This window comes from Cucurbita pepo, chromosome 9 (assembly GCF_057944985.1).
Source record: "Cucurbita pepo subsp. pepo isolate OVF chromosome 9, ASM5794498v1, whole genome shotgun sequence".
Taxonomy (NCBI): Eukaryota; Viridiplantae; Streptophyta; class Magnoliopsida; order Cucurbitales; family Cucurbitaceae; genus Cucurbita; species Cucurbita pepo.
This window is the reverse complement of record NC_141806.1, coordinates 5,447,726-5,518,199: the sequence shown is the minus strand read 5'-3', so window position 1 is coordinate 5,518,199 and position 70,474 is coordinate 5,447,726. Positions and strand designations below refer to the sequence as shown.

The 70,474-nt window shown below is 36.6% G+C and overlaps 6 protein-coding genes and 1 long non-coding RNA gene across 11 annotated transcripts; 1 reads left to right on the top strand and 6 right to left on the bottom strand.

The window, feature by feature from the left end:
- The first annotated feature begins 8,517 nt into the window (after nt 1–8,517).
- Nucleotides 8,518–11,040, top strand: LOC111804245 (WEB family protein At1g12150-like). The gene is made up of 3 exons (XM_023688978.2): nt 8,518–8,769; nt 8,855–9,084; nt 9,202–11,040. The coding sequence occupies exons 2-3, from the start codon at nt 8,896–8,898 to the stop codon at nt 10,660–10,662; spliced, it is 1,650 nt and encodes a 549-aa protein (XP_023544746.2). The 5' UTR covers nt 8,518–8,769; nt 8,855–8,895; the 3' UTR covers nt 10,663–11,040.
- A 246-nt stretch (nt 11,041–11,286) lies between these two features.
- Nucleotides 11,287–14,398, bottom strand: LOC111804248 (phosphatidylinositol/phosphatidylcholine transfer protein SFH11). Of its 3 annotated transcripts, none has more exons than XM_023688980.2 (11): nt 14,154–14,398; nt 14,034–14,062; nt 13,520–13,603; nt 13,386–13,439; nt 13,214–13,291; nt 12,862–12,915; nt 12,698–12,757; nt 12,523–12,618; nt 12,265–12,366; nt 12,080–12,160; nt 11,287–11,907 (listed from the first exon to the last, which is right to left on the bottom strand). In XM_023688980.2, exons 1-11 carry the CDS (start codon nt 14,206–14,208, stop codon nt 11,650–11,652), a joined length of 951 nt encoding a protein of 316 aa, XP_023544748.2. In that variant the 5' UTR covers nt 14,209–14,398; the 3' UTR covers nt 11,287–11,649. The 3 variants fall into 3 exon arrangements, with proteins under 3 accessions (XP_023544748.2, XP_023544749.2, XP_023544750.2); XM_023688981.2 differs by lacking the exon at nt 14,034–14,062 and adding an exon at nt 13,912–14,033; XM_023688982.2 differs by lacking the exon at nt 14,034–14,062.
- A 5,040-nt stretch (nt 14,399–19,438) lies between these two features.
- LOC111804244 (serine/threonine-protein kinase D6PKL2) lies at nt 19,439–22,509 on the bottom strand. The gene is made up of 3 exons (XM_023688977.2): nt 22,271–22,509; nt 20,830–21,823; nt 19,439–20,542 (listed from the first exon to the last, which is right to left on the bottom strand). The coding sequence occupies exons 2-3, from the start codon at nt 21,696–21,698 to the stop codon at nt 19,663–19,665; spliced, it is 1,749 nt and encodes a 582-aa protein (XP_023544745.2). The 5' UTR covers nt 21,699–21,823; nt 22,271–22,509; the 3' UTR covers nt 19,439–19,662.
- Nucleotides 22,510–31,009: 8,500 nt separating this feature from the next.
- LOC111804246 (sodium/hydrogen exchanger 6) lies at nt 31,010–42,743 on the bottom strand. 2 transcript variants are annotated; one of them, XM_023688979.2, is made up of 21 exons: nt 42,398–42,740; nt 42,146–42,257; nt 42,042–42,066; nt 41,862–41,947; nt 41,655–41,766; nt 41,249–41,311; nt 41,142–41,161; nt 40,968–41,065; nt 39,558–39,586; nt 39,427–39,458; nt 39,285–39,332; nt 39,135–39,195; nt 38,941–39,038; nt 38,782–38,857; nt 38,675–38,694; nt 38,223–38,320; nt 38,015–38,124; nt 37,090–37,179; nt 35,867–35,958; nt 35,700–35,785; nt 31,010–31,312 (listed from the first exon to the last, which is right to left on the bottom strand). In XM_023688979.2, exons 1-21 carry the CDS (start codon nt 42,594–42,596, stop codon nt 31,290–31,292), a joined length of 1,578 nt encoding a protein of 525 aa, XP_023544747.1. In that variant the 5' UTR covers nt 42,597–42,740; the 3' UTR covers nt 31,010–31,289. The 2 variants fall into 2 exon arrangements, with proteins under 2 accessions (XP_023544747.1, XP_086983153.1); XM_087127027.1 differs by lacking the exons at nt 31,010–31,312; nt 35,700–35,785; nt 35,867–35,958; nt 37,090–37,179 and adding an exon at nt 37,451–37,805 and having other exon boundaries at nt 42,398–42,743.
- A 1,384-nt stretch (nt 42,744–44,127) lies between these two features.
- On the bottom strand, nt 44,128–49,175 carry LOC111804249 (putative galacturonosyltransferase 4). Of its 2 annotated transcripts, none has more exons than XM_087127203.1 (9): nt 48,826–49,175; nt 48,705–48,739; nt 48,584–48,625; nt 48,349–48,481; nt 48,088–48,257; nt 47,083–47,345; nt 46,562–46,919; nt 45,847–46,422; nt 44,128–44,782 (listed from the first exon to the last, which is right to left on the bottom strand). In XM_087127203.1, exons 1-9 carry the CDS (start codon nt 48,923–48,925, stop codon nt 44,507–44,509), a joined length of 1,953 nt encoding a protein of 650 aa, XP_086983329.1. In that variant the 5' UTR covers nt 48,926–49,175; the 3' UTR covers nt 44,128–44,506. The 2 variants fall into 2 exon arrangements, with proteins under 2 accessions (XP_086983329.1, XP_086983330.1); XM_087127204.1 differs by having other exon boundaries at nt 48,349–48,469.
- A 5,632-nt stretch (nt 49,176–54,807) lies between these two features.
- On the bottom strand, nt 54,808–58,603 carry LOC111804554 (ras-related protein RABB1c). Its single transcript, XM_023689404.2, has 6 exons — nt 58,342–58,603; nt 58,004–58,143; nt 57,576–57,658; nt 56,234–56,438; nt 56,084–56,152; nt 54,808–55,158 (listed from the first exon to the last, which is right to left on the bottom strand). Exons 1-6 carry the CDS (start codon nt 58,385–58,387, stop codon nt 55,066–55,068), a joined length of 636 nt encoding a protein of 211 aa, XP_023545172.1. The 5' UTR covers nt 58,388–58,603; the 3' UTR covers nt 54,808–55,065.
- Nucleotides 58,604–58,979: 376 nt separating this feature from the next.
- On the bottom strand, nt 58,980–62,824 carry LOC147791156 (uncharacterized). Its single transcript, XR_015422500.1, has 2 exons — nt 61,805–62,824; nt 58,980–59,265 (listed from the first exon to the last, which is right to left on the bottom strand). It is a non-coding gene; the product is annotated as an uncharacterized LOC147791156 (long non-coding RNA).
- Between the last annotated feature and the right edge of the window lie 7,650 nt (nt 62,825–70,474).

The following is a 70,474-nucleotide window of genomic DNA, read 5'->3' as shown; positions in this document are numbered from 1 at the left end:
TTTGAATCTTGCTGTTGACGAATTTTTAGCTTTATTGTGAATACCCACATCGGTTTAACAAGGAATGAATCTTTCTTTATATAAGGGTGTCAATATGTCCATTCATGTCGGGGTTGTCAATATGTCCGAGTGGTTAAGGAGTGGGTTCGGTAATTTCAAAGATGAAATTAAAGCTTTGATTTTGATGTCTAACATAAGGGGTGTCAATATGTCTGAGTGGTTAAGGAGATAGTTCTACATAATAGATGGTATAGTTATTATATAAGTCAACTGAGTTTGGTAATTTCAAAGATAATTTAAAGCTTTGATTTTGATGTCATCTTTCCTCGAGTCGTGGGATACTGTTGTTGCTAGTTCCCGAGGATATGAGAAACAGAAGTTTATAGTTCTCATCGAGGAATTGAACTGTTGTTTCCACAATAAGCAATTCCCGAGAATCTGAGAAACATGTTCGAGTGGTTAAGGTGATAGTTCTACATAATAGATGGTATAGTTATATAAGTCAACTGAGTTTGGTAATTTCAAAGATGAAATTAAAGCTTTGATTTTGATGTCATCTTTCCCCGAGTCGTGGGATACTCTTGTTGCCAGTTCCCGAGGATATGAGAAACTGAAGTTTATAGTTCTCAGCAAGAAATTGAATTGTTGCCACAATCAGCGGTTCCCGAGAATCTGAGAAACTGAAGTTTGATGAAGAAACTCGAGAAATAGTTCTCAGTGAAAGTATACACAAACGAGAAATTGGAGATTCAAAAGTTCTCGAGAATCTGAGAAATTGAAGTTTGATGAAATTCGAGAAGAAACTGAAGTTTGACGAAATCCGAGAAGAGTTCTCAGCGAAAGTATACGCAAACGAGAATTTGGAGATTCATTGAGATTCATCTGAAAGTGCTCTCAGTGTTGACCAAAGGGGAAGAAGTAAATGGAATGACCAGGTAGAGTAGTTGATATTCATCTGTGCTTTCAGTGTTAACCAAAGGGGAAGAAGTAAATGGAATGACCCAAGTAGAGTCGTCGATATTCATCTGGTAGTGCTTTCAGTGTTGACCAAAGAGGAAGAAGGAAATGGAATGACCCAAACAAAGGTAGAGTAGTGCTCTCAATGTTGACGAAATAGGAAAAAGTAAATGGAATGACCCAAAGAAAGGTAGCTCTCAGCGAAAGTATACTCTGGAAGTACTCTTAGTGTTCACCAAAGGGGAAGAAGTAAATGGAATGACCCAAACGAAGTAAATGAATGGAATGACCCAAACTAAGGTCGATTAAAAGAAAAGAAACATAGCGTCACGTGTTAGAGTTGTGGAGAAAATGGTCACTTTTGGGCAAATTGTACAAGACCAAAGAGAAAAAAGAATCACAAATCGGAGGATAGTAATGACTTTACATAGAAAAAGACATTGGGGATGCTCTAATCCAGATAGTCCAATTAAATTCTAGATTTTGGATTCAGGTGTATATTTTCATTTGTCTCCAAATAAGGAATAGTCCAATTGAATTTTGGAGTTTGGATTCAGGTGCATATTTTCGTTTGTCTCAAAATAAGGAACTGTTTCAGAATTTCAAGTCTATAAATTTTGAGAAGGCGTATCTTGTCGACAACTAAACTCTGGAGATTGAAGGAAATGGGAATGTCTGCATAAAAACTTATGCAGGAAGTCGGTGGATATTAAAGAATGTAAGATATATTCCTGGTCTCAAGAAGAATCTGATCTCTATTGGTCAGTTGGATAGCACAGGTTATGCAATAGAGTTTGGAAAGAGTTCGGGGAAGATTGTGAAGGATACTATGGTGGTAAAACGTGGCACAAAATCTGGAACTTTTATAAAAACTAATTGATGTATAAACATGACTGTTGTTGTTGTTGAGAGTGTTTCAAATTCAAGTCTATGGCAAATAAACTTGGATATATGAGAGTAAAATGAATGAAAATATTGGCTAAGAACGGAGATTTAGAAGGTCTGAAATTTGTTGATACGAGTCCTTGTGAGGCTACATTATGACAAACAGAAACGAGTCAGTTTCACAAACGCTACCATAGAACCAAAGAAAGTGCAGTTCGAAATGATTCTTACAGATGTTTGGGGACCATCTCTAGTTTCATCACTTGATTGATCAAAGTTCTGTTGGGTTTTATGTCCTAAAACTCATAGTTTGTAAACAAAAACATATTCTATTTTCAATAAAGTTATTATTCATGTTTATTCAGTAAAGATTGTTATTGAATAAAGTGAACTTTACGATCATTAATCTAAATCCAATAAACTAAGAACACTCTGGTTATAGTATGATTACTTGAACTATATGTAGAGACATAAGAGTGGATCAAGTTCAAGTATATAGTCAAAATGATCTATAGTATAAGGATAAGGCTGAGTACCTTATTTTGGGACACTATGGATGCGGCCCACTTTTGTATATGATATAAACAATGTGATCACTAAATTGTACATGTGGAGACATGTGAGTGGGGGCGTCCTATGCAATGAGTATTGCATAAGATCGGACCATGAAGAAAACCACTCTCACTTTATAATCTCGTTTACTATAGAGACTGATTTTCTTTTCATTCTATAACCTAGGTAACTCGGTTTTAATCCTGAGCTAACCATGAACTCCTGTTTATTCGGAATTATCCTTAGATTTGCATGGGTGAGAGTGGCTCTAGTTCGCCGACTCAATAGGCCTCCCATTTCAGGGGTAAGACTGGGTGAATGGCTGGGGACGTGGGGTGCAAGACGGAATTCACTCCTACCCACTTTTAGGGATAGAAGAGAGGTAGTTCCCTTAAGCACTGACTCCAGGTCTTGAACAAGGGGCCCCACCCTCTCATTGGCCTGAGAGGGATTCGGTTTACTGGTTGGACCACAAACCAATTGTTCATTAGAGGATCAGTGAGACATAAGGAACAAGAAGTAACTTCAGGGGTAAAACGGTAAATTGACCCAACTCTAGTTACGAACAACCTGTGAAGGATCGACTTACTAATCATGGTTATATCAAATGGACAAAAATATATCTATAGTGAGGGGAGTGCAACTACTAGGCTATAGTGGAGTGTCCTAGTAGTTAACGAATATTGGTTAACCAGGTTAATGAGTTTAACCGGTTAATCTTGGATCGTTGGAGCCCATGATCTATAGGTCCATTAAGTCTCTCTGCCAGCTCATATCGGACTAAACCATATAACAGTGTGACGAGTGAGTTCGAAGTTTTCGAATTGAAATTAGGGAATATGCGCTACATATATATGATATATTTAACCGCATTTTTGTTTTATTTACGAATTAAACAAAAAGAGAGAATCTGAGATATTTAAATAAAATTTAAATATCTTAATCAATTATGTGTCGGAATTGATTGGGATTGACATTTGAATTAATATTAAATATTAATTAAATAGTTTAATTAATCCTTTAATGTTACTTTAATTTGAAATTAATTATTCAAATTAATTGTTGAATTAAAATGAAGAAAGTCAAAATGTTGACTTCCTTTAATGGAAAAATCCATGTTAGTGGAATTTTGAGGTGTCAAAATTTGGTTTAACCAAACTTGCATGCTTGCCAAATAAACCCCACAAGTTTGAGTGGAATTTTGAGTGTCAAAATTTGGTTAACTCAAACATGCATGCTTGTCACATGATCCTAAACATTTGAGTGCAATTTTGAGTGTCAAAATTTGGTGATCTCAAATTTGCATGAACATGCAAACATGACTCTTTAAATAGAGTGACCATGGTACATGAATTTTTTTCTTTTTCTTGGTGAAAAACCTTGAGAAAAACCTCTCACAAACACTCTCTTCATATATACAAAATCCCTCCCAAGTTTAGTCACTCACCGGATTCCACAATCCCGTTCTAAGTCTGGAGGATAGTGGAGAAGATACTAGTGGTGGTTCGAAACCGGTTCGTGAGGAAAAAGGAGTTTAAACTACAAAAGGTTAGTATTCAAACTCATTAAGTTTTAATACTTATAAACATGCTAGTTATTTACTATAATTGATGTTCTAAAAGTGCCTAAGATCCAAATTGCTTCCGCATGTGTTATATTAACACCATCAATTGGTATCAGAGCAAGTTTTAGGCACTTTATTTACATTAATTTGATCATGGTGGGTACCATTTCATGAATGAAATTTTGTGGTTGCTAAAGTGGATGGTTTTGGTTTTGGCATTTTTTTTATGCTTCCATTTGATACAATTATTGTAATAAGCCTAATGTGTATGGGCTTTAATAAATGAAGAAAGACCTGTAATTTTTATGGAGTCATTAGAGTCCATTTTAGGTTGTAATTGATCGAAAATGGAAGAGATAGCAAGCTGAACCGAAGAAGAAGATGGAAGAGGTGGTTCGGGTGTTTTTTCTGCCTTTAGGGTCCGGTTCAATGTTTTTAAGGGTCGGTTTGCCCAGTTCGTGATCCTCGGGAGCGGTTCAAGTTATTTTTAATTATTAATGTAATAATTTAGTTAATTGCTTGTTTTAAAATGCCAAAACCAATCCACTTTAGCGTGTTTAATTAATTATGCATTATGAATGTATGTTTTAATTAAATAGAAAATGTATATGCATAAAGTATGTCATATAGATTTAAAATCCCACCATAGGCTAAGCATGTTTCATGCATTCCAAGTATGTTATAAGTGTTATAATGTATTGTATGCATGTTTAGGGTTCCATGAGTGATAGATATAAATTGTTATATTATTGCATGGAATGGATGATTATATAATTGTTATATAAAGCATGTTAGATGCATGTTATAGGTTATTTTTAACGTCATAAAACGAGATAGACGTTAAAATCTATAATAAAGATAAGTACATGCTCACTTAGGGTTAAGAACCAAGCACGATCAATTTTAAGAGTTAAAATAGGTCGATGTCTTGTAAAATTGTGCTCACAAGAAAGCTCACCTGGCACGATCTTGTCTAAGGCTCGAGGTACTTAAGTTAACGGTTTACGGAACACCTACTACCTGGAGATCGGACCAGTACTTGAGCTTAGTTAGCCCAGTTTTATGAGCATGCTTGAGTGATGTAAGTTTTGGAAAAATCACCTAGACTTAGGTTATATTTAATTAGCCGGAATATACCTAAGTAATAAGTATACCCAACCATCTAAAATACTTAGTGGGAGGAAAAAGGTATATAAGATACATCGTTTTCCTCTTCACGCTCTCTAAAAAATTCACACCGTGAGATTCATGCTAGACAGAGGTGGAGCAAGTGACACCTAAGCAGGTGTTGAGAGGATCAACCAGAAGTATCAGAGTATTAGATAGGTATATACCTTCATTACACTATATGTTGTTGACACTATATGTTGTTGACTGATGAAGAGGAACCAGAGCCCATTAGTGATGCCCTACAGTTGGAGGATACAACCAAGTGGGAGCAAGTCGTGGATGATGAGATGAGTTGGATGTCTAGGATTCAGATTTGTGTTGCTCCTTCATCTACTGAGGTTGAGTACGTGGCAATAGCTAAAACAGGAAAGGAAATGATACTGATGACAGATTATGTAAAGAATTAGGCAAGAAGCAGCATGAGAAGATTCTTCATGTAGATAGTCAAAGTGTCATACAGTTGGTGAAGAACCCGGTCTATCAAAGACAAAACACATCAGAAGACGATACCATTTCACTCGCAGGTTAGTGGAAGATGGTGATGTGTTTGGAGAAGATAGAGGGTCAAAGAATCCAGAAAACATGTTAACAAAATGTGTTGATGTTGAAAAAATGAGGTTGTGCAAAGTCTCAATTGGTATAGTGCAGAGAAGATATTGATGGTCGTTTGATAATGAAATTCTTGGTTGACTGGATTTGACTCCAAGTGGGAGAATTGTTGGGTTATGGAGCTTGCGGCCTATTTATAACTAATTCAATTGTTATACATAGTAAAGTTATATATAGAAAATATACAATAAACAATTGTTTATAATAAAAAAACTTGTAAAGATACATATGATAGATAGTTATATATACAGTAGACGGTTATATTTGATAAAATCATATATAGTAAACTGAACCATATATTAGGCCGTTCTTTTAAAATGTACTTTCTGTATTCTCTGTATTATCTTTTAGTGTACATAATTTAAGTCATCAATAAACTTTTAACTAGTATTTCTCATGCATTTTCTCTCTCTTATCTTTGTGTTCATCTAGATCGAGTGTGTGTTGTTGTGCAATCCTAACAATTACAATAGAAAATTTTAGTTGGTTGTGGTGGACTTATCACTTTAGTATTCGGTGATAAAATTGTTCAAAATTTTCACTTTTTTTTTCTTTTAAGTCAACTCGTGAGATTCTAAATTGTTCTTATCTTCCATTATTTTATTTCCTTTTTCATTTTTTTTTATTGTGCTAGAAGATTCTCCAACATTCTCTTACGTTTAAAACACCAACTAAAAGGAATTGACGTTTTACTCATGCAGTGGAAGCATTGGAATCAGCTTTGATTTTACTTAGAATTAAACAAAATTAAAGGTTAAACAAACATGCCTTGAAGAAATATAGAGAAAGTTTTGGCGGGGCTTTAATCTACTTGCTCTACTCCTCTAATGGATGAATCTCGTTCATAAAGTCTTCTTCGATATGACTGAAACACAAGGCCAAGTCTTGTGGGAGCTTCTTGAAATAAAATTCCGAAGGGATTGGAGAAGGAGAGTTGTGCTAGAAAGGTACTTCAAGATTCTCTTAAGTTTAAAACACCCACAAAGGGAATAGACGTTACTCATGTAGCGGAAGCATTGCTTGATTTTATTTAGAATTAAACAAAAATAAAGGTTAAATAAACTATAAAGTCACACGTCCCTAACCAGCCTTACGAAGCTCAACAATATCGTACCGTAGTGAAAAGGAAAGTGGAAGTTTTACCGACACTGTACCAGCTGCCATCAGCCTAGGTTACCTTTGTCTACTGGGGTTGTCATGGTGGCTTTTTAGGTCCCTAGGCAAGTTTGGTGCTCTTGACATTGATTGACGTCTCTAGCTTTTCGCAGTTTCGAATCCTCGAGTCTGGTTCAGCGGAAGCATTAGGGCTACACCCTCTAATAGTCTCTTACATTTTATTGTGCTTGAACTACTTGAGGTGTTCTCTCCTAGGTTAATGTCTATCGAAATTGATACTCACACACTATTCTTGTTCTGTCTCTCAACTAATTACGCTCCACTCCACAGGGAGAATCACACACTTAATCTCCTGGAGTTATTGTACAATAAATCATGCATACAGTCACACATACTCTACAAGGTGATAACATTTATCAAGAACTTGGAGCACAGATACACAAATTCTCATCCTTCATTTCAACACGATTATGTACAAGCAGTAGAAAAACAATCAATTACATCATGCAAGGAGTAATTATAGTTTAGTACCCTATATAAGTTCATTAAGAGCTCTAGATCTTAAAGTTTAGTCCCAAACATTTCTTTTTCATGTGCATGCTACGTTTCTTTTTCATATGAAACGTAATTTAACAAATCAATAGCGGGAGTGTTCAAGTCGTGCGACTATAGAAAGCAAGTAGATCCGAATCATATTTTTCTTCCCCGACATTTGGATTTGTATAAATTTTCATACAATATGTCTTTTATAAATGTACTCTTGCACGATCATTTTGTAATTGCATATTTTTACAATTTATTTACGCATTTAAACATGTTCCTTCCATATTGGCATGTAATAGTTCGTGGCTTGAATCTCCCGAGAAGCAAGTCGTTACAAAATTTAGCATCTAATTAATGATTTTGTAGATGTACCCTAAAGGTTCTCTTTCAATTTGATTTGAGTATATGGCTAAGCTTCTATGCTCAATAAAAATATCAAAAAAAAAAAATTATTGTTTCATTCCATCCTCACTCTTGGCTTGCAAACTTTAAGAAATAAAGCTAACTTAACGAATTGATTTCAACCCAGAACTAGTTAGAACGATGATAACTCTCTTTTTACCTTAAGAGTTTACTCATATAATTTCTAGTCTATCCTATAATAAGGCCACTTACTTGATTTGTTTGAGCTGATTTCGTCCTTTGTATCAAAGTCAACTTATGTGAACCCATGACATCAATTTCAAATTCAATCCTTACATCCTTTGTATTCAACTCATGTGAACCATGACATCAATTTCAACTTAAAGTTCAATCCTTACATTTTGCAATAGTCAATGGCTTCTTGTAATAGCTAGTTTGAATACATACAAAGGATGAGTGGTTGGATTCATTCATTTGATTATGTATTTTACTTCATTACCAAGATTATAATTTATTTTTTTCCTTCTTTTAGGAAGAACTTAAGCATTAAAGTGTTCATTTTTTTAGTTAAAATGGTTTGAAATGAGTCAAAAATATGTTTATGAATGATTATGAACCACAAAATCAGTTGGCTAATTAAGGGTGGACAGGTAAAGAGGGGTTTAGAATCATACACAAATTTGTGGTAATGGAGAGTTTGTAGGAATTTGTGAGTTATTTTAAGCTTCTTAAACATCCAACAAGAAGGAGAAACGTAGGGAGCATTGGCCTCCCAATAGGACACTCTTGACTGAAGTCTTTAAAACTTGTTTTCTTGTTTGCCTAATTATTTATAATGAGTTTTTTTCTTGTTATTGGGTGTTATCTACACCTAAGAACCTGAGGAAAGCTCTCCAACCATATATAATCAATCATGTTCCTTCCTCAAATTCTTATATTTCAAACTAAACAACACCAAGATTTCAATAACGGATTCGGGTTCGGACAGGGCTCAATCACTATAAATCTCGGTGAGATTGTCTTCCTCTATCAAATCATAGGTTCATAGGTTCATCGTTCTGGGTATTCTTATCCTCATCCCTCGTAAATTTGCAGGTTAAAAGATCTCGAACAGGAGTATTATATAGAGATAGAAAATGGCAATGGCGAACATTCGAATCAAAGAACAACCAAAAGGGTCTTCAAATTCAAAGACAGAGGTTGGGGAGATTGATACAAGAGCACCATTTCAATCTGTGAAAGCAGCTGTTAGTTTGTTTGGAGAGGTTGCTGTTTCTTCCAAGGACAAGCGCACCATTAGAAGGGCTAAGCAGCTTTCATCTGAGGTTTTTCTTGTTTTTTTTTTTTTTTTTTTTTTTTTTTATAAGATTATTTGAAGAATGTTGAAGAACAATGATGAATTTGGATGATCCTAATAGAATTTTGTATCATCTTCCAAACAGAATGTATTGGAAAATGAAACAGACTTTCTTTTGGCTCAGAGGGAGCTTAGCAAGATCAAGCAACAGCTTCAGAATTCCGAAGCGACTAAATCTAAAGCGCTTTCCGAGCTCCAAACCGCCAAACGAACGCTGGAAGATCTCACTATGAAGCTTTCTTCTGTCAACAAGTCGATGAAAACTACAATGGACGCTGCTGAAGTTGTCGAACTCCAATCCAAGAAGCTCGAGATCACTAAACAACCAGACACTAGCAGTGGCTGCGCTTGGAAACAGGAGCTGGATTATGCGAGAACTGAGTATGCGATCATCGTAGCTGAACTCGACGCTTCGAAGCAGGAGCTAACGAAAATCCGCCAGGATTTTGATGCAGCATTGGAGGGGAAGATGGCTGCGTTACAGCTAGCTGCTGAGGCGCAACGATCGGCGAAACTCAACAGCGATCGGTTGGTTGAACTTTCAAAGCAAATTGCTGAAACGCAACAAGAAATCGAACAGCTAAAGCAGGTTTCGATCGAGGCACAAGAAGACCATGTTAAGATTCTGACAGAGAAAGAAGTGTATTTCAATGAGTACAAGACTGCTAAAGAAGACGCAGAGAGGAATTTGATGATTCTGAAGAATGAAATCAATCCACAAATGACCGTTTCTCTTGAGGAAAAGCTTAAAGAAACGACATCAGAGATCGAAGTTCTGCAAGAGAAGATGAAGAAAATCCATGCTTCTGAAATGAAAACTGTTCGAGCCTTGACGGTGGAGCTTAACGAAGCTGCTCGGACTCTGCAACAAGTTTCCGAACAAGAAAGCTCTCTTCGGAGCTTCGTTAGTTCGTTGGGACGAGAAGTGGAGACTGTGAAGAGGGAGAGAGAGGAGCTGCATAAGAAGCTTGATAGAGAAGAAAAGATCTTAGAAGACAGAAGACAACAGAGCTTGAAGCTTCAACAACTTCTATCTGAAGCTAAAATGGCAAAGCAAGAAGCTCTAGAGATGAAGCGAGAAGCAGCCGAGCTTAAGCGAATAGCAGACGATAGCAGAAGCTTCATACAGGAAGCAGAAAGCAAACTACAGATTGTACAGAAAGAGGCTGAAGAAGCAAAAACAGCAGAGAAGAAAGCTCTGGATGAGATGAAGAGTATAGATGCAAAACATAGCGATAAATCGACCGAAATCAAAATAACAGTGGACGAGTTTGAATCGTTGAGCAGAAGGGTGAAAGAATCGAAAATATTGGCAGAAAAGGAAGAGGCAAACAGCATTGCCGAGGTCGAGGTAATCACTGCAAGGCAAAATGAAGCAATGAAAAAGCTAGAGGCTAACTTAAAAGCGATCGAGGAGATCAAGATAGCAACAAATATGGCGTTAAAGGGTGCAGAGATGGCCGAGTCGGCAAAAATGGTGATAGAAGGCGAACTCCAGCGTTGGCGACAAGAGGAACAAAAGATGGCACCTCAAGTTACTTCTTGACATATTCATTTCTAGCTTTCAAAACCAAAAAAGTGCTACAAAAAGTAGAATTTCAACTCTAAAAATGGTCAAAGCAGCTTCAGAATCTAAAGCCAAACCTGATTTCCGAGCATCTCGTTGAACGATCGAAAACGTCGGATTCTTCTAGGAATAGAAGCAAGTCACATTTTGCCATCATCATCAAAAATGGTTGGCATAGATTTAAGCATTGCCCCTATTTTATATCTTTCCACAAGCTTTGTGTATATTCACGCATCAATGGCTGTAAAATGAAAGACATAGCAGGTGCACATTTAAGCAAATATATTCTTGAGATTCTAAAGGGATGGGGAGAAAGAAACAGAACCCATCAAACAAAATCTGAAGCTTCATGTTCTACTCAAGTTGCAAACTCCACCCATCTATGCCCAATAACATATTTTGATGCTACCAACACGAAAACACGGTCAAATTTGAGCTAAAAAAAAAGGAAACTATAACAGCCCAAGCCCGCTTTCCCTTTTGGACTTCCCCTCAAGAAAAGGCGGGTTTAAAACGCGTCTACTAGGGAAAGGTTTCCACACCCCCCTATAAAGGTGTTTCGTTCTCCTACCCAACCAACGTGGGATATCAGACAAACAAATCAAGATGTGAAGAACATATTTATTATATCAATAGAAACCGTGCATTTCAGTATATATGAAATGGTCTGCGCAACAGGGAGCTAACTAAAGAACAATGACTAGAGGACAATCCTACTTAGTCAGCCTATATGTGAAATTACATACAATATATTATCTTAAACCTGGATTTTTCCTTGGGATAGTAGTACATTAGCCATGTCGTGTTAATGTCGTAGGCAGGGCTTCCAAAATGAACTTCAGTCCTGCAGCCATCAACGTCTTTTTGAAATGCATGGAGTTAGGTTTCTGTTGCTTCAAGCCGTAGACGGAGTCGTCATCTCTATTACCTTGGTTTTCATATTTTTAGGCTGCCTAATCTATTCCCCTACTTGTGCAACTCTAACTCAATGGTTTTAACAATTTCAGCTCCATCTGCAGGTGGTTCAGGTAGACTTACATGAACAGATCCCTGTTTGATCGGTCTCGAAGATTCCTGCACCGCTTGTTGCTTGATGTAGTTGTAGAGTTGTTGATGAAAGGGATGATCCAAAGAATAGCAATTTTCATCTCCATCAGATGAATGACGCGATGATCCCGAGCCTTCTCTTTTGCAGAAATGTGGGAGAGACGAATAGTCCATTATCTATAAAAAGCATAAAATTCGACCTCCTTGTTATTGAACGATAATGAATCAAAGAGATTGAATCACATAGGCAGTATATAATTCAAACCCAGTTCGTTTTCATCGAAATTAAATCTATATTATATCGAACATGAGAAATTTGTACTTCCATTAGCAATCAAAATCAACTTACCTTCAGCAGTTCATCTCTTCCACTGCCTGATAAAACTTGTATTTTTTTCCTAGTTCTCTCCTGCAACAGAGGCTTGACTACCTACAAGAGATACAAATCACACCCATTGTTTAAAAGTTAATTCAGAGGAGTTGTGTTAAAAACTTGGAAGTAAAATTTCACGGACCAACCATATATCGACTTACCTTCCAACAAGATGAAAATATGTAAGGGGCGTTTACTATGAAATATGTATTTGTCTTCTCCGGGTAGTTCAAGTCGTCGATGGTTGATATGATTGTCAATAACTGCAAAATGGGAGTGCAAATAGCAGCTGAAAATCAAAGAATTCACAAGTTCCACGAAGAATCGAATCAGGTAGTCAAGAAAGATCTTTCCGAACTCTGAGTCATCGTTCCAAAGGAAAAATAAGCTTGAACCTGACTACGTTAACGTGTTTTTACCTTAATTTGGCTCAGTGATGATAGCTTTAAACCAGTCATATCTAATACCTTAACACAAGTTGTAATAGGCCGCCCATACTTTTTCGATGCAGAAGGCTACAAAAACGTATAAAGGTCAATACAGGGCAGCAATGCCTAAGGGAGCATAGATAAGATTCGTAACTCTATAGCTCACCAAGATTACGCGATCCCGATATTCATTAATTTGAATGTGTGACTGAACGTAGTAGTTAACCTGAAACAGAAACAAATGAAGAATAAAAAACCGAATATGACACTTCTTAATATGCAGAAGATGGTTTGTCAGCACAAAACCATATATTCCATAACAATACTCACAGACGCTTTATCGAACGTGCTGAGTCCAACACCAATGGCAAAGACTGGTAGGCCCTAGAGGAAACGACCGGAAATTACTCATAGAAACGAAAAAGTATGAGCGAGCAAGGAAGAAAAGTGTTGTAGTTATTTGTAACTTTTAGTTGAGTTTGTTAGTGACTTAATTTGTAAGCTAACTTCCTTTCATTGGTAAGCTTTTTCGATATTAATAAAGACTTTCGACGTTCATGGAGATCACATCAAGTTTCCTGGATGATCGCTTTCATTCATTTTCTCTAGTTTTCGATATTTCAATCGCGTGCTCTAACTTAACTCGGTAAGTTTTCAGAACAAGAAGAACTTTAGTATGCACCTCTCTTGAATAACCTGAAAGTCCTATGAGCTGAGAATCACGAACCGCTCTGTAAACGTCAACAGGAATTATGGGTTTCTGCAGACAAAGAGCAATCGATGAATACAACAAGAACTCGGGGGACAGCCGATCGTGGGGAAAAGTTCAACAGCTAAGCAGGATAAACACTTACTGTTAACATCATGTCGATTTCATTGTCTACTCGCCAGTTTAAGCAATCTAGCAGCTGCAATATCATAAAAGTACATCAAGATGAACACAAAATATGGATTCAAACTGTAAGAATAATAGTGAACCATGTCTAACCATTTTGTAGGCTTTGCTAACGTTCCAATCTCGCGCCTTCAGAAATCGCTCCAACGTTTCAGCTAGATAGCCTTGATGAACATTCTACAACCATACATAGAGATCATTCTGAGCTGTTTATACTTGATAAAATAGCTTAATAAACACAAACCAGTCATCCTGAGAAGAAAAGGAAAACTCATATCTTAAATCCATTTAAAACAGGATAAGTTCATCAGGCTGATTAACAGTTTGAGTTTCATCCCACAATTTACCCAACCCTAGACCCCAATTTATTGAATCTTTCACAATGACTTGAACGATTCTAGGTTCGAATCACGAAAACAAGCTACAAACAGAGTCACAAATCTCTCGAAACAACAAATTCCAGGCAAGGATGATTGAAACTAAACCTTCCCTTTCTTCAAGCTCATGGGATTGGGGGAGGGGGAAGCAGAAATCCACTTCAAGAACAGGAAACTCGCAGAAAACACACAGATCGGAGCAAAAAACAGGGGAAAAAGAGAATGCGAACCTGAAAAGTGGACATCAATCGCTCCTCAACTGGCATTAAACAAAAACCCGATTGAAAAAAAGAGAGAAAAACAAAAGTTAAAAGAGTAGAGAGAAGAAGAAAGAAAAATTAGGCGCTAACCGTGATCCATCAAAGCTTGAAGCTGGCGGATCGCCTCCTCAGAACGGACCTCCATTTCGTCTTTCTTCTTCTTCTTCTTCTTCTTCTTCAGAATGCTCTCTATCCCAGCAAATATGAATTAAAGAACAGAGAAATTGGGTGTCTGTTCTTCACCGGAATTAAATTTTGAATAAATTAAAAAAAAAATGGAAAAGAAAATTGAAATTTGTGTTGTTGTGACTCCTTACATGATATTAAGTACAGAGGACAAATACCGTCGTTGCATTTAAAGACTGAGAAGAGAAAGGGAAGGGAAACAGACCCGTCAACACAAGCGGCAGGTCAACGCCATGTCCTCTCTCTCTCTCTCTGCGAGTCAGAGGAGAGAGAAGGACGTGGTTTCCTCTCAAAATATTCTACCTTTAAAAATACCTCTAATAGATTTGGACCCAAATTTTTTATATTCAACTTTTAATAATAATATATCATTAAAAAAAGTTTTATTATATTCCAAATTGTTAATATTATTTTTTAAAATTCATTCCTATTTTTTAATTTTATAAATAGTAGTATTAACCCTCTTAATCTTTATATAAAAAAATTACTTTTTTTTACCATTAATATATGGACAAAAAACTGTCGGTTACTGGTAAAAATTTATAAATAGTTAAAAATGAGGTATTAATTGTAAAAATATTTTTAAATTTTATAAAAAAAAAATTAAAGTATTTTTAAATTTTCATATAAACAATTTTTATATTTTCAAAATACGTATTCTATCAATCTACAAAAATAATTAAATTACTCAATTATTGTTTAAAATGGCTTTTTTATATATAACTTTATATTATATATATTTGGTTTAATTATAATAAATTTAATTAGTTAAAATCAACAAATTAAAAAAAAAATTATTCCCATTATAAATTTTGGAGATTCTATTTTAGTTCATATTACCGATCAAGAAAAAATGAAGAGAATAATTTTAGTCAAAGTCATTAATAATTTTTTATCAAAATATTTTTTCAAAATTTCAACATTACACCCTATTCTCTATTTTAGTTTTCAAATTTTCTAAGATTCTATATTAATGTTTGAATTATGTATAAATATTTAGTTAATCATTTTAATTATTTTAAAAAATAATTAACAAGAATCTAAATCAATATATGCCAACATAAATATTTGTTTAAAGTTTCAGTAATAAGCTATTTGGACCCATATTAAATTTTCCATATAAAACTATCTTTAATGATTAAATTAGATTTTACATAAAAAAAAAGTTATAAATAAAAATAAAATATTTGAAACTACGTACAAAAATAAAATACTCTAAATTAATAAAAATATCATTCCACATTATACTTTGTCTACCAATATCCTAATATCCTGAACTTTGAAGGAAAATTATTAATATTTTATTTCAAAAATACTCTTGAACTTTTATGTATAAAAAATATATTTTAAAAGTTTCATTAATACCTTTGAACTCTTTAAAAAGTTCAAAAATACTCTTCTGTACCACATTCTTAAAATACATTATATAAAACTTTTATAAAGTAACATTAAAAAGTTCAGAGATAATCGATAAACTGTTCATAGATGATTTTAATAAAAATTGAACAAAATTTATGTGTATATTTTAAATTTTTAAAAAGTTGGAAATGTATTAATATAAATATGAGTAAATATTTAGATTGATTATCAATCTAGGTATAATTTAAAGAAATAAAAGTATTTATCGTCTTTAAAGGTAAAATATTCAATTATTTTTAAAATTTTTATATTTGATGATAGAAGGTCAAATATTCTACCTATTCTATACACACGTATATTTTATATTGATTAGTGAATAAAAAAAATAAAAAATATATATATTTTAGAAAAGCGAAGATAATGTAAAAATAAAAAATATAATAAGATATTCCAATTTAATACAAAATGTCAAAAACAAAAAAAAGTAAAAAGTTTTTTTAAAAGGTGGAGATATGATGAATTTTACATAATTAAAAGGAATCAAGATGGGCAAACATGTCAAAAGGAGGGAAAATAAAAGAAAATAATAATAATAATAACAATTAATATGAATGGATAGGTGGGGCCCACATTTTAATTAATGAGTTATTTATTTACAAAATTACACCTTTCCTTTTTTGGTGATTTGAATTCAACGTCAAAATGGCTGCTTCGTTTCTTCAAATTCTATTTTAGTTTTGTAGTTTCTGGACTCTTCAATTTTCCCTCCACATACCCCTTTTCTGGGGGTACACGTGTCTCCACACCAGTTTCTCTTTATTTTTATATTTATATATAGTTATCTTATTTCTTACCCCTCTAAATTTAATTTTTGTCTTATTACCTATTTAAATTAATAAAAATAATAAAAATAAGCAGGTTGACTATGTAAATAGGGACTTAGCCATGTTGATATGTGCTCGGTTGCATGACCCATTGGTAACTATGTTCGTATGACTAGATTATGAGTATGTTAGGGATTAATGACTATCGTACATTTCATATTCCTCTAGATTATGTGTATGGGTCTATCACGACATGTGTAGTATCGAGGGAAAACACCACCCCCTTTTCATGACAACAATGTGGAGTCTACTAGAGTTTCGCCCGATGAACTCAAATCATAATTATGCTTTGAGTGGTAGGGGACCGCACATGCACTATATAGATTGACAGATCATAGATCAAGGTGACACTTTTTCTAATAATCTACTAGGCCTTGCTTAATCACCTAATTCATGCACTGAGTGCTAAATTAAGGTCATGTTCGAATGTTTTAACCATTATTTTACGATAGTTTCTTTATAAAAAATGTAGACATATCAACCATGAAGGTCTAGGATTTATCCTCGCACCATTTGGTTCACTCTACACAAAGTTAGAACTCGGAGATAGTGCCTACTCACCTCTATGAATTTTTTTAAAAACGCTCCAAACTTTCTCTCGATCTAGTCGATACAGGCCTCTTCTCCCCTCAACTTCTTCAGCAATATTGTTCCACTTTATTTTCTAAAGGGAAAGAAATAAGACCCATATTACGACTTTTAGGGTAGAGGGAGAGTTTCTCAGTCAAAGTTTACGAATTCTGAGTTCCAACTTACCAAAAAAGTTGACTTCTTAAACATGAAGTTCTAAACCATTTAAAGCCGTTCCAATGCTAATATATGAAAATGAAACCGTTTAAATGTAAATAAAAAAAATGAAAATAGAATAAGAAAAAGTAAAAAAGAAAATAGAGAAGAAAACTAGAATTTGTAAAGAATAAAACTAATGCATTCCAAATGATTAGTGTTTTCTTTTTTTTCCTCCTTCAAAAGGTAGAAAAGTCAGCTTTTTAATGGTGCATTATTTGGCTAACGCAGATAAATTTGGTAAAAAATGATTGGTTAAATGGTGGAGTTGGGTTGAGTTAACATATTTGTTTTTTCCAAACCAAAAGTTAGGTTCGTTGGAATAGTAACTCAACTCAATCCAACTCAACCTTCTATTTTTGGGTTGGGGTTGGATTGTCAGTTGTTAAAAAAAATTATTTATCCACAATTTATAATTATTCGAATAAATAATAAATAATTAAAAGTTTACCAACAAACACAAATCAATTTATAATTATTAAAAAAAATTAATTAATTAGTTAATGTATTTGATTGGGGTTGAATTCAGATGTGAATGTTCTAGCAAACTTATTACTGGTAAGTTCTAAGTATATTTTATATATTTTTATTTGGCTTGAGTTAACCCGAGGGTTTTGCTCTATGAATCCGAAACAGAACCGAGTCAGTTTAGGTTCAGAAAAAATGAACCCAAACCAATCCGAAAAACTAATCCAACCCAACCAAACCCAACCCTTATCGTTCAGGTTGGGTTGATCCAGGTTGAATGTACACCCCTAGGATGGTAAATTGTTTTCTTACATATTCCACCACCCATAGGTGATCCTTTTAACATGCATGCAGATTGCAGGGTTACCAGATGAGAGGTTTCGGCTATGATGTCAAATCCGGGCTGCTGGCTTCACTCAATCTTCAAAACCGGTATTAGATTAATTGCTTTAATGCTCAATTCTTGTACGTTAGAAGCTTAAATCCCACATTAATGGTAGATGAGGGTAGACGGCATAATGAAATCAAGTAATCAGTAAATCGCATACAAATTCGACTGCAAATTTTCAGTTTCCTCGTCGTTGTTCATGCCTTTCTGTTCTAGATTCCGTAGTCGCTGTTCTTTTTTCTTTGATTTTGGTAGTGGATCTTATCGTTTTCAGCAGAAAAGGAAAACAACTGAGAAATTTCAAAAGTGGAATTCCCACATACTGGCTTCCACCGATCAATTTCTGTTGCTGGAAGGAGGTATTTGTTCTGAAGATCAAGGATCGACGAGGAAGCACTACTTCGCCGGTGAAGATTTCCAATTAGATCGAAGCTTAAGCAAGAATTAAGAGGAGAAATGGAGCGAGCTGTTCGAGATCGAGCTAGGGATTGCGGTCGAGGAAAATTGGTTTCCTTCGATTTTCGCAAATCGAACCCCTGCGTTTACGTCGGGATCGGCGATAACATCGATTCCAGTATGGACGCCTCACAATGGAATCTCGATTTCGCAGTTTTACCAATCTTCTATCGTCTAGTTTTTCCCCAGTCCATGTATGTCCTCTCTCTCTCTCTCTGTTTCTTTCAGATTTAAAATAGCTTTCTTCGGTTAGAATCAGTAGAATTTGATGCGAAACATAACTGATTTTAAGCAATTTAATGGCAACTAAAAGTGGGAATGTTTCAGAAGTTTGTTGATGAATGCTCTGCTCAGGTAGATAAGATTGCGTCCTGTGCATTTCAGTTCGATTTTGTGAACAAGTTTTTGATAATGTCACCAACTTTTTACAGGTTAAGGTGAAGGGCTGTGATGATTGAGAATGATATGGTGGCCAATTGGCAATTCTTGATCTAGTAGGGAGCATCAAACCCAGGTCTGTCTCCTCTCTTTCTAAACAAACAACCTAATTCTCGAGGATGATATCATATTAATGTGGACAATATCATATTAATGTGGAGGTCGTGATTTCTAACCATAGGAAGATTTCTGTGATGTGAAAATCATATATGAAGGAAAGGAATCCACCTACGAAATGAGTGAGTTGTCCTCCTCGGTCGTCTTTGTCACATATTCCCTCGTCTCCGAATTTCAGCAGCAGCAACAGCAACATCCAATTCAAGAACATCAGTGGTTTCTTCTCTTGGAGAACATCATCTTCATGTCTCCTGATCCACTGATGTTACGTTAACAGACAGCCTTGAATTCACTTTGCAGTGAACTGTACTGAAGCTTTAGATGACAAAAGGTACATACAATAACTTATGCAAAGTGAAAATTGAAATCGTTGACAGGCAAAAACAAGTACAATTCATCAACCCATCTATCAATAACTTTACTTCTTCGACTTCATCATGAACAGGTAGAATGATTCGAACCCATCTTCCGAGAGGAACATGTCTGTGTCTGTGTCTGTGACGTGAACCATATTTTACTAAAAGAAATCAAACTCGAGATAATTATCAGATGATTTGGAATCAGGAGCAGGTCTAGCAGCCATCACTGCTTTTCCACTGACTGGAGGTGCTGGTGATGGTATCCTCTCGATCTCAACAGGCTTCGGTACGTCTGGTGGCGAAGCACATCGTATCAACGCCCAGTTAACACCTTCAAAGAACGGGTGTTGCTTGATCTCAGTTGCCCCTCTTTTGTAAGCTAACCTATGCTGTGGTTCCTTGACGAGCAATCCCCTGATGAGATCCCTTGCAGCAAAACTGACAACTGGGGATTCTGGAAACCGCAATGGCTGACCAACGACGTTGAACAACGTCGCCCGATTCCCAGATCCTTTAAAAGGAGTTTTACCAAACAACAGTTCGTATAGGAAGATTCCAAAAGTCCACCAGTCAACAGCACTTCCGTGACCTTCGCCTTTAATGATCTCGGGTGCCAAGTACTCATGTGTACCAACAAATGACATTGACCTTGCCTCCGTCGGCTCTGCAATCAGCTCTGGCAATGGTGTTACCTGGTTACCTATTTCAGTCTTGGGTTTTCTATCCTTCTTTGACTTGCTAGAGAAAAGTCGGGGAGTAAAACACGACGTGGGAACTACACAGGATGGCTGGATGCAGGAAGGCTCGATACAAGCTGGCTGGGCACAGTAAGCTGAATTCTTTCGTAAGGGTTCGGACTCAGAACATGAGCCCTTCACTAATGTTGGACTAACAGCACATCTTAGGGAAAGATCGAAGTCTGAAAGCATAATGTGTCCATCTTCCCTCACGAGAACATTCTCAGGCTTAAGGTCCCGATATACAATCCCAAGCATGTGAAGATACTCGAGTGCTAGGAGGACCTCCGCTACGTAAAATCTGCACCGAAATATCATACCATTAATAAGTTTTATGCAGGTCTTCTAACATGTAAGACTAAACCTCAGAAATGTAATGCTGTCTTATGCTCAAAGCTTAATATTATCATAGAATCACATGTATTAACTGTTTCTTCTACTTGTAAAACAGGGGCCACTATCTCTCCAAAAGAGCGAAATGATGCTGATAGTCTATGGAATCATGGGAAATCAAAAGGAATTGAACCATTATATGCAAGTCAACAAAATTGAAAGAGACGTTCATAGAGTTCGAAGCATCGAACATACTTCACCGCTTGTTCGGGAAAATACTTCCCCGGCTGTCTCTGCCTTAGAGTGTGTAAGTCTCCCCCAGGGCAGAACTCCATCACCAAGCATGAGAACTTGTCAGTCTCAAAATGTGTATACAATGTAGGAAGGAATGGATGATCAAGAGACTGCAATATTTCTCTTTCGGTCTGAGCACGAAGCAACTTCTTTCGACTAGCGAGAGACCCTTTATCCATAACCTTCATTGCAAAATAACACTTAGTGCCACTCAATTCCGACAAGTAGACACTTCCGATATCGCCACAACCCAGTCTCTTCAATAGTCTAAAATGGCCTAATCCCAACATCCCATCCCTAGCACGTACAGCTTGGATAGCCTCCCATCTCAAGTCATTTGATTTGTGAGGCTTGCTGATACTACTACTAAAGCTGCTACAGGTGCTTTCATCACTGATATCGCTACTCGTACTTCCTCGACATATACTACTCTTGCCACTTTCGACCATCTCAACACGGTCACTAACTTTCGCGCTCCCACTAGTCTTGGCAAGACTGTTTGTTCCATCATTGACTTTGGCAGAAGCAGAACTATCCTTCCCACTCCCACATTCAGATGTTTTCTTCTCAAGATCTATAGAGTTCAAGGAATTTTCATTGACTTCCTGATTACAAGACTCAGTAGATTCTTTAGGATTCAAAGTCGAGGATTTGGTTTTCGACGAATCAATCAAAGCAGAATGATTCAAGAATCTGTGTGTGGAGTTTGATACACCTCCTCCAGAAACAACTGAAGGTAAGGATTTAAGATCACTAGCATCAGTCGATTTAACAGTGCTTATCCCCTTAGTTTGCTTTGCAGAAGGTTTCAAACTCGTCTTTGAGGCCATCAGAGATAACAAAAAGAGCTTTAGAACAAACCAGATTTGAGAAAATTCATTAATCAGCAGCTTCAGCACACACCATCAAGAGCTCTCCTGTCTGTCTTTTGGTCTTCCATCCAGAGAACGATGTCCTAAGAACATGTCATCCAAGGATTTAGCAAAGCAAAATGAAGATGAATATTCAGTCAGAGACAAAGCAGAAAGCAGATATCACAGACAAGACAATGAATAAGTGAAGAAAAAACATGAAAACAGACAGAAACAAAACAAGAAACCAAGGATTCAGACAGATTCAAACACTCAGTAACAGTAAAGAAGTCATCAAGAACCCTAGCCAAGAAACTAGAATAAACTCAGAACCTAAAACCGCTTCAAAAAAGGGTGGGGGAAAGAAAGAGAAAGGAAACCCCAGATCTTGAAATCAAAACCTGAAGCTTAATCAGTGAAACCCCAGAACAGATCCAAGAGAAAAACGCAACCCCAGATGCAAAAACCAGAAGACAAGAAGAAAAAGCAAAGGATTAAGAGGGGAAATCAAGAGCAGAATGAAGAAGAAGAAGAAGAAGAGAGAAGAATACCCAAATTGAAGGGGATCGTGCTAGAGAGCTTGGTTGGTTTTGGTGCAGAGCTCGAGTCCTTGACAATGGAGAAAGGGGGAAGAGAGAGAGAGAGAGAGAGAGAGAGAGAGAGATGAGGAGAGAGAAAGAGGGGGTCAAAGCTAAAAGGGAGAGGGGTTTTTGAGAAAGGCAATAATTCAGCATCGGTATTTTGTCCAGGAACTAAAGGGGTCCGAATCACCAAACGACTGATGTCCAGCAGCTGTCTGTGATGCCTCCAAACCAAAACCCTCCATTTCTGTGAGTGAAATCATTATTAACCAAACCCTTCATTTTTCTCTCCCTTTATTAAAAAGCTTCCCTTTTTCTTTTTCTTTTTCTTTTTCTTTTTCTTTTTCTTTTTCTTTTCTATTTCTTTCTATCCAGTTTATGCATAAAGATATCATGGGGCCTATAAACTTCACTTATCCAATTCCCTTCCTTCACAAAAGAGACTCTTTTTACCTTTCTTTTCTATTCTTTTTAAGTCCAATTTCTTTTTGCTTCCTTTCCTCTAATTTCCATTCAATTATAACTTTAATCCTTCCATTTTCCTTTTTTCTTTTTCTTGTCAACCTTAAAAAAAACCGTTCAATTTTTTTTTAATTATTATTAAGCCTTTTAATTTTTAAAAAGTATTGATTAGGTTTTTATCATATTTAATAGAAAATTTAAAAAATTATTGAATTTTATGTAGCTTTCCATTTTGAGTTTAATAGTATCTTAAATTTTTAAAATTTTGAACTACAACATATTTAACATAAAATATTTTAAAGTCCAATAAAAAATTTTAGCTTATAATATCTTGTTATTTTAAAAAAAAATAAAAAAATCTATATTTTTAACCTACAAAATATTTTTTAAAATTTTGAAATATGAGTTAAAAGATTTGAAGAATGATATTTAGTCCTAAATTATATTTTACCACACCTATCATATTTAATATTTTATTATAAATAAATATCTAAATATTTGTCTTTCGCGGACAAATATAGTGTATTTATTTATTATTCTTTCAATTTACTATTATTTTCATATCCTAGATAATTTATAAATAATTTATTTCCATGTAAGGTGGTTTGAGCAAAATATTCCAAATATTCTCACAAACAACTCCAAAAATTAGTCTTTTTAATATTTTTCAAAATTCAATCTTTTTATATTTTTCAAAATTCAAAATTTTATTAGGACTAATTTGATTTTTTTTTAAAAAAAATGGGAGGATGAATTTGTAATTTTGTACATTAATTTAAATAATAGAAATATGGAGATATTTTGTATTTTATATTTTGACACAAGTGAAAGTAGTTTGTTTTGGTTATCCATTAAAAATATGTACTTTTTTTGCAATCCATTTCTGGAAATTAAAAGGATATAAATTACGAAATCCACAGTAATATTAAATAGTTGGATTTTTTCCTTTTTTTTTCTTTTTTTGTAAATTACTTAATAATAATAAAAATTGGTATAAATAGTTATATTCAAAATTGCACACACTTGGTAGGACAACCGGAATTTTTAAATAGTTTTTTTTTTTTTTTAATTTAATTATCCTATTTCTTCTAATGCAAACACAAAATATCTAATCAAACTTAAAAGGAATAAATAAATCTTTCAAAAGTTTATAAATAAAACTATTAATCCATAAACAAAAATTCCTAAATCTCCCGGAACTCAAAAACTCGAAAAAAAAATTGATCAACTTAACTTAAATTATAAGCGTTCGGTTGGGTTGGGTTCGTTTACATATAATATTGGTTTTGGTTTGATATATTTTCCCCTTTGAGAAATGAACTATTTATGCACTTGTCCCATTTGTAGCCGTAAGTTGCTTGGCTTGCAACAATCACACGCCACGCCATGCCACACCTCTCTTGATCGTGTTCATTCGCATGTTGCTCGTCGTTTGTTGTCGCACGTTGCTCCCGCTCTCACTCTTAGTCAAACGCTTTACCAATCAATGAGATTAACTACTCTGAATCTTTCTTTTTAATCGACGGCTCAATCCAACTCTAGTCGAAAAATAGAGGGTTAGCTAACACTTTAACAACACAGAAGAGTCATATGAGTAAGTCAAATGTATAAAAGATGTAGACAATAATGATAGATGATATAAATATTAGATGGATAATACAAAAATATAATCAAAATATTTTTTTAAAATAAAAAATTATAACGATATAAAGACCGAACTAAAGTTGACTTAATAAAATATAACATTAAAAAGTTTAATTCCTTATGCACAAATACCAACTCGACTTAAGAACTGGATTTTCTATAATCCTAGATCGACTTGAGTTCGTTATCATAAGCATGTTGACACCACTTTAAAGTAAACGAAAAAAAAAAAACATACACGTTGTAAGCTCATACATTTTAAGAAATAACTATGTTTTTTTTTCAGGTAAGAGTACGTGCGTGCAAGAGCCGTGTGACGAGAGGGATCGGTAGTTACCATGAGAGACTATCCTCATACTGTTTATATATAGAATTCTATGTTTTTAAACAACTTGGATGTATTGTCTTTTAGATTTGATTTGAAACGGGTAGCTGGTACAAAACTTAGTTATTTTTTGAAACGTACGCATTTGCAACTTGTATGAATGAAATGACACGAACTTAGACTAGTTTAGGGTTTTAAAAAGCCGAGTTTTGGTAGACAAACAAGTGGGTAGAGAAGACATAGGGATAAGATGGTAGAATTAAATGCGTAAAAATGTAGGTGAGAAGGATGGATGAGATACATAAGTTGGTGGTGGTCGAAATGAATAAAGGGATTAGAAAGGAAAGAAGGAAGGAAGAAGAGGGAAGTGGGCATATATTGATTTGTGGCTTAATGAAGGTTGCATTTGGTAGCTGTGTTGGGGAAGGAGAAGGCAAGGAGGCCCCTCATGGCCCCTTGTCGATGGGACAACGCATCCCATTTGGATCACTTAAACCCCATATCACATGTGCTTCCAACACACTATGCCATTCGGATATATACCATAAAAGGGGATTCCAATATGATTCATTCACTTCCTAATTACCAAAAACAAAGAAAAAAAGAAGTTTTTGTTTGACGTCACAATCTGATACAGCTTTCGAGGGTGTTTATATGACTCGATAAGTCGCCTAACCTAAACTACCCAACTCACATCATGGGTTGGGTTAAATATTTATAATACCGAAAATTTGAACCCGTTCATGGGTAAACTTGGAAAAGCTGCAATTAGATATTGGTCTCTTTGGATTTTCCCTTTTAGGTTTCCTCTCAAGGTTTATTGTGAGATTCCGATGAGAACAAAACATTCTTTATAAAGGTGTGGAAACTTCTCACTAGCATAAGCGTTTTAAAAACTTTGAGAGGAAACTCAAAAGGAAAAGCTGAAAGAGAACAATATCATGTGTTTTGTTTTGTTTTGTTTTTGTCTATGAAGAAAAATAAATAAAAAAAATAATATAGGAAGCAAACTTGTGTAATTAGGTGCTAACATGGGAAACTTAAATACAAAACCCAAATATAGGTGAGATATTCCCTTCTTCCCTTCTTGTCAAAGGAACACCCAACAAAGATGCAAATCTTCCATAGAATTCCCCTAACAATGAAGGGCCATTGGATGCCTTTTCTTCTAACCTATCCCTTTAATGGAATTTGATTTTCTTCTAATGGCTTCTTCCATTGGGGGATGTTCGTGAGAGTGTACTTGAGGTAGCACCTCAACTCCAAGCACTTGGCATCGTTGTGAAGCCTAACGTGACGCAAAGTCTGTGCACAACGTCGACAAGCCTAAAGCCTAAGTTAACCTTGGTCATCTATAGACCAAGGATGCGATAAGAGCCTACAAGTAGTTTCTTTACTCCATTCTACTTTTCCTTTTCAAATCCATGAGGATGTTGGTCGAGGTGAGGGCGTGTCAAGGAACTTAGTAGTTACAGAGGAATGTCAGCCTACGGCGTCTATATATATGTTTAAATAGAAAAATTATGAACAAATTTAAAAAGTTTCCTTTTTTTTTTCTTATTTTATTTTATTTTAATTTAAAATAATAATATAATAATGATATCAATGACCATATCTTTTTGATAATAATAGTAATAATGGTAATAATAGTAGTAATGATGAACAAATTTAAATTTCTTTCCATTTATTTTTAAAATAATAATTAAAGTCATAAGTTTTAAATTTATTCCTTTTATTATAATATTGTTTTATTTAAAAAACAACTAAAAGGGTAAGTACACGCGTCATAGTTTGATTGGTCCATGATGCCAACTCAGCTATCATATCATAAGGTGCTTCAAGTTTTGTTTTCCCTATAACTCATCCATTTTAGTTCTGATTTAGGTGATTCAAAAGTGTTGGTCTGAGTTGGGTTAAATGATTTTTTTGACCCAATCCAAAAGTTTGGGTTGGTTGAATTAGTAACCCAATTCAATCCAAAATTTTTCACAACCCAACCCAACCCTCTATTTTCGAGTTGGGTTGTTGAGGGGTCAAAAAAAGATTTTTAAAAGTTTTATTATTTATCCACACCTTATAATTATTCGGATACAATCTTAAATAAAATATATTAAAAGTTCACAAACAAACACAAATGGATCTTTCATTGTTCAAATAAAAAATATCAATAAAAAACAAGAAGCGAAGATTGTAACATATTAATTATGACTTTGATAGTCAGTGTCCTTAGAGAGGTCAAGATAACACTCTAGCAAACCTATTAATACGGAAAGATTCTTAACATAATTTATATATTTTTATTTGGCTCGGATCAACTCGAAGGTTTTATCCACGAACCCGAAACCGTACCAATTCAGTTCGGGTTCAGAAAAATGAACCCAACCCTACCCAAAATGCTAATCTAACCCAACCCAACCCTTATAGTTCGGGTTGGGTTGGTCTGGGTTGTCGGGTTGGATGTACACCCCTAGTCGTTATTCCCAACTTTACACTATGGACACTTCAAAATTTTGAAGTTATTAGGAGTTAAAGAACATGTTTGTTATCATCAAAACACCAATTAATTGAGTAATTTGAGATTAAGGGCCAACAAGTCAATAAGGTTGATTTTTTATCATCTCGGAATTCTTTAATATTTAAATTTAAAGGTCTCTTGATTTTGGCGTTTTAGCATTTGTGAGCTAGAGGTTTGCAAATCTTCTTGGATTGACTAGCATTTTCATATCCTAATGTCTTCCTATCTACGAATTCAAACCTATTTAAAGTCGAATCAGCAAAAAAAAAAAGGATAAGTGGATAATGGTTGTCATAACCTTTGAACTCCAAGACTATTTTACCTAAGTCTTTAAATACATATTATATAGGCTCTTTTTGACGAAGTCGTTAGTGTTCTAATTGTTTGAGGTAAGTGACATTTTTCAAAATACCCTAAACCGAGAAAACTAGAAATGTCGGTGATTAATGGTTTCATATGACTATTGATGTAAAGTATGTGATAACCAAAACATGTATATGCTATTTGAAAAGATCTTAGTGTAAATGGCAATAGAAAGAACTTCAAAAGATAATAATGGTAAAAAAAAAAGGACATGTTTGTGCCATATGATTAGGAATTGTGTGCCCACATACTCGCCATATAACACTCGTGCGCCCACTACTCTAACCTTATTCGTAGACTAACCAACAAGGATTAGGGTCTACTTGGTACACAAGAAATAGTTGTCACCTACAAGTAACTCTATGAATCATAGGATGCACATTATCGAGGTAGCCACAGTTATGTCTAGTGTGTAGTAATAACATTAATAATCCAAGGAGGATGTATGAATAGGTAGTCTACTGTTCTAGTTTAAAAAGCAACGAATAGGTAGTCTACTGTTCTAGTTTAAAAAGCAACGAATAGGTAGTCTACTGTTCTAGTTTAAAAAGCAACGAATAGGTAGTTATTGTTTCTAAACAGGTAGTCCACTGTTCTAGCTTGAAAAGAACAACGAACATGTTGTTATTATTCCTAGACAGGACTGTTCTAACCCAAGGAAGGTGTAAGAACATGTGGATTATTGATTCAGCTGGAAAAGGCGAAGTGATCTGAGTAGGTAGTTAAGTGTGGAGAATGAATATTACTCTAATAGTAAAGGACTACACCTTCTTTTTCAGGTGATCGATAGATCACTGACGATGATAAGGGGTGCGTCGAGCCATGGGGTTGCAGAAGAGACCGTCGACCTGAGGCTCATGTCTATTTGTATATGTCTTTTGGAAAAAAAAAAAAAAAAAAAAAAAAAAAAAAAAACCCTTCATTGGTAAATGATCATTGTAATTGAAATTGTACGTGTGTGCATGTAAATATTTAACTTTGTTTTATTTTAAACTTGAAAAAATTTACCAATATTTTATATCCGTGTCTACGTAATGGTCTACTTTTTGAGGTAGGGAAAGACGGGTCTTTACAATTTTGTGACTCCAATGAAAGACATTCTGAGGTTTGAACGGAAAGGCAAGCTAAGTGTCACGGTCATGCATGTCTAAGGTATGTGTCAATGGCCGCATGACAGATATCCCGGTCTTGCTTGTCCAGGACATGTTGTCTATGGTTGCATGCCCGTTCCAAACCCCTCTTACATGCTTTCATCCTAGATAGGTCTTTACCATTTCATATTGGGCCAGTATGAGGATATATGACCGTTCACCAAAATCGTGTCTATACCTTCAAAAGCTAAAATGCCCCAAAATGTACTATAGGGTGATATGACTAGTCGTCAACTTCTTCCTACCCGATAGTTATATGCAGTAAGACGTTATTGTTACTTTTATGCTTACATTCCCATATAACACCATTTTCAATTTCTCAAATCTTGCTTTTAAAACTCTCTTTTGAAATCTGTTTGCCCTAGTTTTCTAAAACTTTCCTCTTGAATTGGAGCCAGAGGATCGAGCGATCGCTTGGCCGTAGGCGACGCAAGAACGAATAGGCTTAACTCACTTGCTAGAAAGTGAGTGCCGCACAATCGTAAGTTCGCTGCTATCAAAGTGCGATTGTGATACTGATCACACGGTTCATTGTACTCTTCGAAATTCTAAATTCTAAATTGAATTGGACTAGTGGTGGCGTATATAATAGCTCTACGGATGTCCCTCTAATCGGTACACAGCGTATTCCACATGACACGCACCCAAACCCATTGCAGCCCAATTCAGAATCGCACAAGCGCGACCCACGACCCTCGCCCCAAACCTGCAATCCAACGTGCATCTTGACCCGCGTGTCCACTCCGTGTACCCGGCTTGATCTGGAATTGAGATTCGTGCGCGCCGCTTGTGACCGAACCAGAGCCCGAACCACTTACTCAACCCGTAGTCCGGCCCTCACTCGAGTCGGCTCCAGACCTCGGCTCGCTCCCAATCAGTTTCCTGCTATCGACTTGACGACTTTGCTCTTTTTTTTTTTTTAGCGTATTCAACTTGGCTTTGACCTATTTGAAGTTTCAGAACCTTTTCCGAGCAATTTCGGTCAATTTAGGTTATTTTTGGAGTCAAAAAGTATAAGTAGTTGATACTGATGGATTAATTGGATGGTATATTATGCCTAACTTGATGATGTGGGTAAGATATATTAAATTGGACTTCAAGGAGCAGATTTGAACCACTTTTAAGATTATTTAGTGGTTTCGATTTAGGTCAACCAAGTAAGAAGTTCTGCTGTTGGATTGGTTGAACGAATTGGTGATGTATGACACGTGTCTCGTGACCTCTACATGTGTATGATTGTTATACTATGTATACTATACTATGCCATGTTATGGAATTATACTATGCTTTCGGTGATATGATGAAAGACATGATGAGTATTATGTATACACAATTTGTATGAACATTATGTCATGAATGAAAGAAAGCACAATTTGTATTTTAAGTATATGCTATGATTTTAAGCTAAGAGGACCTCATGCATTTTATGCATGTCATGTGCATCCAAATACTTTCTCGCTATGTTTAGTGCAAATGCATACCTTCAATATTTATGTTCGCCACGATATTATGCATGTCCTCTCCCTCTGTGATGTTTGGCAGTGCATAAGTGCGTTAGCCCAAAGCTTGGTCCAAGGGTACGAATACGAGTCCACTTGATGGGTCCATATACACCGTAGATGGGCCATGGGTGGAGAAGTATCACACATCTAACCTTTTCAAGACTGGAAGGAGTTCAAAACCATGCTATTACGTTTTAAAAAGAATAGAGTTACTTATTGCTTATTGATGGTTTGTGTATGCATTTCCTGACCCCTAGAGTTACTTATTGATTATTTCTTAAAAGCCATTTTTTTAAATACAAAAGTAAGGCACCCCTACATGGATGACCCCTAGAGTTACTTATTGATTATTTCTTAAAAGCCATTTTTTTAAATACAAAAGTAAGGCACCCCTACATGGATGAAGCGATGTTGTGATGACCATTGAAGCTAAGTTAGAATGGTAGTATTCATCCTTTTCTTTTAGTAGTGGTTGTAGGTTGCTCCACATATTCGTTGTTGCATTTGAACTTATATTAATATTTTCTTTTACCATGTTGACATTATTATTTTAAACAAACGTATAAGTCCAAACCTTTGTTTTTAATGCATTTTCTGCACATATTAATTATGTCATGCATGTAATAACGTCTCTGTCTAGATACAAAAATAAGGGCGAAATCTACCAAAGCTAGGCAGATAGATGGACTCCTTCCCGTGCTAAGGGTAAGGGTACTTGTATAAAGGATCCATTAGAGAAGGTAGACATATTAAACTATAGTTTCCACTTCATTGACAGTCTATAACGGAACATCAAACTCAACTTTTTCACTTCATTTATTCATTCAGTCCAAAACAGACCATGTAAAGAATTAATTTCTATCATAATCATTCACTCGAAGTCGAAACTTCCGAACTGCGTGCTCGACTGGTTCGTCTCCACCTAATTCAGAGCGGATCGGATGCATAACATTATACACAGAGTTCTCCAGCTTGTATGATATATCGCAATACTACAACCGAGTGTTAGTCATGCCAGAACAAGCTTTCAAGAACCACGGATTGGCCTGCCTATTGAAGCAAAATTATCAGAATCAAATCAGTTCGAAGCTAAATAATGATAAAGTTAGCCACAATGAACCAACCTAACTTTCAACAACAGTGTTTTAAGGCTTTTGGGTGAAGTACAGTTTCATATATTATAAATGAAATACATCATACAGAATAGATTATCAAAAGCAGAAATATGTTCAACTGGTTCTACCGCCAATTTAATTCAAAACTAATATACCACGCAACGCCATGTTAAAACTTGCAACTCTGTAAAAGTGATTAAAGTTCTAGAAGGATTGTAACAATATGCCTTCGAAAAAGTTGGTTATCGAGATTGTGTGAGATCCTTCATCTGTTGGGGAGGAGAACGAAACACCCTTTATAAGGGTGTGGAAACCTCTCCTTAAGAGACGTGCTTTAAGGGTAAGCCTGAAAGGGAAAGCCCAAAGAGGACAATATCTGCTAGCGGTAGGCTTGAACCGTTATAAATGGTATCAGAGTTAGACACCAGGTAATGTACTAGCGAGGAGACTGTTCCCCGAAGGGGGTAGACACGAGGTGGTGTGCCAGCAAGGATGCTAGGCCCCGAAGAGGGGTGGATTTGGTGGGAGTCCCACATCGATTGGAGAAAGGAACAAGTGCCAGCGAGAACGCTAGACCCTAAAGGGGGGTGGATTATGAGATCCCACATCGGTTGGGGAGGAGAACGAAACATCCTTTATAAAGGTGTGGAAACTTCTCCCTGGTAGACGCGTTTTAAAAACCTTGAGGGTAAGCCCGAAAGGAAAAGTCCAAAGAAGACAATATCTGCTATTGTTGGACTTGGGTCATTATATATTTCATGCTTGACTATTACCCAAGTAATAGTAATTGCGAGCTTGCTAGAACTCTTCTTTTTTACTTCTTTTTGTTTTCTTGGATATGAGACAGAATTCCATATTTATTTGAGAGAGAGAAAGTATCCACACAAAGGGCAAGGAGAGTGGAAGGAAAAGGAATATGTAAGAGTTGGTTCTAACCAAAACCATTGAATATGTAAGAGCGGGTTGGCAGGACTCGTGAATTATTTGATTGAACTTCAAGCTCTCACTAGAACACCCACGAGCATAATGGAACGAACGATCACTCTCCCAAACCATCCTCCCAGGTTAGTTGATCGATTAATTTCTAAACATCACCGTAACTTTCAGTTGCTGTAGGAACTCCCACTTAGTCGTAGGCAGGTAGCATCTATGCCAGCACCATGCTACTAGTAGAATAAGAAAGATAGGTTTTGTGTTGACTACAAAGCCCTGACAACTCAACCGTCCTAAATAAATTCTTGATACCAATCATAGAAGAATTGTTAGATGAATTGCATGGGTCAAGGTTTTAAGCCAAGAATGACCTCAAGTCGAGGTATCATTAAATATGAGTACATGAGGAAGATGTGCTCAGTGTCACGGTCGTACATTTTCAACTGTGTGGTTCGTGATCTTGACATGCTCACGACAAGCCTTAAATGGAACCCAAGCCCCATATTCATTTTTTCTCCTGGCTTCGTCGAACCTTAGGTGAGGTTCATCTTCACCAACACACAACTTGTGCGGAATCCAAGCTTGTTGGGCCATACGCGCTGCCCGTACGTGCATATTCAATCATTTGCGACTTAATCAACTTGCCTCTACACTAGGCCAGGACATTCAGCTCAACCTTGGCTTTACTCAGGGATAAGGTATCTCAATGCAACGCCGCATTTCTTAGATCCCAATTGACACGGACTTCATGTCATGATGTCATCTCAAGTACTAGGATGTCATCACCCATCATAGCTCACTCGGTCTTGCCCATAAAAAACAGGTCCATGTGTCGTTCATAATATCAAGACATCCTGAACATTCATCCATCTGGGTTATATCAAGGCATTGGACCCTCTCGTGTCCATACTAGTTCACTTACAAAATCCATTCCGGAAAGCAGGTGCATAATCCAACCTTCGACACATGGGCAGGGGAACCATGTTAGCATACTTGTGTCGTTCAACACTGTTCTTGAAAAACCTATTTCAAAGAAAGTCGCCCGAGACACTCGTCTCGCGACGCTCACCCCTCACTATCACACACGCATGTGCCACAGGGTAGCTTGCTTAGACCACATGACCCAAGGGTGGGGGACAGCTGACACCATGCCTCCCCCTAAGATATATTTTGAGACATTCTTGGTTTGGCAAGTGTACACATGATTTTGGCGAACAAACATACAGTGTTGTGGAGCGTCCGTCCGGTGTTCGATTAACACCAGATTTGGCGAGTTTTCATAATTCATATGGAAGGACTTGACTCCAGAACCGCATGCCCAAATTCCCTTCAGAACCCCGACTTTCGAGGTTAAGGCTTGGGGCCCTACCCAGCCCTTCAACAAGCTCTGATATCATGTCGACATTGTTGCCTCTCTCTTGCCTATGTCTCGGCTTAGCTTTCATGCACATCTCTGTGGTGTGTTAGATGATGCATCGTCCTCCTCGGTCACATCATGACATTCATCTTGTCTAAGCCATCGCATGGCCAACTGGGCGCCACTATTGTGTCACCACCTTGCTTGTTCGCACGTGAGAATCACAACCTACTCTCTTAATAGTATGATTGTGACACTCAGAACTGTTTCCTAAACCCACAATGGCCATTATGAATTTTTGGTGGCGCCCTTTTAGCCTCACGAATGCCCCCGCAATGCTCCAGTCCCTAATCAATCGTATGTTCAAGCCGTTCCTCCTAAGATTTATGCTAGTACTTTTTTTATGACATTTTGGTAGTCTTGGTCCTCATTCCCACATCACTTAGATGATTCGTTTTTTTAGCAGTTGAAAGACAACCACCTTAGCAGTTGAAGGACAACCACCTATATGCCAACCTTAAGAAATGTTAATGTGCTTAGAAGAGAATAGAGTATTTGGGCCACTGTGTCTTCTCTGAAGGGATAGAAGCAGACCCGAAAAAGATTAAAGTAATGTTACGATGGCCTATTCCCACCAACCTAAAGGAGCTAAAGGGATTCCTTGGTCTCACAACTTAGTACTAGGATTTGTGGCCAATTAAAGGGCAATGTTAGCTCTTTAATTAGATCTTCTCAAGAATGGCGCTTTTATTAGAAACAAAGGAGCTACTGAATCTTCCATTTATAATAAAGACAAATGCATCGGAAAAGGATTGGGGCGGTTCTCTCCCAAAATGATCGCCCAATTGCTTACTTTAGCCAAAAAAAACTATCGAATACAGGCTAGGCATACAAAAGTTAATGGCGATTGGGCTATCAATTTAAAAGTAGCGACCCTATCTGTTGGGCAAACATTTATATTCAAATGGATCAACACTCATCGAAAGGCTTACTCGAGCAGAACACCATCAAACCGAACCTTGAAATTCAATACAAACCAAACCGTGAAAATGAAGTTATTTGCATCCTATCTCGAGTCTCTTTCAAAGCCAACTACGAGTTTTTGTGGTTCCTCACATTCTGAACGTAGAAATTGTAATGGGGTAAGTTTTCTGTGACCAAAAGTTGATCGAAATCTTACAAAAACTTCAGGAAAACTCAGATAGTGCATATGTATACTCTACAGCACGACACTCTTATACAAGAACAGGTAAGTCATCTCGAAACATTCAGAGTTACTTAAAATCATCCTCCATGCATACCACAACTAAGTATTGGGAAAGAATTTGGGGTTCCTTCGAATATACAAGCATATCACTAGAGATTCATATTGGTCGACATGAAAATAATGTAAAGGAAAAAGAGACACAATGTGTGACTTGCTAATGCAACAAAACTTGCCAACCTCACCGGCAGGGTTGTTGCAACAAATCCTATAGATCGGGTCCCTTCTTCTGTGTTGCTATCCTTTTATGCTTGTATGGACGAGTCTTTACAAGAGAATGGCCCTCTTGGAAGGTTGGAACTTATTTTGTAATTTGTCTACGAGGCTCTTTTGGAAAGTGGAATATAACTTAAGAGGGAGACTCACCATGCACACACTCGATCAAGATGAACACAAAGAAATAGGAGTGAGGAAATGCAAGGAGAAATATTGATGACTTCAAGTATGTACACCGAGATAGAATATAGAGAATGAAATAGAACATTTTAAAAGCTCTGTCTAATGGGGTCTGGTTTCAGTTTACTAAATACGATTTAACGACCTACAAATTATCTACCATATCCCAACAGATTTAACCACCTACCACCTATATATCTCTACCCGGTCTTTACTATTGGATCCAATATTTCATTTTTAAATTTCCATTCTTCAAATAATTCACTTTTCAATTAAGAAAATGGTAATATTTTTCCAAAAATAAAACATATATAGGAATTTTTTTTTTAAAAATAAACTAGAACTACGAGAGATAAACAAAGTCATTCTTACTGTTGCCGTTTTCTTCATCATCACCACTGCGACTCTTAAAGAATGGCGTCAGGTAGTTCCTATTCAATGAAGTAAATATCGTAGAGCTGAGGAGAAAAGAGGCATTTTAGCGATGTATCCCCATAAACAGACAAGTCCGAAAATGAAAGACGGATATTAGATGTCACCTCTCATGAAACTCTTTAAGTTTCCTTTTGGTCTTATTCCTTGATGATCCTTCCTCATTATGAGTAATGTAGCCATGGCTTACATCAGTACTCTGATAGAAAGAGGGAACAAAAGATTAAAAGGTCTCTAATACTGCCCGGTTATCATGGTTAATTCGAAAAGTATACAGAAATTAATGCATGAACCTTCCAGCTTAAACACCCAAAAATATCAAATAATTTAATAATGAGTGTTAGAAGAACCCCTTGAACAACTTTTTCGTTGGATATTACATCTTTTGTAACTTTCAATCATCAATGAAATTGATAAATTTAATCTTTTTAACAACTTTAACAATTAATTGTGTCGGTAAAACTTAGACCTCAAACTGGGATTTTGCGAGGTCTTCCTCGGATTAGTTCTATAGAGGTTTCGGCCTCTTTTAGGTTTTCCAGGGTCTTTTTGAGGAGCTCTTAACCCGAAAGAATCAGAATTTCTAAGAATTGGCCAGAGAAGCAAGGACAGTTCGAGCATTAGAGGGCTTCCCTCGCTCGCTCGAACTCTCATTTATACAACAGCGAGTGGAGTGCATAAGCCCCTATCCATTAGTAATGAAAAAAGGGGTTGAGGGGATTCATATATGTTGTTCAGATCGATCAGTTTCCGATCTACGGTCCATCTGAGCGAGGGGTTAGGCAAGTAGTATCCAGTGCTGGTGTCGAAGGTTTAGCCCAGCCAAGTGAATCAAACAATTTTTTGTATGCTCTCTATTTTCTCTCAAATTCCCTTTCCCTAAATTTACAGGCTGAATAGACCAACCATGCAAATCCCAATCCGTAAACACTAGCATAACTGTCCTTCAAAAGGCCCCCTTGATCCCGAGGAAATCTCCAAAACCATTTCATAAACAAGGAAGTCTACCTTTTTCACTATGAGACCCTCTTGGGAGGTGGTCGACCCAACTCCATAATCCTGGGTGGAGCATTTTTATTGGGTGCAAACCTTCTTCCTCCAATGCTATTCTATGTTCACTTTACTCGTGCATATGACTGGCACAGCAAATTCATGGTTACCTTGTCTAAAATAATTGTGTATCTTAGAGTGTTCATGCATTGCACATTTGGCAAAACGTGTAACTAAGAACATTCATAAAGATCATGGATGCAATTAAAACAACTGCGTATCCAAGAGCATTGATAAACAAAGAAAGAAAGAAAAGAGTCAAAATGCAGATAAAACTTACTTCAGTCAAAGCGTATTCATGGTTATCATTGCCACCTACAACTTGTAAAACTTCTAGCATTGTACCAGTTGAACCTCCAATAAGTAACACCTGAAAATATTTCAAAGAAACTGATGAGAAAAATGGAAGAAAATGAATTTTCATAAGTCCAGTCAGGAAGGAGACAAAAAATAGTTATGATGGAATATTTATGGGATAAAGATTTATGCTTCTAATTGGATTTTTTTTTTTTTTTTTTTTCAGAAAAGAATATTTAAGCTACCCTTCTGGTTTTATCTATTCTGAAACATGAGTCATTCATGTCCTCTTTCTCTTAAACAGAATAGATAAAACTTTTATACCCATTCACTAGCTTGTCTCTCCATCTTCCCTTCCGCATTCCCCTTTGTGGGATCTCACATCGGTTGGAGAGGGGAACGAAGCATTCCTTATAAGGGTGTGGAAACCTCTCCCTAGCAGACGCGTTTTAAAACCGTGAGCTAACAGTGATACATAACGAGTCAAAGCGGACAATATCTGCTGGCGGTGGGCTTGGGTTGTTACACCCTCTTCCACCATACTACATTAAACTTTTTGTCATTCGAACTTTCGCCATCCACTCCATTCTTTTTGTATCCATTGGATGGGGTCCCTTGACTTGAATCATCTGGTCAAAGATTGCCTCTTTCAAAAACGCATTGAGGAACTTAATCTGTTTCAAACTTCTACTTTCAGTCCTGCATTATGCAGTAAATTGGCAACTTTTTGAGGCATCATCACAACAGAAGCGTGGGGAACACAGTAGCACAATAGCTTATATGATATCTATATTCAATTTTTAATAGTTGTAACCATTAAGGAAAGAAAAATACGCTTTTTTTTGACAAAAATTACACGAAATTGTTCATCAGCATATGATACAAGTGACAAAACTTAGACTGCCTACCGTCAAAATAACGATTGCAGTAGTAGCGGTGAAAATTGTCTGCCCATGTCCGTCTGGAAGATCATGGATCGACTGTAGAGCCAGAGCAAAAGCCATAGCCCCACGAAGTCCTACATTTATAACACATTAGAACCATATTCGAGAATAATAGACTCCTTTCTCCAAATTCTATTAAATAAATAAAGAAAGAAGAAATAATGCTCCTTACCACAGTACCAAAGTGCCTTCTGATGTTTTGGAGGTACTTGCCGATGTGCAGGCCGAACTAAGTTGACTAAATATGCACAAGAAAAGACATTTGCAGCCCTATGAAATATCACACAAAATACTATAGTCACACACACAGATAGGAGCCTATGAAAGTGGAAAGAAAAAAAAACGTGTCAAAAGTGAAGTTTTTCTTTATGGATATGAAACAGTATATTGATATAGAAAAGGGGCATCAAAGTAATGGAGGGCAAATCAATTGAGAACTAAACAAACTGTAAAAAGCTAGCCAATTGGTTTGTATAAAATAAGAACACAATGTAAAGATTACATGAGAAACTCCATTCAAAAGCTTTAATAAAAGAAAGAGATGGTATCTCCAAAGATGCAAACTTGTGTGAGAATTTAATGATCTAAGGTTGGCAAATAGGAGAGAAAATTTGGCAGCAATACCTTGCAACACCAATAAATAACTGAGGTGAACATAAAACTGATTAAGGAACCACAAAAAATTGAGATCAAGAAAGGGAAAAGTAGACTGATCGTAAAGGTATGGATACAATCGAGAAAAAAATGAATCCAATATGTGACCAGCTATGTTGCTCCATTGCAATATCCAAGCCCATATATATAAAGCTGAAAGAGAAAAGCTTATGAGCATCGAGTGGGTAAAGGATCCTTGATTAAGGCTAGATAAAATTTGGTCATGTCTCCCTTACATAAATGTCTCTGCCAGAGATGAAAATAAGTGAAAAAATTCTGCAACAAACTGTTGTGAAGACTCTGATAAGTTCGAATATGTATAATGCTTCATCACCTAACAAAGAACATCAAGGATTATATGCACACCAACAACTAGTATAGATGTATTGAACGAAAGAACATAGTAAAGAATACGGTCAGCTTTACTCACCATTCCTGTGAACAATATCGACACAATACCAGACAACCCAAAACCTTCTGCAAGCATGTACCTAGTAAAAGATCTCATGCTAAAATCCACCAACGTAAAATATAGCTAAATAAAAATTATAAAACTTAACGGGAAAAGAAGATTGCTTACGAGAAATATGGAAAAAGAACAAAAATACAGCACTCCAAATTTTGAAGACTGGATAAAGAAACGACCAAATTCAGATTCTCGTCCAAACAAAAATACATTATAATTTAGTAATCAACAAACACTTCAAGTGCATAGAATTTACTTGTCAATGTCCAAGCCTGCATACTTGAAAAGGTTCTGAGAATTAAGGCTCAACATGATATCAGAAAAGTAGAATGAAAATAAATAATATAGCTACAGGCAATAAAGATAACATTGATCATAAAAGGATATCAACGCTGAGGTAAATCCAACTCCAACACCTGCAGATCCACAGGCATTCCATGATAAGTACCCTTAAGAACTTCCGTTTATTTATTCAGTAAAGATAACTGTATTAATTGTTATAAAGAAGTTACAAAACAAGGTCATGCACGAAATTTGAGGCGTACATGAAAGTAGTCATCTAAATAATGCTGATGCTTTGATAGTTATATTGGTATAGCAGAAGTCTTCATTAACCTACAACAAGAAAATTGATCTTTCTAGAGGATTTTGTGGCTGAGATTAATGAGGAGCCTGTATAGTGAAGGAAGGCATCCTGTTTTGCCAGAATTGTAGTCTTGGATGGTTTCCAAATCATTGACTACTTTTTTTTATACACAAGCAACTTTTATAATCGGAGAAAATGAGTAGGTTTCATAAATAATTGATTTGTTTGAGCCAAAGTCCCGCCAAAATGTCCAAGACTGAGGGGCGGACATAGTGTATGAGACAAATGTATGCATTTCGATTAGGGTCGTAAAAGAGAAGTTACATCCTGATCCTGAAAAATGCAATAATAGGAAAAAAGTTCTGTAAAACTATTTTTCCATGCTTTTTCCTTCCTCCAAATTATTGGAAAAAAAAAATTCCCAAATAAAAAATGTTATACCGACAGAAGCTTAGTTCCCTTTAGGAATTGTCAATTAACCATTAGATAACAAAGTAACACATGATAACTCTTAACTAACAGTAACAACTCAACTAATTAATAAACCAATAAAGTAATAAGAATCAGTATGGACTAGCAAGCAACAATGAAGTAACAAACAACAAGCTATTAAAAGCAGCTATGTACCAACTCTCACAACATCAAATAGGGTTATTTTCAATATCCCGTAGATGCATACTCTAACAGATATTGTCCTCTTTGGGCTTTCTCTTTCGAGCTTAGATTTTTAAAACGCGTCTACTAAGGAGAGGTTTCCACACCCTTATAAAGAATGTTTTGTTCTCCTCCCCAACTGACGTGGGATCTCACAATACACCCCCTTCGAAGCCCAGCAAAGAATGCTTCATTCTCCTCCCCAACTGATGTGGAATTTCACAATCCACCCCCTTTGGGGCCCAGTGTTCTTGCTGGCACACCATCTCATGTCCACCCCTCTTTGGGGCTTAGCCTCCTCGCTGGCACATCGCCCAATGCCGAGCTTTCCCTTTTGGGCTTCCTCTCAAGGTTTTTAAAACGCGTTTGCTAGGGAGAGGTTTCCACACCCTTATTAAGAATGCTTTGTTCTCCTCCCAACCAACATGGGATCTCACAATAATGATAATAATGTGTTGCTTCTCGTAAGTTCTCTAGAATTGGATTATAAAAAATGTGGAAGTGGAAATAAAGTAGCAAAAGATGTTTGTTTAATGAAAAGATAAGAGAAAGATAACCTGCAGACATTGAGCCAACAAAAGTCTCGAGAAATCTAACAATCACAAAGAAAAAGTTTTTTCCATGATAAGCATGGCTCCTAACCAAGGACATTGTTCTGCAAAAGATGAAACTAATTAGAATAAACTCAATAATAATGGAAATACAAGAAACAAATCAACTACTTTACATACCTGTACAAGGAAATTGCCATCTGCCAATTATCCAACAAGAGAACCAGAAATATTAAATAGAGTCATTTTCAACCAATATCAATAATTACTTAATGCGATAAACATACAGCATCATTCAATACAGATTCTCCAAACACCAAAGCATAAAGGTTCACGTCTGTGCCAAGTTCCTAGAATGATGACATGACAATAATGAGTTACATAATGAGTAAAACAATATATCATCTACAAAATTTAACAGCCAGCATATGGTATCAATGAAACTCTAGGCAGATACATGATGAGTTAGTTTAAAGAATAAGGGGCAGTTTGGTGTATAATCTCCCGAAGAAAATCACAATAGCTTAAGTCACAAATTAAGCTCCTGAACCTCTAGGTTTTGTCTTAATCCTTCAATTTGGAAAGGTATCAGTTGCATCCCTGAACTTTAGATTATGAATTTAAGAGGTCTCTATTGTCAGCACTTTTAACTATTTCATGATGTACTTTTTTACAAATGGATCATGTTAACACCTGAAAAATGGACAGGACAGTGACAGGATCTGTTGCCGAAATAAGAGCACCAAACATAAGACATTCAACAAACGGAAGGCGATACATGAGAAACATTAATCCACCGAGGTAACTGCAACAAAAAGAGCAACCAGTTTATGGTGGCATAAATTAAAAGGTACATGAAACGAAGGATTTGCAATTAAAAGGGAAGAAGAAAAGCTTTACACAAGACCACCCGTAACAACGGAGGCTATAAAGGTTCCCAGGATTGCAAACGTCACAATTGCCCCAAAGTTTGAGAAGAAAGGTTTCTACAAAAGCAGCAACATTAAGCAATACTATTCTCAACCAAAACATCACAGTTAAGGGGAATATGAAAGCATTGATCGGAGATTTTGCACTTACAGGTGAGAGACTAAATCCTGATTGAGTACGCAAGAGTGTTAAGGAAACAGAACGGGAGAAAAAAGAAGATCGGCTTTGCAATAAATTAGGACAACGAAGGATATAATATGATCGGAGGCAAAAGGAAAAGGAAGAAAAATTCCTCGTGAAAGTTGAACCACGCCCTGATGTTAGTTTGAGTATTCGAAATGTTGGCAAGGCCGCCGACGATTAAACCTGAGAGACAAGTGAACAAAGGAAAGCGAGAAAATGGAGAGACGACGAAGAAAAACAAACGCGAATACAGGAAGAACATAAAAAAAAAAAAAATGCAATGGCAAGTTGTGAAGTGAGTCGTAACTTAACGAAGAAGATACCGATGAGAAGAGAAGCACTGGCTTCGGGAAGAAAATAGAGTCTATGGCGGCGAAGGACATGGCCGAGAACGAAAGAGAGAACAAGCATCATGATCTGAAGGAGGATGCCAACTCCGGCAGCTTGTTGATCCTTAACCGGACTGCCTTTGGGCTCTGCCGGAGAGATGACCATAATTTGGGCTTCGTCCTCCATGCCCATGATGGATCTTCTTCTGCTGCTCAAGTCTGTGGCTGTTTCGGAATTTGATACGTTGATGAAGATGATGACGCGAATAACAGGATTCGGAAACTTGCTTCTCCAGAATCTATACTTATTTATATGATTCAAGAAAGAACATAATTTCTGTTTTTTTTTTTTTTTTTTTTTTTTTGTGTTTTTATTGATGGTGTAATTCTAACTATCTTTTTAAATTATAAATTTCTATTAATAGTAAAAATGAAATCTGATCATAATCAAAACCAATCTTTATAAAACAAAATTCATTCTTTTACACTTTTTACCTAATAATTTTAAATACTTACAGATTTTAATATTTTTTATAACCTAAATAAATTATTCCACACACAAAAATAAGCAAGAATGAAGAATGAGGAGAAAAAACCAAGGGAAAAAAATAATAATAAATGAAGTTAAATTTATAAATGGTGTATTTGTGCGTGCCAAAATTATATTTTCTGTCTCGTTCTATATTCTATTATAAATTATAATCAATAATTTTTTTTTAATCTTTTTTTTATAGTTACATTTTTATGATTTTTTTCAAATTCTTTTAAAAATCTTGAATTATTGCATACGTAAATGAAGAATTTTCACCGAGATGGAAAATGAGAGAGATGTAAATGCTTTCCCATCCTTGATGTTTCTAATGACACAATATCTACCACTTAAAATTGTGAAACTATCTGAAAATATTATTACTCAAGGAAAATTGTGAAAATATCTGAAAATATTATTACTCAAGGAAACAATATTGAGTTAAGAATGAGAATTGAAATTGAAGGTTGAATTTTCATTAATATTCACACGGTTTAAATAGGATACAAACTATCAACTAATACCTACAAATAAGAAAATATAAACTAAGAATAAATTAAAATATACTATTAATCAAATCATAAAGGGAAAATATTAACCGATTATGAATACCTAAAATATAAATTTAACGAATTATGAATACCTAAAATATATTCACGAATATCTTAACTAATTCAAACTAGCAATAAATTGTACTAAATTCTAACGGCATGTATTTCATAAAATCCACAATTATTTTCATTATAAAATGGAGTAAATATAATCACTTATAATGAATACGATTCTAATCGCATCACCATTAATAATTTTTCTAATTTATTTTTTTGGTTTTTATCGTTAGAAGAAAGTTGGAGTTTGATTTAAATAATTAATACATCGTCAAACATGAATATAATTTAATGATTAAACGATGGTATTATTGACCACAAATCTTCACTCCAATGGTGTTGAATTAAAAATAAAATTATAATTTAATTTTCTTTTTATTATTCTAACACCTTATATCACATACGCGTCAATATATAATAAATATATAACATTTTAAGGGTTTATAAACTAAAAAGATATAAATTTATGACTCTTGCACCATTTTATCCATTTTGATGACATTCTTAAAAGTCCCCTTCACAAAAGAAAATAAGTTTTTTTTTTTTTTTTTTAATTAAAAATTATATATATATATTTAAACTCTAAGTTATGAGCATATTGCTCTGAATAAATTGAGGGAGCTTTGATTTCTTACTAGTAAAATTTAATGCACATATTACATTGCCCTTTGAGAATCCTTGCCTAGCCCACTAAGTCTCTCAAGGAGACACAAAACACGCTCAATCATTTACAAATTGAACCACATCTGGGATCCCAGGTACCCACAACAATACAAATGATGCAAAGCTACTAACTGATCATATGGTGATTACTTAACAGGATCTAACTTTTTAGAAGAAACATACGTCATCTCTACCGAAAGAATCGACCTATAAAAATCAAATTTACAAACGAAGGGGGAAACGAATGCCACCTACGAAACCGTATGAGTGTTGCTACCAAGAGAGAGCTTTGGTGTGTACCTGTTATGGATTAATGTTGCATTGTCGAAGGTACTCGTGGTCAAAATCGACATACTTCATCCAATAGTTACGGTACCTGGGTATGGCTATCTCCAGCCAGGGTTTCATGTTTCCATTGTAATGTATGACAGCAGCTCGTTCGATTTCCTTCTGGTTGACGTCGGGGTTGTATCCAAGGCCTAGAACATGCCAGGATCGGTCGAGAGGATGTGTGCGCTTCCAAAATGTTATGAGACCTGGTGGCAAGGTACCCAGCTTCCACAACTGTCTGTCATGATTCTGATGCAATAGAAATTGAATTTTAGACAGAATCCATGTCAAGTTTGATTATTGCAGAAAAAAGGCCAGGGGAATACCATAATTTCAAGAACAGATAAGAGAATCACTAATTTTGCACGGACAGTAAGGATTCAATGGTTTCATGTCATACGAAATATTTCTCTCGACTTGTTTCAGTTTCTTTGTCTTCTAATTCTTATTGGAACTCTATAGAAGATATCGTTATTAGGAATCACAAATATCCACAATGGTATGATATTGTCCACCACTTTGAACATAAACTCTCGTGGCTTTACTTTTGGTTTTCCCAAAAAGCTACATACCAATGGAGATGTATTTCTTATTTATAAACTCGTGATCATTCTCTTAATTAGCCAATGAGGGACTCCCTTCCAACAACCCTCCCCTCAAACAAAGTATACTATAGAGCCTCCCCTGAGGCCTATGGAACCTTCGAACAGCCTCCCCTTAATCGAGGCTCAATTCCTTCTCAGGAGCCCTCAAACAAAGTACATCTTTTGTTCGACATTTGAGTCACTTTTGACTACACTTTCGAGGCTCACAACTTCTTTGTTCAAAATTTGAGGATTCCAATGACATGGCTAAGTTAAGGGCACGACTCTGATACCATGTAAGAAACCACGAGTCGTCATAATGGTATGATATTGTTCACTTTGAGCATAAGCTCTCATGGCTTTGCTTTGGACTTCTCCAAAAGGCTTCATACCAATGAGATATATTCCTTACTTATAAACTCATGATCATTCCCTAAATTAGCCAATGTGGAACTCCTACCCAACAATCCTCAACAATCGCCACAGTCAGATAATCACTAAAACGTATAACTACTCAAGTAGAATCTGATTCACACAATGTGGCCACTGTCACGATTAGAGAATTAAACTACATGGAATTTGGTTAAATTATCCCCAAATGAACAAACCAGGATAGTGCAAAACAATATCAACACTCGAGGCAAAAAATAAAAATTTAAGCAGACCAATGGGACTGGATTTATGTAAGAAAAAAGTTTAAGATAAGATGAGTGATATATGAAAACTTACAAGGTTCTGCCACGTGTGGTATACATCAGTGATGTTCTGCCTTTTCCATTCCTCCAAATCAAATACATTCATTCCATATGCCCAACCGCAAGCACGAGGATCAAAATTCTTTGATATAAGCTCATTTGAGAAATTAAGATACTTATCGAAACGATGAAAACTTTCTCCACAAGTCTCCACAGCCCCATTTACATTCCCCTTTAGATCAAGAGACCAAAGGCCAGTAAGATCTTTCTGCACAACTATGTCATCATCCAAAAACAGCACCTTCTTCAGTTTCGGGAATATCTCTGGCAAGTAAAACCGGAGATGATTCAAGATAGATAAATACTTTGGGTTCCGGAACTTCATATTTGAATCAGAATGGGCTCTATGAGCTTTGAAGTAATAATTTATTGCTGATGGAGAACCCAACTGCTTGAGAACTGGACTGTAACTTGAATTTAACCATGAGAATTCCTCAATACTCCGAACCTCAATAGTCGCTTTACCAGGCAAATTAACTAGGAACCACATTCTCATTGCAGCATAATTGAGCTGGTCGGTAACAATGTGCAAAACATGTTTTGATGCATCCTACCAAAGTTCAATGAGATATAATAAGTGGTGATGTAGCAAAGATACATTCAGAAACACATGTCACACTTCTTCACATTCCCTTCTTTTTCTTTCAAGCTTAGAACTATTATATGTATGCATAGGATAATAGATGTACCTTTGCATGAGCAATAGTCGAATTTACAACAGCTGCTGCTGCCAATACATTATCTGAGAATAATGCATAATGATACAGGCTGGAGTCTTCTAGTTTTTCTTGATTGGGAAACGGTCGCTGTGAATAATTCAAGCTATAGTATTCTGTAGTTAGGCGTAAGGGAAGACAATGAAGGCCCTTGGGAAGTGTTTTTGCTGTTAACTGTGACAAGAACAATGCTTGTTTTTTGTGAACTCGCAGCTGCTCCTCTGTTGACTGGAGCATAGCCCGAACCTTTTTGACCATCGAAGCACAGTCATCCTGAATCTGCTTTCCTCTGTTCAATACTCCATCCATTGCCCTTAACTTCTCTAGGGCACTGCAATCATCAAGATATGTAATTAATAATCAAATATTGAAAGCTATGGCTACGAACCAAGTCTTTAACTATTACAAATAAGAATGTAGAAAGGAATGAGATGAAATATAAAAATGCACTGCAAAATGTCATATAGTAGCATGCTCCAGAGAAATACACTTACTTCCTGGGCAGCTGTGAGTCTTTGTTTGCACGCCCTAAAGTACGTTGGACTTCTTTCATCCGTTGGCGTAGTTGTCTAATAAAATTAACATTATTCCTTGTGGCTGAAAGGGAAAGATACAGTTTTGCCTGGACAAGTTGATCCTTAAGATACTGAACCCTTGCATTTGGTGCAACAGCTTCATCATTGCCTTTTTCTGATTTAGATGATTCTCTAGACTTGCGGTCAGTGGATTGGATGGATTGTTGTTCACGCTTTCTTACCTGGAAATCAAACCACAGAGGGGAAGGAACAGGGTAAAAAAGAAGATAATTGAGATGTACATCTTCTGGAAAGAAAATCATACATCAATCTAGCAGTTGATCGCTGAACTCAGATATCATAAAGAACTGCAACTGAGAATGAATAACTATCGACGTTACTCGGTAAAAAAAATCCATAACCTTTCACAAGAAAGCAAAACTAGCACGATTCCTTAAGCTAGTAAACTGATTAATTAGCATGCTTGCAACAGGACAGCTTAATATAAATTTTGATTCCATAAATAGCTAAGCTTGATCCAGCAAAGATTAGATTAATATATTTTTTTCTTTAATCACAAATGGTTAAAGCTTTCGAGTATTATGAACTATTACTTATTATCTATCCTACTTTTGGTCTAGGACAACGGATACTGAAGTCTGCATGATATCTTAAGAAAATCCAAGACCTTTCATCTAGATTAGTTATCTTCCACTATCATCTAGCTGAAGTACTAATTTGATCAACTACAACAAAACAGTTCAAGAAGAATCCGCTCTCTTGCACTTATCATTCATAACATAAAAGGCACGATGAAAGGAAGCAATGTTCTATATTCCAAAGCCATCAACGTTATTTAAGAGAAATGAAACATTTTCACCAATTTTTAAAAGGTTTTGGAGGAATTTTCCATCAACCAAGTCAAAATTGTAGATGGAAAAAGAAAAGAAAAGAAAAAATAATCAAAGTTGTAGAGTTTTCTACCTTCACACGCTTCGTGTCGAATTGTACCAAACTGCCCTTGCGGAGATTCTTCTGCGCATGTTGGTCGGTGATCTGCCTGAGGGGATTCTCTCTAATCGAACTGACGTTCTCCGTCGTGGTGGACAGTGCACGAGCAGATTTATGCTCCCGCGATTCAGGTAATTGCAAATCTGTAACGATAAGATTCGCAAATTTATAAAGGCGCAAGGGACAACATAATAAAATGTTCGATTCAAAGAAAAAAATTATTTTAAAAATCACCTTGATTTGCGCCTTGAACATCGGTTGAATTATGCTCGGTAGCAGACGCATCCGGTTCTGGATGAGCTGTATTGTTAGAGTACACAGTTCCGACGGGTTCTTTAAGAGTCCTAGAGGATTCCTGATACAATAACTAAGACCGAATAAGCAAAGATCTACAAGTTCAAGGCAGAAATAAGCCGAGCAAGAAATCACAAAGAGGAGAACTAGAAAGCAACAACACGAAAATACTTACAAGAGGAAGTATATTCAAATGTTCAGAATGACTGCTCAGAGTCTGCAAAGAAAAGTAACAATGCACATGTTGATTCAGATAATTCAACAAATTAAAGAGAAAATCACATAATTCCACTTACAAAGCTTGAGAAATCTTCCAGAAATTCACCTCTCGCTAAGAAAGAAGAACAACAAAAAACAAAAATCAACAACGAAATATTGACGAACACCAAACCAAGTTCAATCGAGCATAGAACTTACAGGAGGAGAAATTAAAGGATCCGAGACGATGAGTGTAAAGCACAATCGGAGCAATGACAGTGACAAAAAGCAAAAACAGCACCAAATTCCTCACCATCATTGTTGCTCCCTCTATCGGTCAGATTTGAAAAGAGAAATGAGAGGAAGAAGAAGAAGACAATGGCAGTAGAAATCGAAACGACGCGATTGCAATTGCGATTGAGGTCCTTATCGATGTTCATCAACCATAGCCACACCAATTTGATTATTGAGAAACTTTCCTTTCACCTTCAGAACCCAGAATTTCATACGTAAGAAAAAATGCGGCACACTGAGAGAGGGAGAGAGACTGACGTAACTTTTATTCCCATTTTCCATTTTCTTCAATAAATAAAAACACCATAAATTAGAAATTAAAGACATTAAGACAAAGATAGGAGTACACAGACAATGACCTAAAAAAACACCATATTTATTCATGTCGGTGGATGAAAGTCTACATCCGCTAATTTAGGGAATCATCGTCTCCATTGGTACGAGGACTTTTGGGGAAGCCCAAAGTAAAGTCACGAGAGCTTATGTTCAAAGTGGACAATATCATACTATTGTGAGAGTCGTGTTCATCTAACATGGTATCAGAGTCATGCCTTAAACTTAGTCATGCCAGTAGAATCCTCAAATGTTGAACAAAGGACTCCAAAAGAAAAGGAGTTGAGCCTCGATTAAGGAGAAGCGTACTTTGTTCGAGGGGCGGTGTTGGTGGATGAAAGTCCCACATCGACTAATTTAGAGAATGATCATGAGTTTATAATAAAAAAAATACTATCTCCATTGCTACAAGGCTTTTTTGGGGAAACCGAGAGCAAAGCCATGAGAGCTTATGCTCAAAGTGGACAATATCGTACCATTGTGAAGAGTCGTGTTTATCTAACAATTCAAACCATACCACTAAGTTAGAATTTAATTTTGTAACCACGGTTAGTGATGCTTTATAAATGTGTAACCACGTGTATCTATTTTATTATTATTTTTTTTCATCCCTAGATTTTTAAATATTTGATTTAATGTTTTAATTTATAACTTTTAAATATACATTGAAATTTCCTTTTTATTTAAGTCATTTAAACATAAGTTTTTATTAAATTAGTGAAAGATGAAATAAATTAATCATGCTAATATAAACCAAACTCAATTCATTAAGCATATGGACAAGAAGTCAAATATTCCACATGTCTTATTGACAACAAACATCATCAATAATAATATTAATAATTTTTTTTAATTAATCATAAATTAAAACTTAATATTTGAATGTGCAAATATTAAATTAAATTAGGGTTTATATTAACAGCTACAAATGTGTGTGTGTGTTTTTTTTAATTTATAATTTTTAATTGATTGATTATTTGGAATAAAGTTAGACAATACAGAAGGACCGAGTCATAAGGCAAAGAAGAAAATAGGATTTGGGTGAAACCCAAATTACAACTCCTCGACCTCAGCCTATCATGTGATCGATCTTTTAAAAGGGCACACGTCATGCATGTCCTCAACTCATGACGTCCTGGTTCAATCGAGTCTAGTTCTTTAACCTAATTAATATGAAAAACATAAAAAACCAAAAAAGGTTGTCATATATAGATCTCATACATAAACCATTTTTACACTTAAATTCTACGTGTTAACTCAAACATTAGAGCTGATATGACAAGCACCACACTGGTGTGTAATTTTTTTTTTTTTTTGGGACATAGTCTTCCTTAATAAACAAATCTTATTCTTATTGTCGCGTGAAGATCAAGTGTCTTATCCAGATAATCTGAACACATTGGTTCATTTTTTAGACTTTCAAGAAATTATTGAATTTCCCAAAAAGATGCAAAACCCAGAAATAAATCGTCTTTGATGTATCTCGAAACTCGAAGAGCTCTTTCTTGGTTCATGCATAAATGATTTACTCCAACCAACGTTGGTATATGTCCCATTTAATTTATTGGAACAAATGAATTTCCGGGCTGAATGGTGAATATAATAATGATGTGTTAAATTAACATTTGAAAATTTGAAGCTGTATTTGGCTGATTCTCCCAAAAAAAAAAAAAAAAAAAAAAACATGGACAATCGCTACTCTAAGCATAAGGTTCTTGATCTTATCGTTGAAAGAAAAAATATTGATGATTTGTCGTGATCAATCATGGACAATCGCTATAGAGACTAGAAATTAAAACTTTTGCGATGTGGACGTAAAAGGATGATATATCTCGTGGAAGGTGATCCCAATTCATCCGTCCTCCTCTGTCACTTTTCTTCTATTCTTCCTCTTCTCCTACTCTGATACCATGTTAAGAATGAGAAACAAAAGTGGAATTAAAAGTCCGATTTTCATTAATGTTCACAAGGTTTAAATAGGAGCTAAATCTAGAAATAATAGAGAATATATGAAAAGTCCGATTTTCATTAATGTTCACAAGTACTTTAGTGCGCTCGCATGGTTGTTGAACGTTCTTAACTAACGGTGTTTCAGTTTATGTCGGCTTATACTCAGCTTCAGATTCTTGATGGGTCCCCTTGCATATGAAGCAAGACAAGGAACCTTCTATTCTGGTTGTGAAGTCTCTTCCATTGAGTTCTACCTAATGTTCGGAGTACTTGTTTTCCCCTCTTCTATTTTCAAGTCTATCACCTTTCGTATCTTTAGGGGAGTTTTGGGTTGGTAATTTTTATTGATCCCCACTTATGGAAGCGTGGATCCACCTTTCATCTCGAGATTAATCATTACTAAGGTCAAATAGTTGTATGGTTGTAGTATAGGCCGTGGAAATGTCTTTGACCCTTTCTTTATAAAACTTGGCCTTCGCCCATGATTTCAACTCTTTAACAAAACATAAGACCTTGTCTTTCTCGAACATGTCATGAATATCCAACATAAGTCAAGAAAACCGTTCGACGTAGTCTCAGATATTCTCAATATACCTCAGCTCCCTTAACTTCCTTCTTGCTATTATCTTGACATTCTCTGGAAAGAGGTGAGCGGAGTTCTTGTTCTAAACTCTCCCAAGCGTCCACGATACATCAAGCATCTTGAATGTCCGTGTACTTAGATTTCCACCTGTCACGACCCAATATCTTACTATGAGTCGTGACTCAAAACGACAATGTGGATGCAAAGAAAATAGTTGAAAATGTAGAAAGGCAAAATCATTTATTTCAAATAAAGAAAGTTGCAATACAAAGATTCAAACAAATGAAAGTTCTAAGAATAAAAATATGAAAATCTAAATACAAAGGAAAAGACTGGACTGACGCCCCAGGACATGCATTCCTCTGTGACAATCTGCCCCTCAAATCACGGCCTACTACCTTGATCCAATGCCTCACGTACCTGAGAAGAAAAACAAAAAAAAAAAAAAAAAAAAGAAAAGAAAAAGAAAGATACCGTAGGAATGAGTATACAATTATATCTAGTAAGCCACCTACTTATAGGCTCTTTCTTAACAATCAAACACGGGTTTCTCATTGGCTCTAGGACGTCTGGTTCTAATCTTAGACCCTTGGGGGTTGCCCCTTGGGACTTCTATTGTTCTCCGTCCTCTCATTTAGTACCCAAGAGTTCCTTATGCTAAGCTGGATTGATCGGTATCTCTCTACGAGGCGCTACCTTTACATGGCTAACTGAGACTACATGGTATCTTGCCTAGGGGTGTGTTGAATACCTCCTAAGCCCATAATAATCCCCTTGGGGGGTGCGACCCAACCCGTTCCCATGCAGCTAATGAGTTATACGACGTGGGGACACATTTCCCCATGTGAAACAGCTAGGAGCAGTAAGAACTGATCAGGACCCCTAGTCCTCCCACGAATCTATAGGTACCGTTCAGACAACTAGCAGCCTAAGAACATCCCTAAGGTACTACGTTTGCCGTGGTGATCTGCTAAGCTTGTAGGGGAGGGATTGATCTAGGCTCAGTGACTCGTCACTCTAATCATGAATCTCTAGGCTTATTTTGATAACATATACTAAACATCATCAAGAGGGAGAAAGCATCTTAGATATATTATACACAATTTATGCACAAATAGGCAATCATGCTGAACGGGGCGATACCATCCATCAGCACCCAGAACACAGAGTTCACAATTTTCCCATCCTTCTTTCAGCATGCATAAACAATTACAGACTAAGTGGAAGCATAAAGCATGTTTAACTTATCATCGAACATGTACTTTGCAACCTAAGCTCCTAACATGGAAAAATCTAATCAACTAAGGAAATTAACCTAGCATGCATGCATACCAAAGTGATTCCTAAAGTATTTCTTCCTAAATTCAGTGTAGTGACTTATAGAGTTCTAATCTTATTGTCCAAAGATATTTTTTTTTCTTGAAATTAATCGTAAAAAAGAAATAATCACACTCAAAGTTACCTAAATATATACTAAATTCGACCTTTAAGAAATAATCATACAAAAGCTATTTTCTCTTCTACACCATCTTAAAATTCGACCTTTAAGATTCTCAATAAAATTTGAGAAGTACAAATGTTAAAAGAAAAATTGGGTATTAAATTTCTCATTAAGACTCGTTACAGTGTTCTCCGTCTCTTGTCCATATCATTAATTCAATCTCTACGCAAAATCTTGTAATAGCTAATAACTGTCATGTAAATACCTTATACTATAAACTAAAAATAAATAATTTTTAAATATATACCTTGTATTAAAAATAAAAACTTATGGTTTTTTTTTTTTTATTAACTTTGATTGGAGGATTTTATATTTATATCCACTTACCCTTCTGATTTGCTTCAAAAGCTTGCGAAAGCTAGAGAATGACATGTATTGATTGTGGAACTCGAGGACTCGAGGACTCATTAAGATTGCTAAGATACACGAGAGATATAGTCACCAAAATAATAATAATAATAATAAAAAGATTAACCAAGATAATTTTTTTGGGCTAAATTAATAAAAATACATTCAACTATCCATTTTGTCTAATATAACTAAAAAAAATCTAAAAAGTATCCTTAAAACTAAAAAAAAAAAAAAAAAAAAAAAAAAAAAAAAAAACTCCTACCCTTAATTTTGGATAATTTTAGATGGAAATGGTTAATAGTTTATTTCAAAAATAACTTTTAAAAATACTTTTAACTTTAAAAAAAAAAAATTAAAAAACATCATTAGTAACCCGTTTTAAAAATATTAACTTGTTGATAGATAATTCCTAGATGATTGATAAGAATTTTTTGAATTTTTTCATAAAAGTAAAAAATTTTGATGTTACTTTTAAATTTTTATCAGTATTTTTTTTAATATAAATAACGGCAAAAATACTTTTAATTTTTTGAAAAAATAAAAAGATATTAATAAAACTTTTTAAAGTTTAAGGTTATTTTTTCATTTTTCATCTAAAACTAGACATTGATATTTTTAAGAATTTCATTTAAAAGAAAAAGAAATTTAAAGCTGCTATTAAAATTTTTGAAAATTGTATTTTTAAGATAAAAGTTTGAAATTTATGAGTATTGCAGCTCCTCCTAGATTTCCTAAACTCAACCCGTTCAGATGTTTCTTCTCCGCCGCAAACTACGGCACAGCTGGAATGCAGGGCGCCACAAACTACGGCACAGCTGGGATGCAGGGCGCCACAAACTACGGCACAGCTGGAATGTAGCCGCTGCCGCCCCTTTCACCCACGTCCCCCCAAGACCCATATTTATTCTAATACGGCAACAACTCGAAATTCTATACTTAATCTAAAATCGCTATTGTATACGCTATTTAATACGGCAACAACTCGAAATTCTATACTTAATCTAAAATCGCTATTGTATACGCTATTGTATACGTGTCCTGAACACTTAATCCTTTAAAAAAAGACAATAAAAAAACTAAATAAAATAAATAAACGTTTAAAATTAAAAACATTTTATTCTAGTTGTTCAAAGAATGTCGATCCTTAAAAGCCCTAATATACTAAAAAATAAAACAAAGTAGGAGGCAGTTCTGTCACAAATAACATGCATTAATATGAATTTACCTTTACAATCAAATACGATGAAGACATAATTAGCTTATTGAAAAGAAGAAAAGAAAAAACATGACACATCAAAGGATTATACAAGTACCTGATGATAACCTATTATGGGTTTCTTTTTTTCTGTTTTGTTCTTTTTGTGATGGGTTCTGACACTCATAATTAACAAAGGAATTTAAAGAAGATATCGTCAAAGTTTGTACTAGATTGAGCAGCAAGATGTGTTTAACTGCAACAACCCCCAGATTGAGCTATATTGCCATCTCTGCCTCCTGATGGCCCTGGGATTCCACCATATCCAACCTTTATCCCATATGACTGCACCATATCAGATAGAACATAGCATCAATTACAAAATTCTCATCATATTCATCCATGATAAGCTTATAAACACTACTAAGTATGAGTTTCTCTCAAAATCCAAGCCAAGTTTTGGTTTTTCTTCTTTAATTTGATTAACTGTTCAAGTGATTCTTTAAAAACCGTGAAACCATAGTAAAAAATCGTGCGAGAAAACAAGCATGAACTTCAAAACAATCGAAAACTACAAATATGAAACTATTATCAAATGGGTCCTAAATAATTTAGACTAAAAACTAAGTGTGAGATCCCACATAGGTTGGGGAGAAAACCGAAATATCCTTTATTAAGGGTTTGGGGAGAAAAATGAAATATCCTTTATCAAGGGTTTGGGGAGAAAAACGAAATATCCTTTATTAAGGGTGTGGAAACTTCTCCCTAGCCGACGCGTTTTAAAAACCTTGAAGGGAACCCAAGAGGAAAAGCCCAAATAGGACAATATCTGCTAACAGTGGGTTTTGGCTGTTACAAATGAAATAGAGCTAGGCACCGGGATATGCGCCAGCGAGGAGGCTGAGCCCCAAAGGGGGACATGAGGCGGTGTGCTAGCAAGGACGCCGGGCCTTGAGGGGGGGGGGGGGGAGGAGATTGAGGGGTCCCACATCGATTGGAGAAGGGAACGAGTGCCAGCGAGGATGCTGGGTCCCGAAGGGAGGTGGATTGTGAGTTCTCACATCGGTTGGGGAGTATTAAGGGTGTGAAAACCTTTCCCTAGCAGACACGTTTTAAAAACCTTGAGAGGAAAGCTCGAAAGCCCAAAAGAAAAAGCCCAAAGAGGACAATATCTACTGGCAGTGGAATTGGACGGTTACACGAAGCCACGAAGCCACCATGACGAAGGTAAAACAAAACAGCTAGCAATAAGTTAAGGCAGACTGCATACCTCATTAGATACATCAAATACTCCCTCCTGGATCTTCTTATAAATGGTCGCAGCAGTTTTTATGAATGCCTGTTAAAAATGATTGGTCATCAGGAGAATTGTGAGATAAAAAAATTGAATATTATAAATCTACACGGCATATTCTATCACCTCCTCAACATTTTGAGCAGTTTTAGCAGAGGCCTCCATAAAGATTAAACCGTGCTCCTTTGCAAACTGCTCTCCTTCCTCGGTGCTGACAGCCCTTCTGTGCGCAAGATCACACTTGTTGCCAATCAGCATTATTGTCATGTTTGCATTAGCATGTTGTCTTGCATCTTCAAGCCAGCTAGCCAAGTGATTAAAAGTCTCCCTCCTGAAAAAAATGATAGCCACATAACCTTCAGTCTGAGATCCTCATTGACTCAATAAATTTAAAGTATGAGGCCCCATTTCAGCTTATACAGTATATCAAATTAAATTAGAAGGTAGAATGAATCACATCAAACTTCAGGCAGTTGAAACAGGTAAGAACTATTGTCAAACCTGAGTGACTGCATTATTTTAACAATTATGGTCTTGCTTATGTTATTCGCACAAACCAACACTATACAAGACAAAAACTACAACAGCCCAAACCCATCACTAGTAAATATTGTCCTCCCTAGGCTCTCTCTTTCGGGTTTCCCCTTACGGTTTTTAAAAAGTGTTTGCTGGGGAGAGGTTTCCACACCCTTATAAAGAATACTTCGTTCTCCTCCCCAACCGATGTGGGATCTTACAGTCCACCCTCCTTGGGGTCTCAACGTCCTCGCTGGAACTCGTTCCCTTCTCCAATCGATGTGGGACCCTCCAATCCACCCCCCCTTCGAGGCCCAGCGTCCTTGCTGGCACACCGCCTCGTGTCTCAGCTTCCTTGCTGGCACATCGCCTAGTGTCTGGCTCTGATACCATTTGTAATGGTCCAAGCCAATCACTAGCAGATATTGTCTTCTTTGGGCCTTCCTTTTCGGGCTTCCCCTCAAGGTTTTTAAAACGCGTCTGCTAGGGAGAGGTTTCCACATCCTTATAAAGAATGCTTCATTCTCCTCCCCAACCGATGTGGGATCTCACAAAAACATACCACAACTAATAATCTACTGCGAACAGCATTCGGCTAACACATTGGTCAGTTCCATCAACCAATAATCTCTCTGGCAAACTCTTGTTACTCTCATGAAGTACTAAGTTTCCGGTGACATGAGAAGTACTAAGTTTCCTGTGACTGAGGAATTTTAACGAACTCTCACTCCCAACACGAATTATATTGCAACTTCAAGATGACTGTTTTAATACATTGAATATTAGGTTCCTCGGAAAAGATCAATAATGAACTGTGAAAGTTAACATACTCACGGTCACAACCCAACGGCTACAGAAGGCAACAAACACAAATCACTAAAGTACAGTAATATTCCTAAATCAAAACTCGAAAGTAGTATTAATTTAGGAAGGAACAAAGAGGAAACAAGACCTGGTAATGTCATAGACAAGCAATGCTCCAGCAGCCCCTCTATAATAGGACCTTGTAATAGACCTGAAAGATTCTTGACCAGCCTGTAAAATTTTTGGGAAACTTCAGAGTTGGAAATGATAAGTTTGTAGATTCGAAGCCATGTTACAATGATAATCTATTTCTCTAGACATCAATATAAGTCTCATAGATAGTATGAACTCTATATAGTAGCATGAATGGAGATTTCCTGGTTTTACTACAAGTTCTTGTTTGTGCATTTTATTTGAACCAAGATTTAAGCTTATAGCAGAAGATCACCCACTCGTCTAAGGGATGATTTTCCCTTAGACGGATCCTAGATTAGGTAGCGTACAGATTCATAAACCAGAATAGAACTCATTCAGTTCAATAAAAGAAAAGGAAGAGATGAAAGAGAGATAGCTAACCGTATCCCATATTTGCAACTTGATTGGCTTGCTATCAATGGTGATCATCCTAGCACCAAACTCGACACCAATAGTCAAGTCATGAACAGGCTGGAATCGCTTATCGGTAAATTGGAGAAGAAGACATGATTTTCCAACTCCTGAAGAATATACACAATCAAAAGTCGGAAGAAACCCCTCAATCGCAAGAAAATTCTCAAATTAAAAAGAAGCGTTGACATCCACAAATCAGACAGACAGATCAACCACGTAGATTAAGCACAAATCAACACATAATCAAAACGACCTAATTCAGAAACCAGATCCAAAACGAAAACCAGATAGATACAAAGGCGTACCAGTATCACCAATAATGATGTACTTGAAAAGGTAGGCGTATGACATTCCGGTCGAAATCGAAGAGCAAAACACAAGCCGCCGCGAGAGGAATCGAGTGTACAGAAGAGAATTGGTCTGGAATGGCGAATCGGCGGAAGAAAAAGGGGGAAACGTAGAGAGAAACCGTAAAGGAGTTTCAATTGCGAAGCTCCAACGAAGCGAGGCAAGGCAAAGGGGGACGCCTCTGCGTGTTGGAATGGAATTACGATGTCTGACTTCGAGCTGGCAAATCCTATAAATATAGAAACTTTATGAACCACTTGATCTATGGTTCGAACCATACATATTGAATTTAATTTTGGGATTTACTAACGGATCTTCCTGTTCATCACCGTAACTCTTTGATTCCCTTTCTATTATGTAATTAAATTTTAAAACTGTCAACTATCTGCATCTTTATTCTCTGTTTTTTCTTTTAAAATCTTCATCTCTGTTTAATTTTTATATTTAATTTTCAATAATTATATTATATTATTTAATTTTAGATAATTTATAAGAGTTAATTAGTTGATTTTTTTAAAAATTAAATTATTAAAAGAATTCATTTGAATTTAAGTTTCATTCATTAAATTTTAAATTTTATATTTATTTAGCAATATAATCAATTTTAATAATTATATTAAAAAAAATTTAACTAATGATACACGAGTCGAGGTGTGATTTGGGCTGACAGTGTGGCACTGGACCGAGACCAATGGCTATTGAGTGGGTTACATGTTTGGTCCGACCTGGATCTAGATTCGTCGGATTGTTTCTTCTTCACCCAACTCGCAACGTGATTTTCTGACGTCTTTCTCTCTCTTTCCTATGTCGTTTTCGACGTCTTTTTTTTTGTTCCTTTTCCTCCTTTATCTCTCTGCTGACCCCTCCTCCTCTACCCTTGTCTGAAAAACACAACAATGGTCTTATGTGTTTAAATACGAAATACTGAAATCTAGAAAAAATAAAAACAAATACAAAATAATTTAAAACGATGAAATGCAAAACAACCTATTATAACCTAAAACTAGAAATTTAAATATGAGTCTACCCTATGCATGTGCCACAGTCTCTGCTCGCGATGTCGTCGTCCTCCGTACAGGTGCGCCTTGTCTTTACCTAAGAAATTATGTGGCACACGACTTGAGTATTTTGAAGAATACTAGTAAGTGGCCCCACTATAGAGGGCCATGCAAATGAAAGCACAAGCAATCATGCTCTTGGGACCTATCTCTGTTCTCTAGGGGTCGTCTCCAGTCTCGGACAAATTGAATGTGTAGTACTTCCCTACACACGACCAACATATGCCAGTGTGAATCTCCAGGAGGCTCGCACACCCCCTGAACCCTCTCTGGTCAAGCTAATCTGTAGCGACGTCTAGAGGTCAGCACAATCCCTTGGTGTCATGCTCCCCATGGACACCCTCATCATCATACTATGCACGTCCACACTCATCGTCTCTAGGGAAGTATCCCTATGCTTATGAACATACAATATGCATGAGGTCCCTCTAAATTCCAACTTATCATCTCTTCTGACACAGCCCTTGTCACGACCCAATATTTACTACGAGTCGTGATGCAAAAGGACAATGATGTGTAGTGCGCATGCATGAAATTCGAAGGAAAACATAATTTCAAAAATCAATCATATATTTCATAAGAAGAGCGTTACAAAACAAAAAAGTCCATATGTGACTAGTTTTTTTTTTCTTGACAATGGAAGAAAACATGAAGGACAAAGTGTTAGGATCGCTCAACAATGCACATATGTCCAAGTCTATTATGCCATAGACTTGAATTTGAAGCACTCTCAGCAACAACAACCATGTTCATACACCCTACAGTGGTGTATAAGGTTCCGAATTTTGTGCCACGTACTACCACCATAGTACCCTTCATAATCTTCCACGAACTCTTCCCAAACTTTATTGCATAACCTGTGCTATCCAACTGACCAATAGAGATCATGTTCTTCTTGAGACTAGGAATATATCTGACATCCTTCAATGTCCACTGATTTCCTGTCGAAGTTTTTATGCAGACATCCCCTTTTTCTTCAATCTTCAAATCTTTGTTGTTGGCAAGATACACCTTCTCGAAATTTCTAGACTTTAAATTTCGAAATAACTCTTTATTTGAAGACGAATGAAAAGATGCACCTAAATCCAAAATCCAGGATTCAATCAGACTATCCACGCTGAGGATTAGAGCATGCCCAATGTCTTATGCTGAATGTATAGAATCATCGTCATCCTCTGATTTGTGATGCTTCCTCTTTGTACAATCTGCCCAATAGTGACCTTTTTCTCCACAACTCCAACACTTTACGTTTGGTTTGTTTGGAGATTTTCCTTGGTTCCTTGATTTTGATCCCCATTGTTTAGGCCCTTTGATTTACTTCTTCTCCTTCGATCAACACTGAGAGCATTGCCTGATGAATCTCTGATTTCCTGTTTGCAAATACTTTCACTAAGAACTACATCTCGAATTTCATCGAACTTCAGTTTATCAGCTCCTCGTGAACTACTGATTGCGACAACAACAGTATCCCAAGACTTGGGTAAAGATGAAATCAAAATCAATGCTTTAATTTCATCCACGAAATTAATTTCCATCGAACTCAGTTGACTTACAATCATATTGAATTCGTTTATATGACTAGCAACAGATCCACCTTCAGACATTTGTAGATTAAACAGCCTCTGCATCAAATATACTTTGTTCATAGCTACCTCGGTATGGCTCTGAGACTATCTAGTATCTTACCTAGGAAGTGACCTGCGACCCCCTAGGCCCATGATAGTCCCGTTGGTCAAGGAGAGCTATCCCCCCTTAACCCATCCAGTTAAATGGTCTATATGACGTGGGCACACGTTTCCCATGCTAAAACGGCAAAGAGTAGTTAGATTCTAATTAGGAACCCCTTGCTCCCCCACAAAGTTGACACCAATCACACAAAAGCAGCCTAAGGGTACTCTAGAGGTGGTTCGTATGCCGTGGTGGTTTGTTAGGCTCCTAGGGAGAGAGTTAGGTCTATACTTAGTGACTTGTCACTCTAACTACAGAACCCTGGACTTATCGTTACACTGGTTCATGAAAGCTAACCGAGTGTGCATGCAACTGTATCTAGCATCATCATACATAATTCATGCAAAAATAAACAAACATGCTCAACGGGGCGATAACATCCATCAAGCTCTCAGAGCGTAGAGTTCACAAGTTCCTTTCCTCCTTTGAGCATGAATTAAACATATACATATAAGACGGAAGCTTAAGACATGAATGCAAACTCAGATAATTCTCCATAATACATCCATACTCTTAACAACCAAAATACCTACAATCAATCCATGGAAAGCTACATCTAAGAAAATAGACTAGCATGCATGCAACCAAGCGATTCCTACAAGTATCTCTTCCTAAATATCGTGTGGCGACTTACTTGGTTGACGCGTGCCCTTACGTTAATGTTCCTAAGCGAGTAGAGTGTCCAACAATACTGATTTTGCCCAACTAGGTCCTAATTCACATAAAAATTGGGTTAGAATAGGAATCAGGTTGAAAATCAGGCAAACGAAAGTCGAACGGGCAAAAAAACACTTACACGCGCTGTAACGACCCAACTTATCCTGACGGTAGCGGTCAGGGCCGTTACGAAAGATAAAGAGATTTATTTGGAAAAGGAGGAAAATCATGCAGAATTTTATTAAAATCATGTGCGGGTTACCCCTTTAAAATAAAAAAACAATGCCGCCTAAAGCTATTTAAAACAAAGAGGAAATTTAAAATCAAAAGGAAGTATGAGGTGATCGCCTAGTTCCCACAAACTAGGCATCCACAACATAGTTTAAATTAATACAAAAGTGCGAAAACGTCTTTCCCACAAAATGACACAACAAAGAAAAACAAAAAAAATCCTTGAATCGCCCCGTGACTGACTTTGGCATCCTACTCGTCACCTCCGTGCTACAGCTTCACCTGAAAAATCATTTTAAAAAAAACAGGGTGAGTATAAAAATACTCAGTAAGGAACTCCCCTATTGGGGGTCAACATGTGAATCGTCATAAGGCGATCAACCAAAACACACAACAGGTGATTATTGCCACCACAACCTCAACGCCTCTTTCGATCCTTAAAGTGGTTATTCCTAGTTGGTTACCCGAAACACACAGCGTGTAACCATTACCACGAGGACCTCACCTCCTTATTTCCTCCAATTGTCTATCAACGACTGGTTACTCGAAACACACCGTGTGTAACCATTCCTGGATAGTCATTTCTAGAATCACCCCAAAGGTGACTATTGGTGGCTAGTTACCCGAAACACACAGTGTGTAACTATTACCATAAACCCCTTACTCATGGCTGCCTACAAGCACATTATGACTGGCAGTTGACACCTATCATCAGACTACCCGACCTAACCCTATTACGCGACAATCCGATTACTCAACCATCCGATTTCACCCGTTGCTAGATTAGAAGCTATTAGAATATTACTTGCTTTTGCTTCTTACAAAAATTTTGTATTATATCAAATGGATGTGAAAAGTGCATTTTTGAATGGTTATATTATGGAGGAAGTTTATGTAGAACAACCTCCCGGATTTGAAAATGTAGAATTTCCTCATCATGTCTATAAGTTGAAAAAGACTCTTTATGGCTTAAAACAAGCTCCAAGAGCTTGGTATGATAGACTTAGTAATTTTCTTATCGGGAATGATTTTAAAATGGGCAAACTCGACACTACACTCTTTATTAAGATTAAAGAAAACGATATGCTATTAGTGCAAATATATGTGGATGATATCATATTTGGTTCTACTAATCCTTCTTTATGTGAAGAATTTGCTAAATGTATGCATAGTGAGTTTGAGATGAGTATGATGGGAGAACTTAGTTTCTTTCTTGGACTTCAAATCAAACAACTCAAGGACGGTATTTTCATCAATCAAGAGAAATACACTAAAGATTTGCTCAAAAGATTCAAGTTCAATGGAGGTAAGATTGCAAGAACTCCCATGAGCACATCCACTAAGCTTGACAAGGATGAAAAAGGTAAAAGTGTGGATATTAAAACTTATTGAGGTATGATTGAATCTTTACTTTACTTGACCGCTAGTAGACCCGATATTATGTTTAGTGTGTGTCTTTGTGCTAGATTTCAATCTTCTCCTAAGGAATCTCATTTACATGCGGTTAAGAGAATATTTAAATATTTGCTTGAAACTATTGATTTAGGATTGTGGTATCCTAGAAATGTTGAATTTAAATTGGTAGGATATTCTGATGCGGATTTTGCCGGAAGCTTATTTGATCGTAAAAGTACTAGTGGAACTTGTCAATTTCTTGGTAGTTCCTTAGTTTCTTGGTTTAGTAAAAAGCAAAATTCGGTTGCCTTATCTACTACCGAAGCGGAATATATTGCGGTTGCTAGTTGTTGTGCTCAAATTCTTTGGATGAAACAAATTCTTTGTGATTTTGGGTTAAAGTTTCATAGTGTGCCTATATTTTGTGATAATACAAGTGCTATTAATTTAACTAAAAATCCTATTCATCATTCTAGAACTAGACATCATTTTATTAGAGAGCATGTGCAAAATGGACATATTATTCTTGATTTTGTAAACTCTAATAATCAACTAGCCGATATTTTCACCAAGCCATTGAATGAAGAAATTTTTTGCAAAAATAGGCTTGAGCTTGATATTATTCGTTGTGATATATCTTGAATTTTATAATTTTTTAATGCATGTTTTTAGGGGGAGCCATTATGTCATTCTTAAATGTATTCTCTTTCAATTGTTCTTTTTTATGATTACAAAGGGGGAGAAAATTAAGAAAAATATGCTCAAAGTTTGTTGTTTTATTATTTATGAATCATTTACTTGTTTGATGTTTCATAATTTCTTGAGGTTGAGGCATTAATATAGGGGAGAATATGGTTGAGTAAAATTTATGATAATATATTAGCATGTATTGGTATTATTACATGGATGGTGTATTACCTTGGTTTTATGAATTTTTCTTGAAATGGTTTGTCATCATAAAAAAGGGGGAGATTGTTGGCTTTTTTGCCCTTCATCTCACTTTAATTAATTTCAATCAATTAATTGATGTTTTGATGATAACAAACCTACCTTTTTAATTATTAACTATTTTCAGTATTTTGAACTGTCAACAGTATAAGGTCGAGAATAACAATTTCAACGACTTTTCAATTACTCAAATCAGAGCTAAAACGAAGAAATTACAGTCGAGACAACATACCCGACGTGATGATGTAGCAGCAAAATCAAAATGATGGACAAATCAAAATATATCAAAGTATGACATTTATGATTTTGGGAGAGTAACAAATGGTGAAGTTTTTCTTATTATTATATTTTTAAATAAAGTTATTTTTACAAAATATAAATTTGAATCTAACCGTTACATCGATTTTTATTATTACTATATTATATTATTATATTATTATATTTTAAAATTTTGGTAGTTACTCACATAGTTTTTATTATTATTATATTATTATATTTATAATAAATTTTGAATTTCATTTGACCGTTACTCACATAACTTTTTATTATTATTATATTATATTACTATTATATTAAAATTTTGAAATAAATGAATTTAGAATTTTTTATTTATTTATTTACTTTTAATCTCCACCTTCCATTATTCCTAACACAATCCAATCGTCAATATTCAATCCTACATTTTGCCACTTTTCTCCTCTATATAAACTCATCTTCCCCACATTTTAAAATACACAACTTACATACATTCTCCAATCCTCATTTGTTCAAAGTCTCCATTGTTTGTTGCTCTCTCCAAGCTTACAAGTTTATTTCTTTTCATCTTATTCTTGAGAGGGATTATTATTGTATTGTGAGGAAATAGTTGTGAGTATCCCAAATTGTAAATCTACTCTTTGAGAGAGTTGTGGTGTGTTATTATCAAACTCAAATACTTGTATCGGTTTGATCCTGCGCCGTGGAAAGGATTGAGTTTGCTCTTGAACTCGTAAAAAGAGTGGTGTAGCGGTTTGGCTCAGATCCGTGGAAAGAGTCGAGAAAGTTCTTTATTCAAATTCCCAAGAGGCGCTTGGGGAGTGGAGTAGGTCGAGTTTGACCGAACCACTATAAAACTACGGTGTCATTTTCTCTAACTCTTTTCTATTTAATTTCAAAATTATTATTGTGATTTATTGCATGTTCTACTTGATTATTGTTTTGACTTGAATTACTTTGTTATAGTAATTATCATCTTCTACTTATTTGTAAAAAGTTTCATCATTAGAAAAATTAATCACGTTTAAACACTTTTATCGTTAAAACCCTATTCACCCCCCTCTAGGGTTGCCATACCGATCCAATAAAGGTCTCTCAATGCAACGTCACATCTCATCTTGTCATCTCGATCCCCATCGACAGGGTCCATATGTCTTGACGCCATCTCGAGTCTCGGGATGTCATCAACCATCATAACTCGCTTGGTCATGCCATCGAGAATGGGCCCGCGTGTCTTTCATCTCATCGGGACTTCCCAAACATCCACCCATCCGGGTTCTGTCGAGGCATTGGCCCTCTCGTGACCATGTCGAGTTATTTACGGATACCGTACCGGATAGCGGGTGTATGTAGCAACCTCCAACATGCAGGCTAAGGCGCAATACCGGCACACCCGTGCCATTCGGTACTGTCCTTCAAAAACCCACACTGTGACACACGTATGTGCCACAGGGTAGCTCACTTAGGCCACAAGGCCCAGGGGTGGTGGGGAGCTAACACCATGGTACCCCTATAGTACATTTTGAGCCATTTTCAATTTTCCAAGGGTAAACATGATTTTGGTGAACGATCATACGGAGTCGTGCATTGGCCATTCGGTGTCTAATTGACACCAAACTTGGCGAACATTCATATTTCATATGGACGGACTTAACTCCCAAACCGCATGCCAAAATTCCTTCCAAAACCCCAACTTTTTGAGGTTAAGGCCTGGGGCCCTACTCGGCCCTTCAACAAGCCTATCTTTGCCCTTCATGTCTATTCTGAAGTCTCTGTCTTGCTTATGTCTCAACTTGTCTTCAATGCCCACTTTGCATGGTGGTGTGTTAGATGATGCATCATCCTCCTCGATCGCATCATGACACTCTTCTATATTGGCTCGCATGTGGCCGGATGGGCGTCTCTTAAGGGACGCTGCTTTGCTTGTCATGACGTGAGGGTCACAACCTACTCTCTTCATAGCATGGTTGTGACACCGCAGACGCGTGTCGCTGGAAGAAAGGAACCGCGTCGCTCCAGACGGTGTTCGATGTGTGTCTGCTGGCTATTAGTGCACGAGAAACCTCTTGTCGGTTGACATGTGCCGCCCCGTCACCTTCTCTCTCCTCCTAACAAAAAAATGAGGTTTTTGATTAGTTTTTCGACGTTCTTCTCATTTTTTTGTTTCTCGATTTTTAATCCAAAACAAAATCATTTCTTCATCAAAGTTTTAGATCGTACTGCAAACTATATGCTAGTATTTTTTCTTGATTTTGCTTAACCATACGACGAGTTATGAGCATCGGAAGGAGGTTCGTTTGCATCCTTACCGTTCTTGGAAGAAGATCTCAACGTTCCGTCCCATCTTCTTCACGAAATCAGTGGCGGATCTTCCCTAGATGAAGATATCAAACTTTAGCACTCTATTAACATAGGAAGATCTCAGATCTGAAAAGGAACATTCAAGATCTTACCTTGCGGATTACTCTTAAATCTTGATGGAAGATAAACTTCAACTACACGAGTCCTCATTTTCTTCAAGAAGAAGTTCCTGCGTGTAAGTCTTGGATCGAGAGTGAACTTCGATGATGGTTCTCCGGCGAGAAGTCCGGCTGGTTCTTTTCTCCTCTCAAGTTTTTCTCTCAACTTTCTTTCTTACTCTTCTCTTTTTCAGGTGGTTCGTGGAAAATCCTCAAGACCACTATAATTGGTTGAAGGGCAGAATACCCCTTTTGCCCCTCTGACTTTGACCGACCCCCCCCCCCCCCCCATTTTGTTTTAGCGTTACAAACTCTCCCTTCCTTAGAAACTTTCGTCCTCGAAAGCTGGTACCTCTTGTAAGAGTTCGAGATAGGCTCTCCTTACATCATCTTCCTGTTCCTAGGTTGCCTCCCCGTCTCGGTGGTTACCCCAAGAGTCCTTCACTAGGGGAATAACTTTGTTGCACAGTCGCCTAGTGTCTCGAGGTAAAATTTTGCTAGGTCTTTCCACGTAGGACAGGTCTTCTCGAAGAGGAAGCATTTTGTGTTTAATCACATGAGTAGGGTCTGGGGTGTACTTTCGTAGCATAGATACGTGGAACACATTGTGAATGACGGTGAGGTTTGGTGGTAAAGCAATCCTATAAGCCATGGTCCCAACTCTCTTTAAAATCTCGAAAGGGCCTATAAACCTTGTGCTTAACTTTTATTTCTTTCCAAAACCTCATCACCCCCTCATAAGGGCTACCTTCAGGAACACATGGTCACCCACCTTGAACTTGAGGTCCCTTCTACGCAAATCTGCATAGCTCTTATGTTAGCTCTGTGCTGTGAGAATTCTTTGCTTAATTTTCTGCACGCTGCGTTGGTGACCTGAACAAATTCTGGTCCGAGTAGTTGCTGCGTGCCTATTTCTTCCCAAAATACCAGTGTTCGATATCTACGCCCATACAATGCCTCAAAAGGGGCCATCTGGATGATCGCTTGATAACTGTTATTGTAGGAAAATTCTATCAGAGGTAGATGTTCGTCCCAACACCCAACGAAATTCATGACATAGGCTCACAACATATCTTCTAATATTTGATTTAGTCTTTCGGTCTGTCCGTCCGTCTGAGGATGAAATGCTGTACTAAAACCTTAGCTGAGTTCCCAATGCTTTTTAGAGGCTTTTTCAAAACTGAGATGTGAACCTCGTGTTCCGATCTGATACTATGAACACTGGCACACCATGTAGGCGTACTATCTCTTTGATACAACTAAGCCCACCGATCCACTCGATATGTAGATTTTCTTGGGATGAAGTGAGCCGTCTTGGTAAGTCTGTCTACAACTACCCAGATTACGTTGAAGCTATGCTTCGTCTTAGGCAAACCCGAGATAAAATCCATACAAACTGCTTCCCATTTCCACTGAGGGACATTCAAGGGTTGTAGCAATCATGCTGGGCGTTGTCTTGGGGCCTTCACCTGCTGGCAGGTCAAGCATCGGCTTACGAAATCTGGTATGTCCTTCTTCATCCCTGGCCACCAATAACATCCTTTAAGATTCTGATACATCTTTGTACTTTCAAGGTGGAACATGTAAGAAGTATCAAGGGCTTCCATCATAATATCCTTCAGGAATTTCTCGTCACAGGGAACACATAGACGATTTTGCCACAGCAGGCCCTCGTCTGAGGAGATAGAGTACCCCGCTGGTCTTTCTGTCTCTATTTGACTCCACACTTTCCTAAGGTGTTTATCAGACTTCTGGGCATCAATAACTCGTTTTTGCAGGGTGGGTTACATGGTCATTTGTGTTATCTGAGCAATACCACCTCTAATTACAACATCGATTCCAACCCTTTTCATCTCATCATGTATTCTTTCCTGCTTGCTAATCATCGCGGAAGTATGAACAATCTTTCTGCTCAATGTGTCAGCTACAACATTGGCTTTGCCTGGATGGTACAGGATCTCGATGTCATAATCCTTTACTAGTTCCAACCATCGGCTCTGTTTCATATTAAGCTCCTTATGCGTAAATAGGTACTTAAGACTCTTGTGGTCAGTGAATTCTTAGACTTTCTCCCCCATTTAGATAATGTCGCCATGTTTTCAATGCGAACACCACTACTGCTAACTCGAGGTCATGAGTTGGATAGTTTCGTTCATATTCCTTCAGTTGTCTCGAAGCGTATGCTATCACCTTACCTTTCTGCATGAGCATGCACCCTAGACCTTTTCCATATGCATCACTGTACACCACTAGATTCCCTGATTCATCTGGAACTGTGAGGACTGGTGCTATCACCAACCTTTCCTCGAGTTCCTAGAAACTCTGTTCATAAGCTGATGTCCACACAAAGGGCTTGCCCTTCTTGGTTAACTGAATTAGCGCCGAAGATATTTTGGAGAAGTCCTGGACAAACTTGCGTAATATCAAGCTAGTACCAGAAAACTCCATATTTCAGTGACTGTGGTCGACCTTGGCCACTTCATCACTGCCTTTATCTTAGCTTGGTCCACTGTGATTCCTCTACTTGACACCACATGACCCAGAAACGCTAACTCAAATAGCAAAAACTTGCACTTAGAAAACTTGGCGTATAGTCGCTAGGCTCTTAGTACGGTCAGAGCTTTCCTCAAATGCTTTTTGTGCTCTACCTCTGACTTAGAGTACACCAGAATGTCGTTAATAAACACTAATAAAAGTGTCTAAGAATTCCTTAAACACCCTGTTCATTAATTCCATGAAGACGGTTGGTGCATTGGTAAGGCCAAACATGACGAGAAACTCGTAATGTCCATAGCAACTTCTGAAGGTCATTTTGGGTATATCCTCTTCTCTTATTCTCAATTGATGATACCCTAACCTCAAGTCGATTTTGGAGAAAACCGTTGCTCCCTGTAGTTGATCAAACAAGTCGTCGATTCTCGGGAGGCGGTACTTATTCTTTATGGTGACCTTGTTCAGCTTTGTATAGTCTATACACAAACACAGGGATCCATCCTTTTTCTTAACAAACAGAACATGGGCTCCCTAGGACGATACACTGGGTTGTATGAAACCCTTGTCCAACAGGACCTGTAACTGTTCCTTCAATTCCCTGAGTTCTGTAGGTGTCATTCTATAGGGTGCCTTGGAGATCGGCGTAGTCCCTGATTCTAGGTCGATCTCGAAGTCAAGTTCCCTAACTGGGGGCAAACTTGGCAAAGGCTTTGGAAAAACATCAATGAACTCCATAACGATGTGTACTAATGAGACTGTCTGTTGGTTACTATTGTCTAGGGTCACACTGGCTAAAAATGTGCTTGCACCACTGCGAACCATCTTCCTGACCTTTAGTGCTGTTATGACGCTTTGGGTTCTTTTGG

Bases quoted from the DNA above. Each gene is read 5' to 3' on its own strand.
- LOC111804245 (XM_023688978.2), top strand. From the start codon at position 8,896: ATGGCAATGGCGAACATTCGAATCAAAGAACAACCAAAAGGGTCTTCA. The intron at 9,085-9,201 runs GTTTTTCTTGTT...TCTTCCAAACAG, and splicing joins CTAAGCAGCTTTCATCTGAG to AATGTATTGGAAAATGAAAC.
- LOC111804248 (XM_023688981.2), bottom strand. From the start codon at position 14,208: ATGGAGGTCCGTTCTGAGGAGGCGATCCGCCAGCTTCAAGCTTTGATG. The intron at 13,440-13,519 runs GTTAGACATGGT...ATGATATTGCAG, and splicing joins TTAGCAAAGCCTACAAAATG to CTGCTAGATTGCTTAAACTG. The intron at 12,619-12,697 runs GTGAGCTATAGA...ACGTTTTTGTAG, and splicing joins ATCGGGATCGCGTAATCTTG to CCTTCTGCATCGAAAAAGTA.
- LOC111804244 (XM_023688977.2), bottom strand. From the start codon at position 21,698: ATGGCCTCAAAGACGAGTTTGAAACCTTCTGCAAAGCAAACTAAGGGG. The intron at 20,543-20,829 runs GTATGTTCGATG...ATTTCGGTGCAG, and splicing joins TTTCCCGAACAAGCGGTGAA to ATTTTACGTAGCGGAGGTCC.
- LOC111804246 (XM_023688979.2), bottom strand. From the start codon at position 42,596: ATGGGCATGGAGGACGAAGCCCAAATTATGGTCATCTCTCCGGCAGAG. The intron at 38,858-38,940 runs GTAAGGGAGACA...TTTCTCTTTCAG, and splicing joins TCTCTGGCAGAGACATTTAT to CTTTATATATATGGGCTTGG. The intron at 35,786-35,866 runs GTGACATCTAAT...TTTTCTCCTCAG, and splicing joins CTTAAAGAGTTTCATGAGAG to CTCTACGATATTTACTTCAT.
- LOC111804249 (XM_087127203.1), bottom strand. From the start codon at position 48,925: ATGATGGTGAGGAATTTGGTGCTGTTTTTGCTTTTTGTCACTGTCATT. The intron at 48,482-48,583 runs GTAAGTATTTTC...ATTCGGTCTTAG, and splicing joins ATTTGAATATACTTCCTCTT to TTATTGTATCAGGAATCCTC. The intron at 44,783-45,846 runs GTAAGTTTTCAT...CTATTGCATCAG, and splicing joins ACCACACGTGGCAGAACCTT to AATCATGACAGACAGTTGTG.
- LOC111804554 (XM_023689404.2), bottom strand. From the start codon at position 58,387: ATGTCATACGCCTACCTTTTCAAGTACATCATTATTGGTGATACTG. The intron at 56,439-57,575 runs GTCTTGTTTCCT...CATTTTTTTCAG, and splicing joins CTTGTCTATGACATTACCAG to GAGGGAGACTTTTAATCACT. The intron at 56,153-56,233 runs GTGATAGAATAT...CATTTTTAACAG, and splicing joins CTGCTCAAAATGTTGAGGAG to GCATTCATAAAAACTGCTGC.